Here is a 72,089-nt window from a genome sequence, read left to right as displayed (position 1 = left end):
CTTGTGCCATCTTTGGAGTTTAATGTTGATCTCACAGTTTCTTGTCTGCATTCTTTCTCATTTTCAGCTACCAAGGCAACTGAACCTCCTTTCTTTCTTCCCTTCTCCAATACCTCATCCTGTTCCAGCTCTAGTTCATAAGTCTTCAAGATTCCATATAATCTTTCAAGAGTGAAGTCCTTATAATCTTGAGAGTTTCTCAAGGAGACAGTCATGGGTTTCCATTCCTTTGGCAAGGATCTTAAAAATTTAAGATTTGAATCCTTCACCTGGTACACTCTACCATACAGCTTTAGTCCATTCAACAGCTTTTGGAATCTGTTGAATGTGTCATTTAAAGATTCATTTTCTTCAAAATGAAAATACTCATACTGTTGAATGAGAAGCTGCATTTTGTTTTCTTTTACTTGTTCTGTACCTTCACACAGTAGCTGAACTGTGTCCCAAACCTCTTTGGCAGTTGTGCAATTTATCACATTATCAAACATATCCTTGTCAAGACCATTAAACAAAATGTTCATAGCCTTCTTATCCTTGTGGACTTCTTATGTGTCTTCCATTGTCCATTCTGCTCTAGGTTTTGGAATGGATTGACCAACAACAATTGTGGCTGTAGCAACTGTGGCTACTTTGTGGGGAATGTGAGGACCATTCTCAATGCAGTTTACATAACCTTCATCTTGGGAGAGTAGATGAAGGTGCATTTTCACCTTCCAATGGTGATAACTGTCTTTGTCAAGAACTGGGATTTTTACTCCAATATCCTTCTTACTCATCTTTGTTAGTTTCCAAGAACTTTAAACTCTTTGTGTGTCAAGAGCCTGCTCTGATACCAATTGTTATTCTTAGTGAACTAACAATGAGATTTACAGAAGGGGGGTTGAATGTAAATCTCAAAACTTTTTCAAGTTTTGAGCAGTTTCAAAGGCTGTGTGATTAAGATAAACAAGTGTGTGAATTGCTTTAAGCTAATACAGACAGATATATATTCAAGCACAAAAGTACAGAACACAACAGACCTTAAAAACTTTTCTGGTGGATTTGTTGTTCCACCAGAGATGGTATTTCAGAAAATCTGTGATTCAAGAAGTTGATCACAGCTGCATCCTAGTACAAACTAGATAATTTTTCTCAAGATTTTTCTAAACAGCTCTGGAAAAATTCACATCTAATTACTAGCTGCTACTTGGTTTATATAACACCAAGTTTACAAGTGAAGACAAAGATAAAAAGTACAATAATAAAATAAGTTCTCCACTTGTTTCTTCTCCATTTTACTCCAGTGCATTGTTGACTATTGCCTCTTTATGCTAGAGTAGAACGGCTGCTTTTTCTGATGTTCCTGAAATAGGCTACCACATCTCAGTTGTCTCTGTCAACCCATGTGCCTCTGTTTGTAGGTACAACTACCACTTGTCAACTGCTATTTAACAGAACATCCGTTGAAGCCTTCATCCGTTGATGGCTTTATCCGTTGATGTGTTAGCAGTTGAAGCTCTATCCGTTGATGCACTCATCCGTTGAAGGATGTTATCCGTTGAAGCTTTAGAGACATCCGTTGAAGCTTTGTTTCTCATCCGTTGAAGGTCTTTAAGTTATCCGTTGACACCATTTCATTTATACAAAATTATAAGGCATGAGATATTTACAATTGGCCTTCCTATCTGCATATCCTTTAGAAGTCAACATGACTTATAATTTCCCTCAACATTTAAGAATTATATCTCAAATTCAGAGACTGAAATGTGCTACAACACTAGACTTATTTCTAAGTAAAGCTACACCATCAACGGATAGCCAAAGTGGTCTTATCCGTTGAGGCTACAAACACTAGATTTCTACTTAAGTGTTTTGTTAAACATATCATCAAACTAATGCACATATATTCCTAACACCTCTTTCTGTCTTCTCCCTTTTCTTCCTCTCTTTTCCTTTGTGCCGCCGGATTCCGGTAAGCTCTTCTTCGATTGTTGCCTGTTACTTTGTTGGCTTATTTCAGTTCGTTATTTGGTTTTGTTGTGGCCGCCCTGTTGCCGTCGGCTCTCCGGCCAGGCAGTGGTGGTGGCGCGTGCTGTGTACCCCTGTATACAGTCGTGGTTTGCTTCGATTTCTACCTAATTCATATATATATATACATATTGTATGTATGTACGTCAGTTGGGTGGAGGTTTTGTTGCTTCCCTTTGTTACCTTGCCGCCTATCTTTTCTTTTTTTTCCGGCGGCGATTTGTTTTGATGTTCGGTGTTGCGCACGCGTGCATGCGTGTGCTGTGGGAATTTATTTTGGTTATTTTATTTTCTGCACAAATTAGTTGATCAAGTTTTATAAAATAAAATAATACTTTGTGCGGGAAAAATGATGATAAAAGTAATTAATCGGTACAAGTCATGTTGGATGTCCAGTAAACGGAAACCCGTGGATTTTGCCGCCGTCGGCGATAAGCCTCGGCGAGCCGACGGTGGACAATGATGCTTAATTCTGAGTCCTAAATTATAAATACATAAAATTAGTTATAAAATAAATTCTAAAACAAAAATGAATAATAATAATTAATAAAGTGAATTCGTGTCGGTGGATGGGATTGATGAATTGAGTTGTGAATTGTTTGGTTAATTGTGATTGACGTCGGACTGATTCGACGGGTAGGCCGATAAACAAAGGAGACGCTGCCCGATTTTTGGGAAATAAATTTCGAAAATACGGGAACGTACCTATAATTATCGGAGATGTCAAATAACCATATATAACTACATGATATGAACTTAATTGCGGTTAAGACAAGATAATTTATAAATAATCGATTACCCTGTTTTTCAAAATGACGAGTATACGTATTTTCCGAAAATAAATACCGAACCGAGTTTATGAGATGTGGACCATAATTGCTATGTGTATTTCAATAATATATATATATATATATATAAATACGAGTCGGGTTATGAAAGCGTATGGGTAGCAGTGATAGTGATATAATGTTAAGCTTAGGCGATTATCTGAATTAGGGTATCTCAACCCTGTAGGGCCTAGTCGGAAGATCCAAGGATTGACGTCGGACTAAGAATGGACTAGTAATCAATCGTAAAACTCATCAAGATTCCGATTGAAGGATATAAATGATAGGATTGTATCCAGAATAGGCTAGTGGCTTAATGATAAAGCCAAATGTTCAAGTCGAACCAAAGTCAACAGTAGTAGTGGTTAAAGCTTATCAAGGCAAGTATTCCTTATTTTTCTTTTAAAATACTGCAAATATTTACTCATTCCTATTCTAAGTTCAGAATAGTTAACTATTTTATATTTCGCTGCAATTACTCTGATTATGCATGATCCTTTTATTCTTGTCCCTATAATTCGATTGCTCTCTTGAGCAAATACCCATTCTTTCGGGTTATTTGCGAACCCTGAATTGGGATGTTTTGAATTCAAAATGATTTGATATCAAAATACTCCACGGGCTGGATAGTGATATTTTGGGGATTAAGTGTGTCTTAATCCTGAGGACCGGAATATGACTGGTGCCTCGAGATGGGTCGTAGTGCCTGGGTACCCGACTGGATCTATATATGGAGATATAGATATGCATTATAATCTGACTGATCAGCTGGATATATATGCAAACTAGTGTCCAGTCTAATTTGTTGTTGATCGCCATTAAAGGCATTCTCTCTCGAAAGGTTTTATGATTCCAAAACCGGACAAAATTCTGATTCAGGAGATGAATCGGGGAATTGCTTGTCACTTTTGGATTTATAGTTGAAGGCTGGTAATAACCAACGTTTATTCGCTCAACTCACTCAAATAAATAGAATTGTTTAAAATTGTTTAAAGATTTTGTCCGCAAATTTTCCTTTGGTATTAATGTTTGAAACTCAAATTATATACTTGCTGGGCATTTTTAGCTCACTCTTGCTTGGTAAATCTTTATTTCTTCCAGAAACAGATAAGGATAAAAGTGAAGAGCTTTGAGAGACAGCAGAAGTTAGAGAAATTTCCGCTGCGAGAGGTTGAAGATGTTAGAGGAATATGACAAGAGCATTAGTTTAAAGGTATTTACACTTGTATTCTAGTTATTGTGAGTTGTAGAAGGTTAGATTCTTGTTTCATACCATAACTTGTAAACGATCCGGATTCAAGGGGTAATTGAATATTCTTTTATTTTATGTAAAGATTGTTTCGTGACACCAAAACTTGACCCCGAATTTGGGTTATTACAGATGGTTGTGCTGATAGATGTAAGCCTTTCTGGGGGCTATCGTACTATGGGGTGTGCCTCTAGCACCTGTCACATTTCTTCACATAAGCCTTTGCATCGGCTAACATAGTTGGCTAGTAGAATCCCAATCGAGTTATCTTGTGAGCGAGGTCCCTGTGCCCCCAAGTGTTGTCCACAAATCCCTTCACGGGCTTCTATAAGTGCCTCCTCCGCTTCAAGAGGTCTCAAGAACTTCAGGTATGAAATAACAAAAGACCTTTTGTAGAGAAGACCTTCAATCAATGAATATCTCAATGCTCTCACCAACAGCTTGCGTGCCTTCTGGGCATCATCAGGAAGCCATCCAGTCTCGAGGTGGGTTTTGATCGGGTCTATTCAATAACTTGCCACACCAACCGGCGCTATCAAATTTATAACATGTATAGTAGGGGTCTTCAGGACCTGAAAGTAGATACTTCTCAATTTCAGATGAGGCGAACTAGGATTGGGCATCAGCCGTAGTGTTCTACTCTCTCAGAATATGTTTTGCGTACCATTCATCAAACCGAGTCAGTATTCCCTTCACGACTCTCGGGTACTTGGGCATAGTATCATCTTTGGCCTCAAACTCTCCATTGACTTGAGCAACTACAAGTCTTAAGTCTCCACAGACCTTAAAGTTTTTGGCCCTCACGGCTCTAGCCAAGCCTAAGCTAGCTATCAATGCTTCGTATTCTGCTTTGTTATTCGTGGTTGGGAAGTCCAACTTCAAAGCATACTCAATCATGAACCCATCGGGGCTTTTCAAGACTAGGCCTGCACCACTAGATCTTGTTTTGGACACTATATCAAAATGGAGAACCCAACACTCTTTCAGGGTCGTTTCTTTATCCTTCTCTTTCTCTACTCCTTCTGGGGTTACTATCCCTTGCCCCCGACTTCTTGGTCGTTAATGGTGCATTCGACCACAAAGTATGCTAAGGCCTGAGCCTTGATGGTCGTTCGAGGCTTGTACTTGATGTCAAATTCTCCTAACTTAATTGCCCACTTGATGAGCCTTCCACTGGCCTTCGGGCTACGAACAATGTTCCTAAAGGGCTGGTCCATCAGGACTTCGATCTTGTAAGCCTGGAAGTATGGTCTCAACTTCCTCGAGGCTGTGATGAGGGAAAGTGTAAACTTATTTGTGGTGGAGTAATTCAACTCTGCTCCGTGGAGCACCTTGCTTACATAGTATACAGGCTTCTAGAGTTTTTGTTCTTCCTTTATGAGGACTGCACTCATGGATTGTTCAAATACCGCTAGGTACAAATATAGGGTGTCCTCTAGACTTGGTTTGGCCAGCAACGGGGCTTTAGTCATGTACTCTTTCAGCTGTTCAAAGGCCTCTTGGATCTCAGTTATCCATATAAAATTCTTCACCTTCTTAGGGTTCTGAAAAAGGGCAGGCATTTGTCTCCAGACTTGGAGATGAACCTCCCTAGAACTGCGATTCTTTCTGTCAGCTTTTGAATGTCCTTGTTGGAACGTGATGGTTCTATCTCCAGAATGGCTTTAATTTTATCGGAATTGGCCTCTATTCCCCTCTTAGAGACCGTGTGACCTAAAACTTTTTCAGACCCAACACCAAAAGCATACTTGGTGGGGTTTAACATCATTTTGCGGTGCGTCGGCACTTCAAATGCCTCTAGTGGGTGACCAATGTGATCGGCCTTGCTTAGGCTTTTGACTAACATGTCATCAACATAGACCTCCATGGTCTTCCCAATTAGATGGGCAAATATCTTATTTACCAACATTTGGTAAGTAGCTCATGCATTCTTAAGTCCAAAAGCCATAACAAGATAACAAAATACACCAAAGTCAGTTATGAAAGATACCTTGGAGGTGTCATCGTTGTGCATTTTAATCTGATTGTAACTGCTGAAGCCATCCATAAAACTTAGTATCTCGTGTCTAGCGGTGGAATCGATCAGGGTATCAATCATTGGTAGGGGTAGCAGTCCTTAGGACAAGCATCATTCAAGTCAGTGAAGCCGATGCACATCCTCCACTTTCCATTGGCTTTTTTGACCATTACGGGGTTGTCCACCCATTCAGGGAATTGCACTTCCTCAATGAATCCAGCCTCTAGGAGCTTCTCGACCTCCTGCTTAATGGCTTCCACCATGTGAGGGGCATAAGTTCTCTTCTTCTACTTCACAACCTTTCGAGTTGGGCCAATATTCAGCCTATGAGTTATAAGGCTTAGGTCAATCTCAGGCATATCAGTTGTTGTCCAAGCAAACACATCAATGTTCTTTTATAAAAAAGTTATCAATTAGCCCTTCAAGGACTTGTCTAATGATGCTCCAATATACGTGACCTTTTTCGAGTCTAATGAGTCTAGGGGGATCGAGACTAAGTCCTCAGTTGGCTTTCCTCGAAATTCTTCATTATCACGGACATCCATGTCTTCTGTGGAGAGGACCTTCCCCCCGGTTTCATCAGGCCTAAGTGCTGCGACATAGCAACTGCGGGCCATTTTCTGATCTTCTTTCGCCTCTCCAATGATGTTCCTAGTCGGGAACTTCAGTACCATGTGGTATATTAAGGGGACAGCCTTAAACGCATGGATCCATGTTCTACCCATTATGGATTTATAAGTAGAGACTGCCTTAACAAACTGAAAGTTTAACATCTGTGTAACATATCTGAGCTCTTCCCCAATAGTTACGGGGAGTTGTATTACTTCTTCAACTTTGCATTCCACGTAGTTAAACCCATAGATGGTTGCGTTGGATGGAGTTAATTGAGAATCATTGTAGCCAATCCTTATGAATTTGTAATGGAAAAGAATATCCACGGAAGCTCCATTGTCCACTAGGACACTTATAAAAGCATAATTTCCAATTATCGGGGTGAAAACCAAAGGATCATCCTGAGGAAATTTCAAACCTTCAAGGTCTGGGTCACCGAATTCAAGTATCATCTCTGACTTAGAATGTTGGGACGATTCTCCGACTATGATCATCACCTCTCTTGCATAAGCCTTTCGAGAGTTCCTTGTAGTCCTGGCTGATGTAGGTCCTCCTGAGATCAAATTGATTACTGGCCCTCAGGGTTGTGGGTTGCGATCTCTTCCATTACCCCTTGGATCGTCATCACTTCGGTCATTGTCTCATTTTTGTCCTTCAGCCTCCTTACCCTTGGTGAAATGTCTGAATTTTGCCCTTCGGATAAATTACTCAATCTCATCATTGAGTTTCCTACAATCATCAGTATCATGACCAACATCTTTATGATACCTGCAGTATCGACTCTTGTCTCTTTTCTCGGGGTTTTCCCTTAGTGGCTTCGGCCATTTGAACTCTTTGTCCTTATCAATTTCCATAAGGATTTGGCTCCTTAGAGCGTTCAACCTTGCATATTCAGTGAACCTTGGTTGATGATTCTTCTTAGAAGAAAAGTCAGAGCTTTTGTCAAATCGAGGATACTTATCCTTGGTGTCGTACTCCTGATCCGTCTTCCGCTTCTTATTTTCAGTGGGTTCATTACTCACAGCTGTCTTCTTCATACTTTCTTCCATCTTGATATACTTTTCGGCCCTATCCTGGAGCTGTAACATGATTTCAGGAGGGTGTTTGGCCAAGGAAATATTAAAGAACACGTCTCAAGTCCCTTACTGTAGGTCTATCATAGCTACCTTATCGTCAAGGTCAGGGACCTTCAAAGCCTCCTTCTTGAATCGGTTTAGGTAGTCTCTCAGGGAATCCTTTGCTCATTGGACTATGCCCATGAGAGAGGAAGAATTCTTCTCGTGTACTCTACCACTGATAAATTACTTGATGAAATCTTGGCTCAAGTCTTTGAAAGATCCAATATAGTTGGGGGCAGATGGTTGTACCACCTTTGAGCCATACACGATGGGGTTTGAGGAAAGGCCCAACACTTAATAGCGTCGTTCACGGGCTGTAGTAACAGGGCATTAGAGAACATCCTGACATGATTATTAGGGTCTCCGGTAATATTGTATGCTTTGATGATGGGCATCTTGAACTTCCTTGAGATACGGGCTTTCATTATCTCTTCAGTGAATGGTAGGTTTGGATCATCAGGATATCCTAAGGGCAGTTGCCCTTCTTTGTTTTGGACCATCCAGGTCTATGATTGGGGGAAGATCTCTTTGCCTTGCAGCAAGCAGAGGTCTTGAGGTCAAGTGCATCTCCAAGTCACGCTTCAGCCTTTGGATCTCAGCTTCATGAGCCCTGATCCTCTCCTGGACATCTTGGAGAATCATGTTTTGGGTGCTCCTGGGCCGCTGGTTGGTACTAGGCATCGATTATTTACCATCTCGCCTCCTCCTTAGAGCAACCTCGTCATTCGATGATTCAGAGTTATCATAATAGGGTCCATAAAATTCTCGGTCCTCTAGGGTGGGAGCTTATCCACGTACATATTGGGGCATCCTCCCTTACGCTTCGCTCTGATTAGAGTGTATACTTCCTCCAATTTTAGGGTATATAGGCATCCCATAAGGGGAATTAGTGGTCACGATCGTTGAGTACTCATACACTACAGGTTGAGGGTTCACAGGTGCATGTAACTGCTGATACTGGGGATTCATCCCTTGAGACTGAGCCTCGGTTTCCCCCACCGGGGTTCCTCCTTGGGTGGAGGTATAGGTTGAGTGCGGTGGTACTTCTACTACTGATGCGATTATTCATGATGGGACAGGAGTGGATGTTCCACGGTTACTTCTCCACCGTGTGTTCACCATGATTGTTGTATGTTTCCCACAAACGGCGTAAAATGTTATGGAATAAAAACTAGAGTGCGTTAGTAATTAATTTTAGGGTTTGTGAGCTTTGAGATTTAATGGATGCTCTCGCGTTCTGAACTATTGGTTCTTACAAGATGCCTACGTATCTCTGTATGATAGAGAATCAAGCCAAAAACGTAATTCTAGGTTGAAGCGTAGAGCCCTTTATATAAAGGTGATTCTAGGGTTAGACTTGTGTTGGGAGACTTGGTGGATAAGTCTCTAACTTAGATGGTAATTAGGAGTCCAATAAGGGAAAGAACTCCAAAACCTTATGTGTCGGTCTTCGAGTCTGTTTTGGACACATGTATCTGATCTTCCAGCTGTATTGGGCCTAATCCGTGAACAACTTTCGTTCGTGGACCTTGACAACCTCTGTTGGTGGACCTTGACTAGATGGGCCGTCTCGATTCTGTTATGAGCATAGACCAGACAGACCCATACTGGACCTTGGACAAGAAGCCCAAGTGTAATTAATGTGACATTTAATTTGCCTTTAAGATGTATTTTCTATCCATATCATTATTCTATATTTTTTACTATAAATTTACAATTATTATTATATACTTATATTAATATTAATATTTTAAAACTATAACATAACGGGATAAATAAAAATATTAAATATTAACGGGAACCGTGAATCGCACGGGATTTAAGCTAGTATATATATAGTAAGGATCAAGTGGTAACCATTTTATAGGTTAACTGAGTAAAAAAATATTAGCCATTAGATTTATTTTATGTGAGGGGTTTAGATGTTGACACGCACACAAATATTTGCTTTAAAAAATTGACCGACAGTGAGAGCAACGGTTTGTCTTGCATGTTTATCCTCACAAACATGTTGAATTTAAATATTATAAAATTGCATAAAATTATTTGTAAATATAGTAAGTTACATATTATTAGAGTTTTTAATATTAAATTTAAATTTTTATTATTTATAAATATAATTTAAATTTAAATTAACCAATTTTCAAAAAATAAAATACACTATATGCAAATAAATATTAGAAAAGAAAAAATATATTATAATACACATAAAAAAATATAACATTAATAAAAAAATATAAAACACTAAAGTCTACTGCACATTTAGAGAACATAACATTAACAAAAAAATAGAGAATGCTAAAATTTATGGTAAGTTTACGGGACATGCAAAACTTGGAGGGGGCATGAAAAAAATTAAATGTAAGTCACTAAATTTACAGAACATCATTAACAAAAAATACAGAACACTAAAATTTACAGAACAAACAATAAATTACATAACATATAAATTTTTTAGGGGACATGCAATAAAAAATAAAATGTAACTAAATGTTAGCTATTAGATTTTTTATGTGAAAAGAACACATTTTTAAATCATTAAAAATAAATTGATGTCGTGTACATGTTATCAAAAATCATACAAAAAGAGAAAGATTAAAAAAATGAAAACACAAAACAAAGTTAAAAGAACACAAAATAGGACTAAAAAATAGTGGACCAAAAAATAAGAATAAAAAATAACTCATATGTTCGATAAAAAATTAACAGAACACGTGTTTTTTATTTTAAAGAACACATGAAAATTATAAAAAATGATTAATAACATAACAATAGGACCACATATAAAAAATTAAGTATATTTTTGGTTTCATCCTGAATTTTTTGTTAACCTATTTTATATCATATTCTAGAAAATAGAATTAAAAATTAGAAAAACTATAAAGAACATAAAACAAATATATAGAACTGTAGAAAAAAAAATACATGACATGAAAATAAAATTAATAAATAAAAAGATATTTACCATAGAACACAAATTACAGAACACTAAAGACCAATATACAGTACACAATATAATTACATTACAGGTAAAAATTATACAAAAAAAATTAGCGAAGAAAAATTGATAATACAAAAAAATAATACATAGGTTATAGAAAATATATGTTCAATATGTCCCGAGTTAATATTTGTAGAACACATAAGTTACATAATATTAATTAAAAATACATAACACAATTTAGCAAAAAAACTGCAAAAGAATATAAGAAACAAAAAAAATTAAAGAATATAAAATTAATTATTGAACACGGATACAAAATATATTAAAGAACACTCACAATAAAAAAATATTACAAACCTATAACACATGTAAAAAAAGAATACAGCACCTACGGGGTAAGAAAAAAGATACAAAAAGTACGTGGACAACAAAAAAATAAAAATTCTATATGTTAGAAAATATTGTTGATATCGACTTATAAACTATCAGAGGTATTATCAGCATTTGATATCAGAGTTTAGCATAAGGTGACGTCATCAATATATGTCATCAATATTTGATGATCATTAATTAACATCAGTATTTTGTCATTTCAGCTGAAAGACAAGAGATATCAAAGAAGGAAAGGATTTGCAGAATTCAAGTCGGTAAAGGACTTTATTTCGTGTAGCAATCAAAATAAGGATATGTTTTATGATTCCTTATTATAATAAAATATGATTCCTCATTTGATTGTGTAGTTGTGCAGTATATAAGCACATATTAGGTTAACACTTTACGTGTCTCGTATTGATATATCTTTTGTGTAACCTAGAAGCTCTCAAGAATATCTGTTCATCCTTTGAGAGATTAGTTTGTAATTAGTTTTTATTAATCAATACAAAATTGTTTATCCTGTTGAGTGCTTATTTGAATCTATATGCATAAACTGTATTCACCCCCCTCTACAGTTGTATTAAGGACCTAACAATCGGTATCAGATTTTCTATTGATATACAAACAGTTCAAGATCTAAAATCAATTTATAATGGCAGATAAAGAACCTCAACATAATCCCCCACCTCCTCCACCATCCGATCAACCCATCAATCATAATATGAGCAGATATGAGGCTATCAAAGTTCTAATCCTGAAGATTTGTGAATATTCAATCTAGAAGGTGAAGATGGCCATGTGTCTGGAAGCAACAGACTCTGAATATCTGAACATGATTTATGATTGTCCTCACATGCCAATGAAGCTAGATATGGTTGTTGCTGGCCAAGAAGAAAAGATGTTTGATAAGGAAAAGAAGGATTGTACCACTGAAGATCTTTCATCCATTATGAAAGATGCAACAGTGAGACATATTCTATATAGTATCCTTGACAGTGTCATGTTCAATAAAGTCATTGGATGTAAAACTGCCAAAGAAATTTGGGATACTTTGAAAGTCAAGTGTCAAGGAACCACTACTATTAAAAAGAACAGAAGAACAATACTTACTCAGGAGTATGAACACTTTAACACAAAAAATGACAAGTCCTTGACTGAAATCTATGACATATTTCAAAAGATGATCAATGATTTGTCTCTGGTTGACAAACAATATGATCTTGAAGACTCTAACTTGAAGTTCCTTCTTGCACTCCCAGAAAAGTGGGACTTAAAAGTCACATCAATCAGGGATAGTTATGAATTGGATGATATATCTATATATATATATATATGATATGTTGAAGACTCATGAACTGGAGATGGAGAAAAGGAGCAATAGGAAAGGACCAAGAGCAAGACAGGTTGCCCTTAAAGTTGGAGAGAAACTAAAGGAGATATCCAGTAGAAAAAGCCACTCCAAAGGAAAGGCTATGATTGCAAAGTCTGATACTGAGTCATCAAACTCTGATGATGACTCAAACTCTGCTAGTGGATCAGATACTTAAAGTGATCATGATAACAATAAAGATATTGAGAAAATGGCAACTCTTTTAGTTAAAAATTTCAAGAAGATGGTCTACAAAAACTTCGAGAATAAGAACGAGAGGTTTTTCATGAAGGGCTCTAGTTCCTCAAACTCTGATAAGAGGAATTATAAAAGAAACTCTGATGTCAAGGAGTTAAAATCTGGAAAGTTTGACAAGTCAAAGGAGAAGTGCTACAACTGTGATGGTGTAGGACACTTTGTAGCTGACTGCAGAAAGCCAAAAGATGAGAAGAAACAAGCCTTAATCACAAAAAAAAAACTGGGATGATACATCAGAATCAGATGATGAAGTCAACCATGCTCTCATAGCAAATACTGAAACTGAGGCTTACACTGCTGAATTATAGGTAAGTCAAACCATATTTGCTTTTGATACTGATGATATTTCTGAATTAAGATTGTTTCTTAATTCTCTGCATGTTATAGGGATTAAACACTTGAAAATGCTAGGGTTAAGAGTGAAAACCTTGATCTTAAGAAAAGGTCATACTATAAACTCAAAAGGAAAGAGATGGTGCTTTATATGTTAAAGAGAAATTGTTAGAAAAGAATTTTTATCTAGAAAAAGAATTAGCTAAAGAAAGAGCAGTGATTAAGCTTTGGACTAGTTCAGGAAAAATAACTCAGGGTTTAATAGAAAATGACTGTTGGGGATCAGGATTAGGATATGGTGATAAGACTAATTTTGATAAGAGAAATAAAAAGGAAACTGAGAAAGTTAAACCAGTAAATACTGATGTTAAGGTAAAACGGAACAAGTCTCAGTTAAGACCTGTTAAGTTTAACTTAAGTGATGATGCTGTTAAGTCAGTTAATGAAAAAGGGTCAACATCAGCATCTAAGTCAAACTTAGAAACTGAGAAGTATGAACCGGTTCATACAAGATCAGTAAATCTTGGTTTAATGACTCAGAAGCAGCTTAAGCAAAAGCTGAAGGATGTTAAAATGAAAAACAAGGAAAAACAATCTAGGAAGAATAGGAATGGAAAAGAAGGTGTTAATAAGGAGACAAATATAAACCCATCTCTAATGCACCCAAAAAGGTCTGTTTTAACTGTGATAGTGTTAATCATCTTGTTGTTGCTTGCAGGAAGAATGAAGGGATAAATAATGTTCCTCCTAAGTCAGAGTTTAGGAATAGAACAGTTAGACATAAATCACAGAATCCATGTTTTAATTGTGATAGTATTTGGCATTCAATTTACACATGTAAAGAGTATCACAATTTGTATTATGATTACTATGAAGTGAAACCCTCTTTGAATAAATCAAAAGTAGATTCTGCATGTGTAAACTCTGATATTAAGAATGTTAGCATAAACTCTGATTCAAAGTCTTCTACTGCAAATATTAGAAAACTTAAAAAGGCCAAAGGATCCAAGCAAACCTGGGTCCTTAAAAACACTAATTAACTGTTAAATCTGACTGTAGGGTAACAAGAAGAATTCTCTAGTCTTGGACAGTGGATGCTCAGGATATATGAGTGGAAATAAATCGCTGCTATCAGAGATTAAGGAAGAGGTTGGCCCAAATGTTTCTTATGGAGATGGAAACTTAGGAAAGACTTTGGGATATGGCAAGATTAAGCTTGAAAATATCATCATTGAAAATGTAGCTCTGGTTGCAGGACTCAAGCATAATTTAATCAGTGTGAGTCAAATTTGTGACAGAGGTTTCCATGTGAATTTTTATGAGGAACATTGTGAAATTTTCAATAAATCAGATGGCAAGGTTGCAATGACTGGTGTCAGACATGGTAACTTATATGAAGTCAAGGTCTCCACAAATACTGATAATTCTGAAGTATGTCTACTTAGTAGAGCATCTGTGAAAGACAGATGGAACTGGCATAAAAGTCTTTCTCATCTCAATTTCGACAACATTAATGAACTTGTGAAGAAAGATCTTGTGAGAGGATTGCCCAGTGCAGTATTTACTCCTGATGGCTTATGTGATTCATGCCAGAAAGTCAAACAAAGGAAAACATCTTTCAAAAGTAAAACTGAATCCTGAATTCTTGAACCATATCACTTGTTGCATATTGATCTCTTTGGAATAGTGAATGTAATGTCTATTGCAAAGAATAGGTATGCACTTGTTATTGTTGATGAGTATAGAAAATACACATGGGTGTATTTTCTGCACACCAAGTATATATCATTTTGTTTTAACCCGACGCTATTATACGATCGACGAATTACCATCCCAATAATATAATTTTCTTTAGCTGAATCAATGGTATTTATTAATTTATATTAACCCAAAATCCATTAGATCGAATCTAAATAATTATACTTAGTTAGATTTTAGATTTATTTCAACCTTGATCAATAGTATAATTTTGTTTTAGTTAAGATTAATAGTTTGTACTATTTTTTCTAGGAACTGACGAACGAATTATCTTTATTTAGGTTTTGAAAAAATTACCAAATTTCATTTAATTATATTTCTCCTTTATATTGAGTTCAATAAATCAGATTTTGACTATTTTACGGCCCACGCGAAGTTCACAGAGTACTATTAATTCTGTGATAGTTTAAAAATTTTGTCCAACACATATTATCCAGAAATTTGAAGAAAAAAATAATTACAAATTTTGCATTATTGTTCCATTCAGATTAGGATGCCTGTAATTTTTTAGTTTAAATCATGAAAAATGTATAATATTTTATTCAATTGATATTATCTACTTATTGTTGGTCATTGAATGTTTTTTTTAATTTTAGATCAGACGTTTAGGATGAATTTATTTAATATCTAACTGTACTTATTAAATTGGTAGTATAGGAACCAAGACTACTAAAAATTTGGATAAAATCTCCTTTATGTGTATTATATAATACAAATATAATTTACAGTCTTTGTCTGGAGTATAGTGCTGCACATGGGTGGGTTGAGCCAATTTTACTCTTTTGACGACATACTGATTTATCACGGGTTATAAAAATATAAATTTAATAATCTTAAGAAATTTAAAAACACAACCACAAATTAAAAAAAACTCAACCCTACCAATCATGGGACAAGTTTGGTTGGTTAAGATTGGATTGACCGGGTTGTAAAAAACGATATCCTGTCACTGTTATATAAACTATAACATAACGTTTAAAACATGGAAATTATGTCTGTTCGCTGACATGATATATTCGAACTTAACATCAAACTGTCTCGATAGTTTGATAAATGTTTGATAACACATAAAAATCGGTACTAGTTAGGCATTATATCTTTCACCCCCTTTAAATATGAAATTTTAAAATGTAATTTAAAAATTTAGTAATTAAATTCATATTTGGTCGCTTAATATGTAACTTAACTAGTTGTAATGTTAAAATAAAATTTAACTTTAAATACAACCAAATTAATTTAAGATATAATCCTGAAAAAATGAAAAGAAAATCATATTTGGATAAATTGACTTTTTTAATAGAGTAAAATTATACGAAGGCCGCTATTTTATCGTAGATCTTTGAAATCACCTATATTTTGCAATGAAAACACTATAACATATATTATGGTGTGAAGTATGTTATGCGAATATCATTAATTCATTATAATTGTTAAGATTCCTTTAAATTTATTAATTAGAATGTGTGTGTTCTGCAAGTTGTGTGTGTTCTGCAAGTTGAACAAATATTTCGTAAACTAAACATACTTTGTGTAATAATTTATTTTTTAATGTTCGACATGCAGTTAATGTTATAAAATCGGGAATCAGAAGAGATCGGTTGGGGTACTGATTTAGGATTAATCGGAGAATCGGGGATTAATCGAAGGAAAAATCGGATGCATTTTTATATCTCCTTCTATATATTAAATGGCAACTAAGGGCAAATTGAGCCATTTTACTGGTTGTGAAGTTACGAATTTGTCCTGTAATTTTATAAAATTACACAAACGCCACCCTTATATAATTTACTCTAAAATAAGAAGAATTTGTGTACACACCAAGAATCGATCATTTACCCTCCAATTGATAAATTGGATGGTTCTACCATTGTGCTACATAGATCACTAAGTTTACTTTTAAAATCTTATTAGATAAGCTACATTATCTCTTTGTATCATATTTTTTTAATATTTTAAATTTGAGTAAGTAAAATGTTATTTATTATAAAAAAGAAGAAGTAAAATGTTACTTTATATTATTTCTTTAACTCATATTTTTCTGTTTTTTTAATTTTACTTATAATTAGATAACTTATAATTAGATAATCAATCATCTTGATATTTTTTATTACACTTGACTTTTTATGATTAAATAAATATTAATTATATTTTTATTTTTTGTATAATAAATTTTTTCTTTTTATACTTTTGAATTTGTCAAATTTTGATAGGGATGTAGAATGAGGTAAAATAGAATATTCTTCTACTCAAGTTTGTCATCAAAATATTTTTTCATATCCACATTAGGTTTAGCTCTGTTCATTCGGATATAAGACAATCTCATGTATAACAGAATTAAGGTTTAAACTGAATATGAGTTAATATCTTATTATTTTTGTCTAACTTGATAGTTTGTGATCCCTCTAACCTGGGTCGAGTCTGATCAACTAATATATATATAGTACTATCTTTAATTAGACTACATAGATAAACATTAATTTGAAATTTTTGAATTTTTCACTAGCTATCAATTCTATAAAAAAGTTACACCAACGTGTATCATATTTTTTTTATTATTATTTTAACTTTTGAGTAAGTAAAATGTTGCTTTAAATTATTTATGTAACTCCCATTTTTCAGTTTTCTTAGTTTTACTTGTAATTATATATCAATCATCTTGATAATTTTTATTGTATTTGACTTTTTATGATTAAATAAATATTAATTATATAATATTTTTATTTTTTGTATAGTAATTTTTTCTTTTTATACTTTAGAATTAGTCGGATTTTGATAGGAATGTAGAATGAGGTAAAATCGAATATTCTTCTACTCAAGTTTGTCATCAAAATATATGTATCCAAAATATATAAAATTTAATCAAACTAATAAAAAAATTATTTATTAAAATGATATGTAATCTTAGAAAATATAATATAAATAAATCATAAAATAGCAAAATCACTATAAATTATATTTTTGTTATAAACTTATAATGATATATACTCATAATTATATGCAAGAAATTATTTAAAAATAATATATATATATATATTAAATGGCAACTAAGGACAAAAAGAGCCAATAAAATATTCACGAAATTACTGATTTACCCTTATATATATTATGTTATAACAAAAATGACATTGTTTATAATTAATGCGAAAAAATAAATGCATTTTTGTTGTTATAAGGATTTGTATACTTGATCTTTTTAAATGATTCCAAACTTTTAGCCAACTAAGCTACATGACTAATTTTCTTTATTTTGAAAATCTTATTAGGTAAGTCATTCTGTATTTTATGTTATCTTATAATGTTGTATTTTTTTTATTTTATATTAATTTTTAACAAGGAAATTTTAAAGTAATATATTGATCATTTATATTGTTTATATAACATGTCTTATCTTTATTATCTTAAGTAGAGTTATAAATTAATTCGAACTATTCAGTATCTCGGCTTAAATCCGATTTACAAATATGATACATATCTCATATTTATTTTATGAATAAAATATAATTCTAGATACGTCACAAATATACCCGCTTATAATATGTTTCATATTATTTTTCTTCCAATAACTATACGCGAATATGTGTATATGATCCATAACTCGTACTCGGTTTTATATGGATTATATCTTTAGTCTCTTATTTTTGTAAGCATATAGTCATTTATGATTTTTTAAAAATATATTTTATAAATTTAAATAGTCACACACTCACACTATATTTTATAGATTAATTCATGATTATTACATTTATTTTAGAATTAATGATAATCATTTAGATAGATAGAATAAATTGAAACTAATGTTAATGGATGATATCTGACACATATCTGATGGATCATAAGTTACCCGGTTATAAAATAAAAAATATGATACTTTCTTATATTCGGTTTGGATCCGAATTCAAATATTTAGAATTTTCATTCATATTTATAAATTTAGATACTCACACTACGTGATTCGTCTATTGTTATGATGCATTATCATCATTTATACTAGATATATTGTATATCACATTTTTTTTTTATGATTATTATATTTATTTTAGAATTAATGATAATCATTTATATAGTTAGAATAAAGTGAAATTAATGTTAGTGGATGATATCTGACTCATATTCGGTGGATCATATATACCTGGTTATAAAATAGAAAATATGATACTGGTTTATATTCGGTTTGGATCCGGACCCATGTATTAGGAATTTTCATTTATATTTTGAATAAAATGATACTATTCCAAATTCGAACACATCAAAAATAATATGATTCGATACTTGAGTAAACGGGTTTCGGTTCTATCCGGATAATTTTCAACCCTAATCCTGAATCTCGAATAAAATAATAATATAAACCATTTAAAAAAATTATAAAAATCAAATTTAAAGCACACAATGTGATGCAATATATAGAATTTTATGAATACTGAAAATGAAAAAAATACATACAATTGCATGAACTCGGCATTACTAAATACAAAAAAGAATACGCTCTAGAATTCGGCGGTTCGTGCCTTGCACGGGCATTTACGCTAGTTTTAAATTATATTTGAATTTAATATCCTTAATTTAGTAATAACTTATAAATTAATATTTACCTATCATATTATATAATTTATAATTATTTAAATTTAATTAACTTTCTAAATTATATATAATAATTTATTTGCAATATACCAATCAAGAAAAATATACAAGAATTAATCGGATTTCAAAAATCGGATCGATCACGTTTCTTGCAAGTAATTAATCGCGAACTAATCGTTAAAACAGGAGTTGTTTAGAACCATGCAATACATATATAATATTCAAGATAATAAGTTTAAATATTGTAATATTTTATTTAGTGAACATATATGATTTCCGTGATGTCAAAAAAAGTAGGCTATACAGAAATTAACTCTTTTTAAATATTCTCAAAAGATAACAAAATCGTAAAAATATTAAAAAATTATACTTCTATAATTTCCCAAAAAGTTATTACGATTACTAAAAAAATGTTATTTTTAAAATCGGAAAAATATTACTACTCCATTATCAAGACACCAAAAACAGAAAGTAACAACGATATGATGGGCAGAAGAAGAGAGTGACGTTTTTATTCATCCATGAAAAAATTGTATATATAGATCCTCAATCCCTGTACACACACTTATATCTACACACCACTACAACCCAAAAAATACATGGCGTTTTCAGATGAATCTCTTTTCAACATCTCTCTACAATCTCTCTTCATCATGAGCCCACTCACTTTCATATCCTGCCAGTTTCTCACAGCCCCATATGGCAAACACCACCGCAAGGGCTGGGGCCCATCCATTTCACCACCACTAGCCTGGTTTCTAATGGAAAGCCCAACTCTCTGGCTCACTTTTTTAATCTTCCCATTGGGCCAAAATTACCATAACCCAAAAGCCCATTTCCTGATTTCACCTTATCTTTTTCACTATTTTCACCGCACTGTCATTTACCCTCTCCGGCAGTTCTTGAAATTCCGGCGCCGGATTTCCCATAGCGGTTTCCCGGCGAGTATTGCTATGATGGCATTTGGGTTTAATTTGTTGAATGCTTATTTGCAGTCTAGATGGGTTTCTCATTATGCTGAGTTTGAAGGGGATGAGTGGTTTTGGTGGCGTTTTTCCGGAGGGTTAGTGGTTTTTGTAAGCGGTATGGCGATGAATGTACGGTCGGATATGGTTTTGCTGGGGTTGAAGAGTGAGGGAGGTGGGTATAAGATACCTAGAGGTGGGTTATTTGAGTGGGTTAGTTGTCCTAATTATTTTGGGGAGATTGTGGAATGGGCCGGGTGGGCTTTGATGAGCGGGTCTCGGGTCGGGTTCGCTTTTTTTGTTTATACTTGTGCAAATTTAGTGCCCAGGGCTGGTGATAATCATAGGTGGTATTTGGAGAAGTTTGGGGAGGATTATCCCAAGGATAGAAAAGCTGTGATTCCGTTTGTGTATTGATAAATGATAAGTTTTGGATGCATAAGAAAAATGACAATAATACGAAACTTTTGTGTTTGTATTTTTTCGATTACATTTTTGTGCTTTAGGTCGATACATACAAGTTGAGTGAATGCTTAATTAGTAAATTGTTTAGAATAGGTACCCCAAATGGATTTTCTGACATAAACATTACATTTAGCATATTTTAATTTATGAACATATATGCACGTGAAATTTCATAATGTTACAATTATGTTGGACCTCATCTAATCTAATCATAGATAATGGGCCCGTTTGGAGTTCTTAAAAAAAATATAATTTATGAATTAAAATTCAAAATTATTATATAAATAATATGAATATCGTAAATTATAAGTTACTATTTGGATAATTTTATAAGTAACTTATAAGTTGATAATGTTTTTGGTAAATTATAATTTATAAGTTATATTTTTTCAAAATAAAATTAAAGTGTAAATTATAAATTAAATGAATTAATAATTTTGATATATGAACATAACATAAAAAGAAGAAAATTCAAAAATAAGGATAATTTACTTTGGAAGAAAAATAGGTATCGAAATTTTATTAAAAAAGATATTTTGGGTACTAGAAATTATTTAATTTGTACTACTAAAATTAGTTTCATCTATTAATAAATTACATAAATAATTAAAATATTTTAAGAAAATAAATTTAAAAATGATAAATTTTAATAAACGATAAACAATAAAATATATTTTTGACAAGTTGCCACTGTTAGAATTTGATTCATTTTTATTAAGGAAATACAATAGTATTTCATTTCTATTTTATTTGTTTTCCCATCTTGTCTGTATTATGGTCATTCTCTAGTTGTTAGGATTGTGGGGTCTCTAGAATAAAAATAACGTTGTGACTGATTTGTCAGTTAGCTAGTCCATATATTCCCCCATTCCTCTAACAATGATTCTCATTTTGATCTAAGAACAGATCTGGAACATTACAAAGTCAACCTACACTGAAAATGATATAGCATTGTTGCTGTGCCTATTGCAAGTGAAAGTGAATCTTCTATACCTAGTCTGACTTCTGAGAGTGTTTCTGTGCGAAGATCTACTCGAGCACATGTTACACCAATATGGATGAAAGATTTTGTTACCACGAATAAGTCTCACTCTGCTGCAAACTTGGCTGTTACCCTGGTGGATAAACCATTTTACTGCTTTCTTACTACTGTCAGCACACATCAAGATCCATGTCATTTTAAAGATGCTGTAGTCCACGAACACTGGGTGCAAGCTATGAATCAAGAACTGGATGCTCTTGAACTGAATGACACTTGGGAAATTGTTCCTCTTCCACCTGGAAAACGTGCAATTGGAACAAAATGGATTTTTAAAATCAAATTTCTCCCTGATGGATCTGTAGACAAATACAAGGCGAGATTAGTTGTGTTAGGGTGTCACCAAAGACCAGGAGAAGAATATTTTGAAACATTCGCACCTGTGGCAAAGCTTACCACAGTACGAACCTTGTTAGCAGTAGCAGCAATGGAGCAGTGGCACACACACCAAATGGACGTGTCTAACGCCTTTCTACATGGTGAATTGGCTGAAACTGTGTACATCAAACCTCCAAAAGGATACACCCACATGGGAAGCAGAATTTCAGTGAATATGAGTACTGACTTAGTTGTTGGCAACATGGTCTGTCATCTTAAAAAATCCCTTTACGGGTTAAAGCAAGCACCCAGGACATGGTTCTCTAAACTGTCCACTACTCTTCTTGAAATGGATTTCAAGCAATCGAAGATGGATTATAGCTTGTTTAGCAAACACTCAACTACGTCTATTACTCTCATATTGGTGTATGTCGACGATCTTCTCCTTGCTGGCAACTGTATGACTGCTATTGATGAGCTGAAATTGATGTTATCAAACAACTTTCATATGAAAGACTTGGGGGAGTTGAGATATTTCCTTGGTTTGAAAATAAACAAATCTGCAGAAGGTATCTTCATTAGTCAAAGAAAGTATACCACAGATATTCTCAGAGAATATAATCTTCTTCATGCCAAGCCTCTTCAACTACCTCTTGATGCTCATTACAAGTTGATGCCTGAGCTTGGAGATCCTTTGCCTCAACCAGGTGTCTATCAACGCTTGCTAGGTCAGTTAATCTATTTAACGATAACACGGCCATATATTTGTTTCAGTGTACAATTGCTCTCTCAATACATGAATAAGCCAACAACAGTACACTTGCAAGCTACTTATCGTCTACTCAGGTATCTTACTGGAACTATATCTCAAGGCATCTTGTTGGCCTCACAATCCGCTGCACAGCTCACAGCTTACTGTGACAGTGACTGGGCGTCGTGTCCTATGACTCGTCGTTCCACAACAGGGTATTGCATCTTCCTTGGTGAATCTCCTGTATCTTGGAAGTCTAAAAAGCAACCTGTAGTAGCTCGATCGTCAGCCGAAGCCGAGTACAGAGCCATGGCTCTTACAACTTGCAAAGTCACTTGGTTGTCTGCCTTATTGAAGGATCTAGGTGTGCACAAAATGCCTCCAACTGTTATCAATTGCGACAATAAAGCAGCTTTAGCAATTGCAGCCAACCCTGTGCTACACGAGAGGACAAAACATGTTGAACTTGACTGTCACTATGTGCGAGATCAAATCAAAGCTGGAAAAATTATCACTGCTCATGTCTCATCTCAGAATCAAGTTGTTGATATTCTTACAAAGAGACTGCCAGTGAATCTTCACTCAATTCATACAGACAAGCTGACAAGTTCGTGTGATCACTCCCATGTCGCTTGAGGGGGAGTATTAAGGAAATACAATAGTATTTCATTTCTATTTTATTTGTTTTCCTATCTTGTCTGTAGTATGGTCATTCTCTAGTTGTTAGGATTGTGGGGTCTCTAGAATAACAATAACGTTGTGACTAATTTGTCAGTTAGCTAGTCCATATATTCCCCCATTCCTCTAACAATGATTCTCATTTTGATCTAAGAACAGATCTGGAACATTACAAAGTTCTCAGCTTTATCATTTAGAATTCTCTGCACTGCTTTGTTTGTCAAGCTTTTATCATGCTTGTCTTCAATTTTAATAAAAGTAATGAAATGAGTTGATTTATGATTTGAATTTTCAAAACCTAACTAGAAATAAGCTAATCTAATATTATAAGACCACCGCCTGGTAATTGGTAATTATTTTCAAACAGCCACAATGTTACAGTTTCGTAAGCTCACGTAAACACGTTGGAAAATTCGGGGTAACCAACTTTTTAAAATGTTTATGTAGGTAAAATACAGGGATAGCCCGCAAGGGTTAACTCAGTTGGTTAAAGAGAGGAAAATTGTCCTCTTGGTCACATGTTCGAATCCCACGGGAGGAGAATTTATGATTGTGCCTCCTGAGTCAGAGCATGTCGCTTAAATGCGGTTTACCTTGGTTCACGTAGTTTGCAGGCTATTGCGTGAGCCCGTAGGGTTTATCCGGTGCGCATCTGAAGGGTAGCGGCTGCGGGTTACCTACGATAAAAAAAAATACATGGATATCCGTTTCGTGTTAAATTGGGAATTAAAGATGATTCTTGATGATTAAAAATAGCTCACGTTCATAAAATCACTTCAGGTATGAGTAAAGGTTATTTTTACTCGCCCCGAGATTTGTTAAAGTTTATATTTATAACGAATAGATGTCTAATTAGTCAACTTTTTTTATAACAACAATAGTAAATGTTTATACCAACTATTGCAGATATCATATCACCGTCTTATATCCATTTTCTTCTATTTTTATCACTCTTCTTAAATTCCATGCACATTTCAAATGTTAAAAAATGAAGTTGGCCGGAGGGATAAAAAAGTACTATATTATTTTAATCTCTCCTTCCCAAACTACAGTTTCTATTTTGCCAACGGATGAAAAACAACCAGATACCCATTTATCTCTCTTTTCTCAGACTACAGTTTCGAATTTTCCAACCGATGAGAAAACACCCACAAGACAAATATGCAAAACCAGTACAATATAACATTTGGATACGCTAATAAAGAACTTTCAAGATCTCAGATAAAACGAGACAAGGACAACAGATTTAGAGAAGAGTAGTCTGCCCACACAACTCGAGGTTTCTCCGATTTTAGAAGAAGTTTAAGAATTCCCCGTCATACAACAGTACAACACAGTTTATACACTATGACTTATGTTCTATTTCTGTAGATAACATAAAAGTGCAAATGCAATGTAACTATGTAACGGAAAAATACAAAAACTCAGAATCTCAACCAAAAGGGGAAGCTTGTTGAATAGTTATCTAATTTGCGGTGAATGAAAACTTTGGCCTGCTAATGAGTTCAGATAGAAGATAGCTCCATCGCATGTAAGCCTTTATGTAATTTGATTTCGACAGATTTTTCACCAGGCTTAATTTATTCTCAACTCTCAGCTGTGTTTGCTAAGAAAAAAAACAGAATGTATTAAAATATATTTCCACAAATCCACTATTTAACATAATCACAAAACGAAAAATTATTAGTTTTAGTACTTTCCAATTATGCCAATTCCAGTTACATGCAGGGCCCTTAACACTGCATGCCAGAAGAAGGTCAAGGCTAGGGGGGGGGGGGCGGTGAAATCTAGTGTTTAATAATGAAATTTTTTACCTTAAGAATAGCTGCGGTTTGCTTCATAATTAATTTCTGGAGTCGACCCTGAAATTAAGCTTCCATCGTTTCCTTCAGAAGATTCAACAGCTTGAGCAATCTCTGCCTTCAGCTGCTCGAACTTCTCTTTTAGAGCCGACGAACTAATAGCTTTCTCAACTCCTTGTTTTATTTCTTGCTCTAAAGCCTGAATCTTATTTTTCGACTCTGTACTAGGTATCTTTCCGGCAATGGCTGCCTCTATCTTCAAAAGCTCAATTTTACGCTTTAATTCTGATGAACTGCTAATAACATCTTCAATTATCTTGATACTATCTTTATTGAGTTCATCAACTTTTGCTTTAACTGGCACAGGGACTTTTTTAACATGCAAACCCAAAGGCTCAAGAGCATCAGCAAGTTCTAATTCTATGTCTTTCTTTACCTTCCCAATTTTCTCCTTCAACTCCTGGTCCAAGTCCTCAACCCCAGATGCACCCGCATTTTGAATTTCAGCCTTCATTGCCTCTATTTTCTGCTTTATGTCAGGCTGATCCAAGATGTCTTTGTACTTCTTTTGGATTTCTAACTGAAGAGGAGATGCCTCCTTGTTCTTTTCAGATATACTCTTGGCTGTAGATACCTCCTTCAACATGTCCAGCTTAATTTCTAGGCTTTTGTAGTTGGGAGCCGTACGCAGCTTCTGGTTAAACTCATCCTTGAGCTTCTGCATCTTATCCAATAGAACTGGTTGTATTTTTTGGTCTTTCGAATTCCTTGCTTTAGCGAATTCTTCTTGTAACATCAATAATTTGTCCGACAAGCCTAAGCTTTTAGCCGCCTCTGAATATTCATAATCAATTTCATTTTTCAGTTTATCGATCATCTCATTCATACCCAACTCTGGGGGCGCAGCAGACGATTTCTTTGCTTTAAGAATCTGCTCTTTCAATTTTTCCACCTCACCCTCTAACTCTAAGTTTCCAGGTCTGGGAATACTGGGTTCTGTTTTCTTCTTCATATGTGCTTTCTTTATGGGATCTTGCGGAATTCCTTCTTGAAAACCACCAAGTTTCCGGTATTTTAGCATCCGATGTTTCAACAATTCTTCTGTATCCATCTTTAAAAGTTCCTATACAACCATAAATTGAACAAAGATTTAGGCTGGACTATAGCAACCTCGCACAAGATTAAAGTTGAATGTACTCACATCCATTGACTCAACAATTGCAGCTTTTATCTGTTGTGAAGTCCAGTAAGGATCTGCATGGGCACCACCAAGTGGCTCCTGCATGTTATATAAAAACATAGAAATTAAAACATGTGAAACCTAAAGAGAAACTAAAGCAATTCCTTGTACAAGAAGAGGAAGTGTCTAGATATTTTACGAAATATATGACGAAACAAGGATTCTCACCCTTGAGAGGTTAAAAAGAAGAAAGAGGGTGGAAGTGCCTCCAACTTGCGAAATTGAAAGACTCGTTTCTTGAGAATAAATTATTATTTACGCACATCTTTTCAAATTATAATGATACACTTCATTTATGAAGATAAGAGTTTCTGGCTGCGATATCAACTCCAATCTACTGTTCATGTGGAACTGTAAAATTTCTGTGCTGAGTGAATTGTGTCCTAAAACTATACTGGGTCCGTTCATAAATATAATGCCTGGTATAAAATCCAAGCAATTATATTACCCATAACCATAACCCATCTTTAAACTCTTCATTCGCATTTCTCTATACTATTTTGCAATTCATATATGTTTGTGAAGAGGCTCTACATGTGTGTGGGGCCTGTATGTCTGCATGTGTTTGGGGGGTGGGGGATATAGAATCTAGATATATTATATTTTGAAGAGTAGAGAAATACCGGGACGATGCCATCTGAAATTTGCAGCTTAGTCAATTCAGTAGCAGTTATCTTAAGTTTCTCAGCTGCCTGCATAATTAAAAGGTATAACATGCTTAGCAAATTAATCCATGTCAATCTAACTAGTTAATATTTAAAACTTAAGTGTTTCTATAACCTTCGGAGATGCTTTGGCAGTCTTCCACAAGATTGCTGCACATGCTTCAGGACTGGAAAAAAAAATAAAGACAAAAGATCAACACATCTCGACATTATACATTAGATCTGGATTCTGTTTTCTTTAGCATTATTTTTCTTCCTAAAATTTTAAATCACTTCTAAAAAGTTGCATTCACAAGAGCTTAGTTGAATTCGTAAATGATAAGTACAATTGTTAGTTCTCAAGGCATCGAATTTAGAAAGGGGAAGGGGCACAACAGACACAGCACGAATACTTCAAGATCAGACTATTTACCATCATTCACACTAGGTAGCAGACATCCAAACACAACGTACAGTACTTCCAATTAGAAAGATAAAAAGAGGAAAAAGAGAAGGCACATGTCAAGCTCTTGGTTTAATTGGTTAAAAGTTCTTGAATATCCCTGTTAATGTTTAGAGCCTTGCTATATAACTATGTTGAGTATTATCAGTTATGGAATATGTGAACAATTACATTGCATCCTGGCAAGTATACATTAGCTAGACAAGAGGTTAGTCAAGAAAGTATTTCTTCCTAAATTTCGAATAAGAGACCGTAACAGCTGGTATCCCATAGAGTTTAGATAGTAGCAAAATTGTTTGAAAAGATGCAAAGGCGTATCTGAGTCGGGAGAAAACCACACAAAGGTTATTTAAACAAAGAGTATCAACACAGATTCAAATTCGTCCACGTAAATGTTATAAGTTAAACCAGAGTCTCCTGTCAAGTTTATACATGTCGTACTAACTATTCTGTACTACATAAAGGACCAATACATTGAACACTAATCTATCTCGCCAAGTACCTGGCAACATAGAAGACAGCGTTTTCAAGCATCAACATTTTATTACAGCATCCGATGGCCAAAGCACCACCAGACCCACCTTCTCCCATGACTATGGAAACAATAGGCACTTTCAGACCAAACATAGTCCTCAAGTTGTGAGCAATAGCTTCACCCTGTTAAAAATTGACAAAACAGCTTGTGCAAATCAGCTCGGAGGGATATACATTACAGAGCTACTAATTAGAATACGTATACACATACTTGGCCCAGTTCCTCTGATTTAAGATCAGCATATGCCCCTGGAGTGTCAATAAAAGTAACAATCGGGAATCCATGGTGATCTGCATAATACATCATGCGTAGAGCCTTCCTGTAGCTGTTGAGAACAGAGTGTTCCATTTCAGAATAAATTCTAACAAGATCCTCGCCAAAATCTCGATATAGAAGATAACTCCAAAGTTATTTTACCCTTTTTCTGTTTACTAATTAGGGAACTTTCCTTCATAATTAGCAGTTCACATTTAAATCACGAAACAGTAAACAAAAAGATGCTCAAGTCACCTCCATATATACATACCCATGGGGTGTAGGCATTCCAAAATTGCGCATAATGTTCTCCTTTGTGTTTCTACCCTTCTGTTGACCAATGAACATGTAGCTTCTTCCATTTATTGTTCCAAGACCCGTGATAATTGCAGGATCATCATACCCTCCTCGATCACCATGTAGCTCTACAAACTGGAAAGATATGAAATAAAATACTAAGGGATCTTTTAGAATATCACTGTTAGTCTAACTAAAGAAAAATAGAAGCATGAGAATTAAAAAAACCCTTTAGCAATACCTTCTCAGTAATATTAAATATGTGGTCAAGACACGTCGGCCTATTAGGATGACGTGCAATATTTACACGCTGTATTGGAGTCAAATGTGTGTAGAGATCTTTAAGAGCCTGCAATTTATGTTTCAAAGTGAGAAGAGTTGATAGAGACATGTATGCTGAAACAAAGTATTGCATTCAAAGTTGAACACCAAATTCCCACTCAGTAATATCGACATCTAAAAGGGAAAATCTTGCAAAACTTATAAGCAACATTTTATTTGAGCTATTTACAAAGGAAGGGTCATATTAATAAACCGAAAGACAAGGGTCATGGGCGAGATCAAGCACAGAGTTTCACTAGCTTGATACCAATCTTTTTAAGTTCCGAGGCAGCGACAAGTCTGTCTAACTACTACTTAACGTTAACAAAGTACCAAATGTACAATCAGTTGACACACAATTTCCAATTTGCCATTTCTATCATGAATCTTTTGGTTTCCGCTACTTTATGTACCCATGTCTCACATCCATTTGAAAACAAAAATAATCTACCATTTTCTTCATTGCTATTATCTTTTCTGCTATGAGTGGACAACATATAGTTCAGTTAAATAAGCTTAAAATACAACGAGTCGCATATAGAAACAAGTACATTATATACATCCACATTTATATATCATGCAAGATATCTACATTAGATTATATTTACTGTAGTAATTCATATATTATTTGACTCATCTAGAAAAATTTTAAGAGGTGGGGGTGCAATCTAAAAATTAATAATACCTGTTGATACTTGTTTTCTAGAGAGATAATTTGCTCCGTGAAGTCAAGACCTGTTTCATTGGCCATCTTTTGCACCTATACTCGAAGCAAAACATATGTTCTTAAACGGAACTATAATATGCTTCTGATCAAATATGTGCACAACAGAGTAGAAAGAAAAAATATTAACAGGATTACAGTAGACATACATCGATGATTTTCTTTTGCAGGTCCATAAGCGGTTTCTCAAAATCCAAAGTAATCGGCTTTGGTTTCTCTTTTAAAGGTTTGAAAGGCGATAGATGGCTTAGAACTCCACCTTTCACATTTTCATCTGCATTATCAGGCCAGGGATAATCATGCTTTTTCACCTTCCTTACCTTTGCAGAGATAACAAATTCCCTCTTACTCATGCCCAATCGTGCTCTTCCTAGGGCTCGCAGAGGCACGCCACTTACACCATTACTTGAGCTTTGAAGCAGATCCGAAGCCGAAGTTCCAGAAGCCAAATTTCCAGTAACCGCCACCGAAGGATGCAACACCGAAGCCATTCTCGCAATTCAGATTACAATCAGCCCCAGGTCTCAACCTACAACCGAAAAATGACTCAAACATTATTTCTGAACTACAGAAAACTATAAAGCATAAATCTTTCCTAACAATCACATGAATAAATAGTCATTTCCTACACCAAACCATTCTAACTTATAAACTCTACAAACATCCGAAATTCACCATTCACCAAAGTATAAATAAATTCACCATTCAAGCCGAGCATCCAATTATAGTTTATAATTCACGAACATAAAAATTACCAAAGTATATTTAAAACACTACATGGGTCAAGTTCAAATTTGTGTTTTATACTTTAGTACATAGCAAAATCGAAAAATTTATATTTGAACACAATCTTTAATATTAATTTTCCTGACATACAAAGACTTCTACAATCTTAAACCCTACACTCAAACTATTACAATTAACCAATAAATTAATCTGCACAACAAGCTTAAACCCCCTAAACAAACAATCAATATTTAATTTGTACACCACATAAAAGCAAAAACCACAAATTTATAAATACCCAAAAAGAGCAATTTTGAAAACATTAAACATACATGCAATCAAACAATATAATTAATTAATTAATTATCAATTAGCTAAGTTTGTTCAATAAATATAAAATCTTGAAAATTTTGCAATTAAGTACCTTAAGATTAAAATGTGAGGCAAACTCGAACCTGGGTAATCAAGAAACAGCTAAAGATTCACTAAAAACAGCTTGTGATCACCAAATGAAGAGAGATTTATGTGGGTTTGAAATGAGAGTGATAAGGGTAAAAATGGTAATGAAATAGAGTTGTGTGTATTTTGTGTAATGAGAGAGGCAAGGAGAGGGGCAGTAGCCTCGTTAAGATCGTCCTATTCACACAAAGACACCAAATTTTAGAGAGAGAAAGTGAGGAGAGAGAGAGAGAGAGAGAGAGAGATAAGTAGCAGTGTTTCTTCGATAGTCACTATGTGAAATGAAATGATGAGTGTGAGTTTCTTTTTTGGGGGTCGAATTGATGTAATCGGGTCGGGTCAAGCTTGGGATTTTGTTTTTGTGCCAATTTTGGTAATCTACTTTTTTGTGCTTGTCGGCAAAATTCATACAACTACTTTTGGATTAGAAAATCAGTTTGACATCATCTCGAAAAAAAAATTCAATTTGACACATTGTTATACGATTTATCTGGAGTTTTGGTCATATTTTACTTATAACACTTTTACAACAAAAACAAATTTTCTGTTCAAATTTAAAATTACAATTTTAAAAAAAAATACAAGGTACATTTTCACGTAGAGGAAGAAAGAAAAATATATTTCTCAAAATCAGATTTATTTTTCGTGTTAAATTGTTTGTATTTCGTATAGTTTTATGTTGTTTAATACTTTGTATCAGAATTTATTCCGAATTCATGAACCATGTATTAAAATTACAGAATGTCATGAATATAATTAACATTCGATTTTGGACTGAATGAGGATAATGCAACACATCCGATTTTACAAAATTTTATGTAAAACTTAGCGTGTATAAGTGTTTATATCTTAAATTATATTTTATACGCGTTCAAGTTTGCGTCACTATTTACAAAATAAATATGTATTATATTTTCAGCTTATTAAAAATCTGATTGTCGGGATAGTTCGAATCAATTTTCAACCCTTATACCTAAATACAATATTAAATATTTTGAATCTGCATTTCGTACATGAACTAACATGACTGATATGGATGAAAAGTAATATGTAAATACACAATTAATGTTGAATTATATGTGTCATAAAGTAGATCGTAATAGTCACGGCTCAATATGAGTTTTGATAGTTCAAGCAGACTGTAACGCCACAACCCAAAGAGGGTCGTGTATCCCATGACCCGAAATCAGCCACGTGATAGGCCCGCCGAGCAGGCCTGAGAATGATTTCCATGATGGCACTAACATCGTATCCAACATGGAAACGGACTCCTCCTAGAAAGGATCCAGAATCCACCGTCTAGAAGAGTCTTACTTACCATCTAAGTAAGTGACTTGTCCACCAAGTCTCCCTACCCTAGTCTAACCCTAGACTAAACACCTATATAAAGGGCTCTACCCCTCAGCCTAGAACTGACTTGATTCTCTACAACACAGTGATAAATAGGCATCTCGCGAGGAAAGCTAATCCCCATCACGAGAACAACCATAAAACCTTGAAACTCAACAACCCTAGCATTAATTGTAGTCACAATCCTAATTTTTATTCCACAACATTTGGCGTCATCTGTGGGAAGACAACAACAACCATGGTACTTACATGGAGAAAAAACAACAATGGAACTGATGTGTTCATCCTATCACAAACGGTCTCATCCACGGTAGAGATACCCCCACACTCGACCTATGCCTCCACCATGGGAGGAACCCCTGCAGGGGCATCTGAGACTCAATCTTAAGGGACGAATCCCCCAATCCAAGATCGGCCCTTAGGGACGAATCCCCCAGCTCCTCAAGGGACGAATCCCCAATTTCAACAACTATAAGCAACAATAAACCCTCAGCCTGTTAGGCATGAGTACTCAATGATCATGACCCCAGGGACCACCAACTCACCTTAGGGGATGCCTCTATACCCCCGAGGTTGGAGAAAGCGGACTCTCTAATCGAGGTGAAGGACAAGGGCAGACGCCCTTATACATCCGTGGCTGGGCTCTCATCCCTGAGAATCTAGAATTCTCTGGACCCTACTCCGCTAGAGACCCCGACTCGTTGGACGATAAAATCGCTCCAAGAAGGAGACGTGCTGGTAAGGAGCCAATTCCTAGTGGTTATCAATAGTGCATGAGCACTCAAGGGACGATTCCTCAAGATGTACAATAGTGGATCAGGGCTCATGAATCTGAGATCTAAATACTAAAGCGTGATCTGAAAATGCACCAGACGTCAAGGCCTCAACAAACACCGAGACCAAGGGATTTTCCTCCCATCATATACCTAGAGGGTATGACACCAAGACAAAGGGTTGCGACCCCAAGGGCTGATCCAAGTGATGTGATGCCCCTAAGAGACCCCGATGATCCAAGACCGCCATTCACTGAAGAGATAATGAACGCCCACACATCATGGAAGTTTAAGATGCCCTCCATCAAATCATATGATGATACTTGAGATCCAGCAAATTATGTTAGGACCTTCTCCAATGCCCTGTTACTATAGCCCGTGAACAACGCTATCAAGTGTCGGGCCTTTCCCCAGACCCTATATGGCATTGCTCAAAGGTTATACAGTCGTCTACCCCCTAACTCAATTGGGTCTTTCAAAGAACTAAGCCAAGCCTTTATCAAGCAATTCATCAGTGACAGAGTGCATGAGAAAAGTTCAGCCTCTCTCATTGGCATTGTGCGATGAAGAAATGAGTTCTTAAGAGAATACCTGAATCGGTTCACAAAGGAAGCCTTCAAGGTCCCGGATCTTGGTGACAGGGTAGCTATGATAGCACTGCAGTTTGGGACTAAAGACGAGTTCTTCAAGATGTCCCTAGCTAAGTGCCCCTGAAAGCATGTTACAGCTCCAAGATAGTGTCGGAAAATACATCAAGATGGAGGAAAATATGAGAAATAATGAACCCACTGGAAACAAGAAGCGGAAGACGGACCAATAGTATGATGCAAAGACAAATATCCTCGAACTGGCAAGAACTCTAATCCCCATTCTAAGTAAAATCAACCACCAAGGTTCACTGAATACGCAAGACTGAATGCGTCACGTAGTCAAATACTGATGAAATTTGAGAAAGATAAGGACTTCAGATGGCCGAAGCCACTAAGGGGGACCCCGAGAAAAGAGACAAAAACCAATTTTGTAGGTTCCATAAGGATGTTGGTCATGATATCAAAGAATGCAGACAACTCAAGGACGAGATCGAGTATCTCATCTGACGAGAAAAATATGGAAGATTTCAAGGACGATGATGGTAGAGGCCACAAAATAGATGATGACCAAGGGGATAACAACAGAGGTCGAAACCCGCAGCCCAGAGGACCAGTGATTAACATGATCACTGAATGGCCAACGATCGCTGGGACACCAAGAACTCTCAAAAGGCTTATGCTATAGAGGTGATGAGTAAAGTCAGATATGCACCTAAACGTGCCAATACTGAGATGGCACTTGAATTCAACGACCTTGAACTTGACGGATTGAAATTCCCTCAGGATGATCCCTTAGTTATCACCTCGATAATTGGAAATTGTCTTGTCAAAAGGGTCCTGGTTGACAACGGAGCTTCCGTATACATTCTGTTCCATGACACGTTTCTAAGGATGAGGTACACTAACTCCCAACTGAACCTCTCTGATGCGCCCTATTGCGTGTTTAATCAAGTGGGATGTCAAGTAGATGGAGAGATTCGACTCCCCATGACTATTGGAGAAGAGCCCAGAGAGGTCACATAGATATTAAACTTTCAGGTTGACAAGACAGCATCTACCTATAATGCAATCATGGGCAGAACCGGGATCCACTTATTTAAGGTCGTGCCCTCAATTTACCATATGGTACTTAAGTTCACAACCAGAAACGGTGTCGGGGAAGAGAAAAAAGATCAGAAAATGGCTCGAAGTTGCTATGTAGCAGTACTTAGGCCCGATGGAACTAGGGGACAAGTCCTCCCAGGAGAAGACATGAATGTCCGAGATAACGATGAGCGTTGAGGGAAGCCAGCTGAAGACTAGGTCTCAATTCTCTTAGACCTGTTAGACCTTGATAAGGTCACCTACATTGGAGCGTCCTTGGAGAAACCCCTGAGGGACCAATTAATAAAGTTCCTATAAGAATAATGATGTGTTTGCTTGGACAGCGGCCGACATACCTAGGATCTTCCCCAACCCTATAACTCACAAGCTGATTGTCGATCCGACTCGGAAGGCCGTGCAGCAGAAGAAGAGAACTTATGCTCCCAATAGGCTGGAGGCCATTAAGCAGGAGGTAGAGAAGCTCCTTGAAGCTGGATTTATCGAGGAAGTACAATTCCCCGAATGGTTGGCTAACCCTCTGATGGTCAAAAAAGCCAATTGAAAGTGGAGGATGTGCATCGACTTCACTGACCACAATGATGCATGCCGTAAAGACTGATACCCTTTATCAAGGATTGACACCCTGATCGATGCTACTGCTGAACACGAGATGCTAAGCTTTATGGATGGCTTCAGTGGTTACAATCAAATTAAAAGGCACAGGGATGACACCCGCAAGGTATCTTTCATGACTGGCTTTGGTGTCTTTTGCTATCTTGTTATGGCTTTTGGAATAAAGAATACAGGAGCCACCTATCAAAGATTGGTGAATAAGATATTCGCTCATTTGAGGAAAAACCATGGAGGTCTATGTTAATGACATGTTAATCAAAAGTCTAGCCAAAGTCGATTACATTGATCACCTCAGAGAGGCATTCGAAGTGACGAGGCACCACAAGATAATGTTAAACCCTGCTAAGTGCGCCTTCGGCGTTGGTTCTGGAAAATTTTTGGGTCACATGGTCTCAAAGAGAGGAATAAAGGTAAACCCCCGATACAATAAAATCCATCCTAGACATGGATCCGCCTCACTCCATAAAAGACGTGCATAAATTGACAGGGAGAAATGCGGCCTTGGGAAGGTTCATCTCGAAGCCAGGAGACAAGTGTCTACCCTTTTCAAAACTTTGAAGAAGGTGAAGAATTTTGAGTGGACAACTGAAAGTCAAGAGGCCTTTAAAGAGTTGAAGAAGTACCTTGTGGTCTCTAAGCAAGCTGTGAGTGCCATTTTGTTAAATGAAGAACAAAGGTTCAAAAACCTGTCTATTATGTAAGCAAAGTGCTCTATGGAGCCGAGTTGAACTACTCCACCACTGAGAAGTTTGCACTTGCCCTCCAAGAAGCTACGACCATACTTTCAGGCATACAAAGTAGAATTCTTGATAGACGAACCCTTAAGAAACATCTTTCACATCCCTAAAATAAGTGGAAGGCTCATCAAATGGGCAATTAAGTTGGGAGAATTTGATATCAAATACAAGCCTCGGACATCCATCATGGCTCAGGAATTAGCATACTTGTGGTTGAATGGACCATTAGCGACCAAGAAGTTGTGGGGCAAGAGATAGTAACCCCAGAAGAAGGAGAGAAGGATAAAGAAGAAGACTTGACTTTAAAGGAGAATTGGGTTTTCCATTTTGATGGAGCGTCCAAAACAAAATCTCGTGGTGTAGGCCTAGTCTTGCAAAGTCTAGAATGGTTCATGATAGAATATACTTTGAAATTGGACTTCCCAACTACGAACAATGAAGCACAATATGAGGCTTTGATAGTCGGGTTAGGCTTATCTAGAGTTGTGAGGGCCAAAAGTCTTAAAATTTGTGGAGACCCAAGGCTCGTTGTTGCCCAAGTCAATGGGGAGTTTGAAACGAAAGATGATTCCATGGCTAAATACCTAAGGGCCGTGAAAGAAATAGTAACTCAATTTGATGAATGGTACGCGGAACATGTTCTGAGAGAGAAGAACATTATTTGTGATGCCCTTTCGAAGTTCGCCTCATCTGAAATCGAGAACTATCTAAGAAGTATCTACTTCCAAGTCTTGAGGACCCCGACAATTCATGGCATAAACTTGATAGCACCAATTGGCTTAACTAGCTGCGGGATTGATCCTATCAAGAACCACCTTGAGACAGGTTGGCTTCCTGACGATGCCCAAGAGGCACACAAGTTTTCAGTAAGAGCATTGAGGCACTCTCTGATCGAAGGCCTTTTGTACAAAAGGTCTTTCATGATTCCGTATTTGAAGTGTTTAAGACCTCACGAGGCATAGGAGGAACTGAAGGAAACCCATGAAGGGATTTGTGGATAGCACTTAGGGGCAGGCCCTCGCTCACAAAATAACCCAGTTAGGGTTACACTGGCCAACAATGTTAGTCAATGCAAAGACTTATATGAATAAGTGTGATAGATGCCAGCGGCACGATCCTGTAGTTCGACAGCCCCCCAGAGAGGCTTACGTCCATTAGCTCCCCTATCCCCTTCGCGATGTAGGGAACGAACATACTAGGTCCCTTTCCTGCAGCATCGGGATAAATGAAGTTCATCGTGGTCGTCATTAACTACTTTACTAAGTGATATGTCGGTTTGGAATCACAAGCATCCTTGTTACGAATAATGGGCGACAGTTTGACAACGAAAAGTTCAAGGGGTATTGTAATGACAACAACATAGAACTTTGATTCACCTCAGTTGCCCATCCCCAAGAAAATGGGCAAGCAGAATTCGCTAATCAAATCATACTTGACGGACTCAAGAGAGAGTTGCACGCTCAAGAAATACTTGGGTGAACGAATTGCTACATATACTCTATGCATATCATACTACTTGCAAAGTTACAACCGAAGCTACCCCATTCATGTTGGTCTACAGAGCCGAGGCAGTAGTGCCCCTTGAGATCACCCACGGATCATCGAGGGTTGAAGCATATGGACATGAAACTAATGAAGAAGGCATGAGGCTCGCTCTCGACCTTATTGACGAGGTCCGGGATGAAGCCAACGCCCGTAATGCAGAGCATCAACGCAGAGACTCCTTATTTTATAATAGGAGGGTTAAAGAGAGGTTCTTCCAATAAGGAGACTTGTTCAATATTAAAGAATGAATAAGTAAATTCCTCTCAAGTGAAAGACCGCTAAGTCCATCTTTGACTAGCGCTCTCTCGGTCACAACGTGTCGAAGGTGAGTCTGACCCTTATCACTAATAAGAACATCTCGGGCATAACACTCGGGCACAGTAAGTTTCAAAATATGATCATGATGATAAACTATATTTCCAAATTTAGGCACAAAGATGTCCCCCAGTCACCGTCTTCTAGTTCAAGAATAAAGAATTTCTTGTTCCAGCCATGATAGGAGTCGAGAAGGGAAAGTGAGTTAACAATTTTGTCTACTCCCGGTCTATGATTGATTTGAACCCATCCAGCCCTCACCAAAGGAGAGTTATTGATCAAGAAAATACTTCTAAAGATGGTGGTGCTTAAAGGAATTCCCAACTGATGGCATCTCACTATGAACACAATAATCAAAGCTCATGCATTCAGATAGAGTTGACAAGGATGAACTCTTATCTCTGAAAGCAGCTCCACGATAAAATGATGAACAGGAAACCTTAGTCCCGCAAGGATAGAGCTCCTGAATACACATAAGCGAGTGGGACTCGGTGACAAGTTCGATCGTTATCACGAGCCATACGAACTTTTATCCCTCGAGGGAAGCTATGTGTTTGTTTGATGTGCCTGGACTCCTTCTTCTTGAGTCACTAACATGGCTAAAAACATCAAGATAAACACTGGCTGGGAACTCCTCAGCCAAGTCTTGGAACATATTTGACGAACTAAAAGATGTTGAACAAGGTTTCAAAGATATAGAACAGTTAAGTAGCATACCTCGTGGTTACTTTGCCTTTGCTCGACGAGCAAACATCTTAGACACGGAGGGAAAACGATCGTTGTTCCCACCATCATCCCCCATTGCCATAATGTGAAGGGCCGATGTGTCCCTCAGACATCTTCGAGAATGGCTTGAGTAAAGCTTGAAAAACTTGAAGAAGATAAAACTAGAGAGAATTTGAGAAGTTGGGAAATGAGAAGTGAATGGAAATGAATGTTTCTCCCCTCCTTTTATAAGAAAAAGGTACCCTTAAGTAGGTCATCATTTAGGCCGGTTCGCGTTTGTACGTTATTTATAGGTTAAATGCCTATAGACGACTCAAACTACACGAAGAAAATAGGAAAAACGTCTAACTAACGAATAAAAGCAATGGCAGGGCAGAATTTAAGGGAGCAATAGCTGAATCTACGGAGACAGTCTTGAGTATGCTTAATTAAAGCTAAGATCAAGGGTTAGTCTCTAATTAGGATTAACGACGCTAATATCCTTAATTAAGCAAATGAATTAGAAAATTTGGAAATAAATTTCCAAGAAAACTAAATTCAAACATTTGAAGGCTTTTCAACCGTGGTAGTCACCTCGAGCGTTCTCGGAAGAGTAAAATTACATTTGAAGGCTTTTCAGCCGTGGTAATCACCTCGAGCGCTCTAGGAAGAGTGGATTTGGTAGAGTAAGATTACATTTGAATGCTTTTCAGCCGTGTCAGTCACCTCGAGCGCTCTCGGAAGAGTGTACTCGGAAGAGTGGGATTATGTTTGAAGGATTTTCAGACGTATAAGAGCATCGTAACCAAGCCAAAGCTTTGAGGTCAGAGGAGCCTCTCGGCCAAGCAGAAGATAACCACCCAGCAAAAAGTATAGGGATTTTTTGAAAAATCAGTCAAGGAGGCCACAATCACACCCCCAGCCGAGATGGGGGCATGAAACAACCCCTAGACCGAGTGAGCTCTAAAGGAGCCCCTCGGCCACTGCCGCCTACACGGTGACGAAAAAGAAAAAAAAATTGGGAATTTTTTTTTAGCAGAGGAGGCCACGACCACTCCCCCCAGCCGAGTGGGGGGCATGGTGGCCAACCCAACCGAGTGAGGTGAGCTGAGTGGACTCCAGAGGAGCCCCTCGACCACCGTTGCCTATACTGTGACTAAAAAAATGGGAATTTTTTTTCAGCCGAGGAGGCTACGACTACTCCCCCCAGCCGAGTGGGGGGCATGGTGGCCACCCCCAGCCGAGTGGAGTGAGCCGAGGGGGCCACCGTCACCTAGACGGCGACGAAAAAAGGGGGAAGAAATATTTGGCCAAGTAGGTCTCAACCATGGAGCCTCTCAGTCGACTGGAGCAGGCCGAGTGGCTCTAGGAAGCCCTCGGTCCTCCGTCGCTGAGACGGTGGAAAATCGGTTCCCCCGTCGCGATCACGAACGAAAATTTTGGTCCACCAAGGCAAACACTGACGAATTTTTTTGATGATTTTTCACCGAAAAATCGAAATTTTCAGATTTCCTAATTAACCGTAATTAGGGTTGATTAGTAAAAATTAGACAAAAATTAGCCCCGATTATTGCCATTTAGCCTTGATTAAGGCAAATTAGCGTAATATAGCTTATAATTAGCCTATATTAAGGATAATTAGCAACTTACGCTAAAAAATTAGCCCTGATTGAGGCCGATTAGCCGCGTTTAAGGCCAACTAGCATACTTTAACTCAAAGTTAGGCTACGATGAGCCTAGTTAGCAGCTTTTATCTTGAAATTAGCTTACGGCCGATTAACCGCGTTTAAGGCCAATTAGCCCCAATTAGGGTCTGTTAGTGGCTTTCACCTTATAATTAACCTTGGTGAAAGTTAAAAGGTGATTAAAGCCCGACATATAGTGTCGATTAGGGCAATTTAGCATTAAATGCTATTCAATTAGCCTAGTAAAGACCTCAAATGTGAAATATCACTTAATAATGAATAAGTCATTGTGAATGTGTAGGTCGATCCACACTTCATGATATGACCGAACCCAATAAGGGACGAAACTACCTCCGAGTCACTTCATAATGTGTAGGAATGAGAAGAAGATCTTAGTGATTTAAGGAATCACGAGGATACTGTTGGAGTAGCTTTTTTCTCCATATTCCTTATATTAGACTTTAAGACTCTAAATAACTAACATGTTGGAGTTACTCTAAGTAGAAGACTTGGTGGTACTTACCATCTAAGTAGGAGACTTGTCCCCCGAGTCTCCCTACCCTAGTCTTAGTATGATTCAAAATAAAATATATCGTTGAAAATTAAAAAATATTAGACATAAGGTTTTTCTTCAAATTAAGTAGCTCTAATCCCCTTTAATATTATAAAGAGAATGAACATATGATGAAAAATCCGCCATCCTTTATTTTTTAATTAGTTGAATTCAACTAGGGTATGACCTATGTTACCATCATATCGTGATAAAAAATAAATCTATTTAGAAATATCTGTAATGTAAAAAATAAAGATATGATTGCTAAAATTAAAAATTATAAAAGGAACAACAATGATATTCAATCCAAAATTAGGCATTAAAACATAACGTTATTTTTCAAAATAAACTTTTACTCTAACTGGACTCAACAACTAACAAGTATATAAAGTTCATTTTTATGAATTACCCTCAACCCCTCAACCTAAAACTACGTTTTGACTTAATTCTGTACGAGTAGACATCTCACGAGGACAACTAATTCTCACCGCGAGAACAACCCTAAGACTTGAAACTCAATAACCCTAACATTAATTGTAGTCACTGTCCTAGTTTTTATTACCCAACAATCGTGATCATATATTTTTTGAACTATTATAAAGGACTAGCGCCTTGGACATTTATCTGCACATTACAAAACACCAAACATATCATGGGAATCCGGGATTATGCAAGTATGAAACTGTTTTGATTTGAAAATATATTGCCAAGTAGCAGTTTACCTCACTAATTAAACATGGTTCTCCAGCAAAGTCATATGATCCACCATCAACTTCCACTTAAAAATTGCCTATACATATGAAGGCAAAGCCCATTTTTAGCTCAACATTAAAACATAAAAATTATTATGGACTAAATGGCTACAACTTCTTAAATTGTGGGCAAATGTTCTTTCTAATGGACTATTTATTAGACACCGGTCGATGATAACGGGTTAAATGGAGATTTCACATGATTTTGCCACATCCAACTCAAGCCGACTCTATACTTTTAACAAACTTCTTTGCCTGCAAAAAGAAATATGACAAACTTGATGAAACAGATCTCGAAGATAAATATCACAAAGCAAGAAATCTTTAATTTCAATTTAATTATAAAGTATAGTTACACGCCAAGCTACAATTGTCATGTGAGAAGCTTAATAAAGATTATAAGAAGTATAAGTGAATCAATTGCTATCCTATCATAGAGGCAAGGATTATAAACTATGATGGCAGAAAAATTACAGCAGGACTATGAAACAAATAGAGAGATGAGGATAAAAACAGGGGGATAAGATCTACCAAATACTTAGTCAATTTAGAAAGTTATACCTGTTCCAATGTCAAAAACATGATCACATTCCAAGACCCAAGCCGTCCAAAATTCGGGATGAAGCCCTTGTAGAACGCAAAGGGTCCCTGCAGAGACAGCGAATTTTTTTTCTTAGTCTTTTATTCAGAGGAAGACTTTGTAACAAGCTTTAGAATACAAATGACATGGTTTCAGAAAAAAATTGAGGTTGACTCAGATTTTATTAGGGGCGCAGCTAGAATAGATAGATTTTACAAGTATTGCCTTTATCAGCAGTGAGTAAATCAATTCTCTTTTTTCATACACTACGGAAGCCAAAACCAAATAAATTATGACATGAATTTCCTACAGATGAATGCTAGAGGAACTAGCCAAAAGATATAGATATCAAAATTACAGGGCTGGTGCTGGTGGATGGGTTGTTTACAAATACGTCCAACTTTTTAACTAAATTGTTTTGACGTAAGAGTACAGAAGCCAATGACAGCTCTTCACAACCCCTTTATGGACATGGGATAAGTGACCTTAAATTTGTTCATTAAGGCCTTTGCTGCTTCACGGTCTTTGGGTTCTATGAATATATGTTTATGGAAGATGATGTAGCAAATCAAAGTACCATTTCTTAAGAAGAAAAAACTTACATCATTCTTCAGTGTCTTGACGAAGCAATCAAGTGTATTTTTGTAGGCGGAATCACCCATCATTCTTGATTTGACCTGCCAAAAAGCAATCTATGTCATTATCCGTAGTTTGCAGAAATTTGAGTAGAATGTTTAAAAAGGGGAATTCTGCATAATAAACACCAAAAAGTAATGTAATGACGACAGTTTATAACATATGAGTACATGACTCCCAATTGCGACCAACCATTGAAAGGGCTGCCATGATGCTTTTTAGAAGGTATTGAGGGTGAGGGCGGGGATGGTGATCAAACTATTATGTATACCAAAACTTAATTTTATTAGTTGCAATAATAATATTATCTATAAGATATGCAGTAGCAGCGGTGCAACCATAGCCACTTAAATTAAGAGAAGCAGAAAAAGCAAGCAAGCAGCAGGGCAGTAAATTAGTCAAACGTCTCAAAGCATAAATAATTTTATTTCATAGAACAAACATAACCCTTATTTCATAGAACAAACATAACCCACTTTGCTTGCTTGCTTGCTTTTTATTCTTAGAGTCAGTAGGTGTAGTGTAGGTGCAAAACCCTAACTTCATACTCTGTGAGATAATGTAAATATTTAATTTTCTAATTAAAAACACTCCCACAACCAATTTGCTTTCAACAAAGGTTAAATCCTCAACCCCCTGTAAAGGTGGTGAGGCCAATACCGCTTAGAGCAAGAGCCTGTGGCAGACAGAGTGACTCTTCTTCTTTGACAATTGAGTCGGGGCTTATTGCTTTCTAACTATAGATGTCATCCTCGCCATCAAATAATAAGTTAGACACGGAATGGTTAGTTAATATGGCCATTCAAGTTTCACACTACACTTAGTAGGAAATTAGGAAGGCTATAATTGCAGAACACATTAAAACCTGCAGGTAGGAGATAACAGTTCACAATATGTTCCTACATCAGCAAAATTGGTACTATTTCAGCAGAAAACGCCGAATATCCATCAAAAGAGAGGATGCATTCAAATTACTTATTAAATCTAGCACAAAGAAGTTACCACGTCAACAGGGGAGCCAACGCAAACTGCAACAAAACCAGCTCCCAGTCCAGATAGTAAATGTGTAAGAACATTGTCAGTGAACCCTGGGATCTTCAAAATTGTCTGCACATGTAAAAGTATTAGACTTTCCAAAATTAATAAATGCAAGGATTTATTTAGGTTGTATCTGAATCATTGACTTGCCTCTTTCACTTGATCATAACTAGCCAATTCAGCAGCATTAATGATAGCATTTCGGGCGACGTTGGGCCCAAGTCCAGTCCATAGAGCACGTACTCCTTCCTAAATTATAGATTGGTAGTGAGGAGTCATACAGTATCACTGGTCAATTAATTTCATTGAGGGTGGAGAGTTGTAGATGACCTGTCTCACTATTGTGGAGTAAGCATTCAGTGCTCCATTATACCTCCTTGGAACACCAGGTGCGAGTTTCCCTTCAGCTTGAAGTCGCACTTTCACAAGATCAGTAGGATTTGCCACAGCAATAGCAAGGGCACCTGTTTCACGTACAAGAATGTGATACAAAATATTGTTGCTACACACACCTATGCAGAGACTATTCTACATAGCAAACATGAATGGATATGGCATATTATATTGCTGTGCAAAAAGCTTATATGAGGGTAAAGTCCTCATCCTCACCAGTTGTAAGCCCGGCTAATATTTTTTTCATTAGAGGAACATCCCCGACAAAGTTTTCACCCACGTACAAGTTCTTGACCTGTTTAATATATATAGAATATGCAACTAAATTATGATTGCTCAAGCAAAAAACGCGAATATTACAGAGGGGAAAATAATCAGAGAACTTACAGGTTCATACAAGCCAATTCTTAAACCTCCATACAAGCATTGACGATGTAAACCTGGCACAATACCTTTCCAAAGTGCAGATAGACCTTCTTCTTTCGCAATCGTGCCAACTGTACCCAACATACCCCTATACTTGGGTAAAGCTACTCCATCCCCTGCAACAGCTTTCTTTTGAATTTGAAGCCTAACCTTAGCAGTATCCAAAGGAATGGTACAAATCTGCGTAAAAAAAGTTAAAGAACTGAAGAACTTGTATGACTTTTTTCTTCTGATGATTATGAAAATCTGTCATAGATATGTTCATCACCGTAACAAGCCAGCCTTAATTACATATTACATTTCTCAACACAAAAAAGTGCAAATTTTTTATAGTGTTTAACAAAATATCATTAAAAGTAGACCTTGACAAAGTAAATAACAGAGATGAGCAGAATCCCTCAAAAAGAAAAAAAAAACTAAACTTATGAGGTCACTATTTTTGTAAATCATCAGAAATGTGATAACATCCTTGTAAGGCTGTTAAAAAACTCTTCTTCAGATAACACGCTGTAGTTCACACGATAAAATACCAGCACTGACGACAAACAAATCTACACATACATGTAATCTAGTAAAAAGGGGATTTGAACTGGAATTTCCTATGCAACACACACAAATTTCATCAATTTATTGAGTTGAGACAAGTGTTCTGAAAATGGGGAAAGAGTGGACCAAAGCAGGAAAATTGAGAAAAGCAGACCAAGGCGAGAAATAGATAATCAAGGTGGGAAATATGAAGATGAATCGGAAAAATTGTGCCGATAACAGAAGGCAAACCGGGGAAACAATCGGCCTTGGCAGTAATAATTTTTTTTACACCAAAACTAATGTTTCTCCGATTAATTAATTAATCACTTTAAGGCACCCCCAACCGCCTAACGAAATTTTAAACCATTGATTGAGAGAACTCACATATTAATAGAAAAAATCAATATTCACAACCAAAGCTAAAAAAAGATCTAAAATGTACTTAAACTAAATTTAAAGCCACACAAATAAGTTGGCCAAATCATAGGGAAAAAAGAACTAACAATCTACTACAAAGCACTAGGTGTGAAATCATGATGGGCTTTTAGGCAATCGTAAAAAAAAAATCTATGCAGAATAATTAAAAAAATTCCGGACATCAGAAAGAATTGGACAAATTTAGAAAAGAAGCCGCCTAGGCCAGGAAATAAATAGTAATGACCAAAAATAATATTAGAAAACACCCAATTAATCCCCGATTACCCTAGTAATCGTTTAAAACCACCCCAACAGTATAGATACCCTTGGTCGAAAAACCACTTTTAACATAACAAGCGTGGATAAAAATCAAAATTCACAAAGGTGACAAGCCTATTAAAAAAAGGAATAAATCAAATGCACTTACAATGTTTAAATTTACACAATCAAGATAATAAAATCACAGCAAAACAACTTACAAAACAAAGAAAGAAAAAGGGTATGATCATCGTATGATACCTCAGCAAAACAAGCAGCAAAAGCACTACTAACAAATATTCCAGGTAGTGAAATGTCTGATTTGGAGTTGCCACCGCCCACCATCTTCAACAAACAAGAATTAAATCAAGGATTTGGTAACAATTATATTTATAGGCTGTTTTATATGTATAGAGAGAGTGGAGAGATCATGTATGTTATGCAGACAGATAGCAAGTAAAATTGTCTGTCTGAACTCGGAACTCTTAATATATGTATGCAAGTATCTGTTTTTATGTTACAATATTTCTTGCCCAAAAAAAAAATGTGTTAAGTATTTTTTTAATACGAGAGAGAGAGATTGGGAGAGAGAGAGAGAGAGATTTTATTCTTTATTCTTGCAAAAGGCCTGTTGCTCATATCAGTTTTTAGTTCAATGATTTTATCCCCTAGATTTTTGGGTTATCTGATTTTGACTATGATTATCTAACATTTTAATTATTTTGTTAGCTGATTTCTTTATTAGGGATGAATTATAAAGGATAAGAAAATGTAATTTATGTGATAAGGTATTTTATATTCTGTACCAATCTTTATGTTAAGAAGATACTTTCAGTTTTTTTTATTGCCTTACTTTTTATTTATATGCATTTTTTGAATGTTAAGAAAGCATGAAATCATCGGATTACAAAATTTAATTAAAACTAGATCCTATTTGAATAGTAAGATTAAGATGACATTAACTGACAATGGTTTTGGCAGGCTATTCTATTGTCCAAAAACTTGCATACAACTAGTGGTACATACATCTGGGCTATTTGATTTAATCACCATCCCCCACCCCACCAATGGTAAATGATAAGAGTACATAATGAATAACGAAGGTGACACAAATGGTGTAATGTTCTGTGACTAGGATACAAGTTCATGGAAGAATAAAAAAAGTCACAACCTCACAACTTCTAAAGGAAATGTCAAAAAAACGGTATCACCTTCGTTCTCCTTACGAGTTGAGCAACAGCAAAATAGGTGTTTTTTGGGGATTCAGAATTGATGGATATTTGCAAATGGCAGTTCAGATTGAAGAATCCAGCACCAGATGCCTGACCACCAAATGGTGCAAGTAAGGCATCATCAGTGCAGACGAGGGAATAATCATCTCAGTTGTACATTACACCTTCTGATTCTTCTGCTACTTTAATTTTCTTTGGAAATTTTTTATTGGACAGCATTTATAAATTGCAACCCAACCATGTTTTCAGATTTAGCTACCATGGTCCATGGAGCCAATGAGAAACTGCTTTCTCAATATCATTATTTGTGAGATTTTTTTTTTCTCTGCAGCTTTACCAGACAGAAAATATAGTATTTACTGAAATTGAACAGAGCTGCACTGACTAACATACTAAAAAATATATAAAAAAAAATTAGAGATCTTTAACTATCAGACAAATTCTTAAGCTTTCATAGGAAATTCAAACACTTAAAAATGTTAATATTGATATACATGTAACAATGAGCTATAAAATTTATACAGTAGTATAATTATATCTTTATGATCATACAGAGGTGTACAAGTTCGGAAAAAATTTACTGACGGTCCAACAAATATGAAATCACTTGATCGAGTTTCGTAAAAAGAATAGTAGTCTGTTAACACTTCATCACCTGAAGGTCATGGAGAAGGGAAACCAGATGTGCATGCCTCAATTTTTTCAACCATGTGGATCCATATTTTATGGAAGTAACAGTCAGAATATTCCTTTTTCTGGTTTCCAGAAAAGATAACTGGAGGACTCACATTTGGGATCAACAGCATAGTCGTGGTAAACCTATGATATCAAAAATTGATTGTTTATACTATGATACAAACAGAATGAAAGAAAGAGTTCTATTTGCTCCTCTTTTTGGCTTCACTGTACAGTATAACACCGATAACTGTGAGAAAGTATCCCAGCATTCCTGTTACGGAGACGGGATTCCTGAATATCAAAATTGAAACCACCACAGCCACGGCCCCTTTTGCATTCCCCAATACCTAGAAACATAGATATTGAAATATATTAATTTCACGGACAAGCCTCGACACATTTTTAATAACCAACTTCTCCAATTACTCTTGTCATTCTTTATTTTTTTAAACAAAGCCTGGAGACCGGGGTTGCAAGTGAAACTGTTTGTAGTTCCATATATAATAAGAAGGCTTGTGAATTTTTTAAAAAAATATACACCACTTATATATGTGATATCTTTTGCTACTGTCGGACCTGCATGCCAAACATATTTTTACAATGTCATCACTGGTCACCACATTCAGCGACTAAGAAACAGCTGGAGTAACATAATGCAGAGAACATACTGTATTGCGCACTACCATTATACATATAAAAAAAAGTTACGCACCAAACATTTGGCAGTTAATTGCAGGACTCTGTTTCCTTTATTAGAATAAGTTATAAGGGTGTTAAATTAAAAAAATACATCCAATCAATCTACCCTCGTTTAGCATTGATGCTTTGCAATTAGAAATTAAGTTGATTAGTAAGAAGCTCTTTTAACTTTGACAAAAAGCTTCCTCGACGTTGAGCTTATGCCTGATGTATGACAAGGTCTAAATCTATAATAAAGTCTGCTCAACAGCAGGGATATGTCTACCTAAAACCATCTTTTAGATCATAAATATATTAGATTTAGAATGACAAGCAGATATATAACGACTTCTGAATATCGAAGAGCGCATACTTCACAATTAGGAGAGTTATAGAGGATATATATGTGACAGGAAATGATTTAATACCTGGAGAGTCAAAGCGCTAGTGTGCTTAGTCACCAAGAAGTTTGTCAAGTTCACACAATAAGCCAAGGCAGAATTAAAAAGCAGATACCAAATTATCTTAACATCATTTCTTGCAAGAGCTACTGTGATGCCGACAACATTATGCTCCATTAATAATGTTGCAGGCAGTAAGAACATAACAGCAACTGGTGCCATGTAGAGTAGAAGGTTCATAGAGTTCAGCTTTTCCCTGAAAAGTTAGAAGTCGGTAACATTGTTTTTTAGTTGCATAATAGTAGTAGTAGTAGTATATATGCAGTAAACTGGTAACCCCAAATTATTAGTATGATATACTAAATAAGGAGAAGAATACAAGAAACGAGGGAGGAAGTCATGAAACAGACAGAAAGTAACAAGGAGTATATTAATACCCTTCTGAGGTCAGCAAGATCCCTTGAAGCACAGACTTTAAAGCCCTCGCAGCAGTAGCACCAACACACATTATAAAACCAAATAAATGGAAACTCGGTTCACCCTGCAGCCAGATAGTAAGGGTTACCGTTTTTGCAATTTCTCAGTAATACATGCTATGAATATGTTACAGTTCAAATAAACTAAATAAACAAGTAATTCATGATATAATTTAGTTGGCATTGGCTAGTTCCGCAAAATTAGCAGTTACGAAGATTGTTTGCTACAAATGGTGGTTGTCATTTGCAAACTGCTCAAGAATCTTTCTACTAATACGAGTATTGAAATTACTGCCAATGGCTTAGGATCTCCAGCAAAAGCTAGTAAAAGGAAAAATTAAATAGATTGACTTTAGATTTGTGTTACCCATTACACAAATACATATATTAAAACTACTTACTTCCCAACCAGACACTTAAAAATTTTCTTGTTGATGGAACCACATGCACTAAATCCCAAGATTTAGAATATTTCCTGGAAAGCCTAGTTCCAATAGTTAGATAGTACTTGAAGACTATACTAAATTAATTTGCAAAAACATTAAGTACACTATAGTAAGTAAAGATAAGACACTCAATTTACAAGTAAAACTACATCAAATGCTATCATATCTTTCTTTTTTACCACTTGCAAAGTGTTTTATATGGACATTACTTGATAATGCCAAATAAATGTTCAATTTTTATGAAGTAATAATCCAGCTTATTAGTACCACATTACAACAGTATAGCACCTACTATTTTCACTTTTGCAATAGAAACCAAGGTAATTTTCCCAAATCACCAATTCCATTTCCCTAACAAAAACCTGGGGAGAAAAACAAGCCCCTTCCATATAAGGACTCACTCAACATCAACAAGTCAACATACTTCTAACCAAACAACTTTATCACTACTAATTAATAGGGAACATAACATTATGACTACTTGATTTCCTACCAGATGTCCAATGCATTTCTTTTGGAGTAAGAGTGAGTATGAAAGCTTACTGGTTGGAATATTTCAGCAAAAGCCAAGTCCTTTTATCAGAGCAAAATTGAAGCATGCTAAATTTAGTAATGTAATGTTACTCAATTTACAAAAGTAAATACTTAAAACAATACTAATACTACTTTCTTCTATAAAATATGTGGTCCAGACATGTGTTTCATGATGATTTACTCTATAGTTTCCAGCTGAAGGTTCTATAATATAACTCAATCGAACTTATTATTTCCACACACCACCAACATCTACTATTATCACTTCTACAATTCGAAATCAGAGAAATTGACTAATTCCCCAATTTATTTCCCAAAAATCCTTAAACACAAACATCCATTTCCACATTAATGAGTAGAAATATAAATATCCATTTCCATGTTAGCACGAGTAGACCAAATAATTAGCAACAAAAGAAAAAGTACACTAAAATGAGCAAAGATAACTTGCTCGACATACAAATAAAACTGTAATAAAGACCATCAAATCTTTCTTCATCACCACTTGTAATTTGTAAGTGTGGTTTTGACATATGATTCATAATAAATTTACTTGAGAATGCCTAATAGAGGCTCTATTTTCATAATGCAGTACAACCTATTACTACCACTTTACAGCCAGCATCCACTATTTTTACTTCTACAATTAGAAGCACAAGAAATTGACCAAAACCCCAATTTCATTACCCTACAATCAAACATAATAAAAAAAAACCCCCCTGCCATTCAAACATCCAATTCCAGCTTCTAAATTAAGATATTCATAAAACAATAAAAAAGGAATCAAGAAATTACCCCACTAGCAATGACAACACCAGTAACAACAGGGATCAACGCAGCATAAGTCAACCAAGCCTCTCTATTCTTAGTCATCAAATATGCAAACACAGCAGTAAAGAAAGGGGTAGTGGAACCAATAGCCTGCGTAAAGGAGACCGGAAGATACCTAAGTGAAACATTACCACTAACCACAGAGCCACAAAACACCAAACTCAAAGCCGAGATCTTAAAAAACTGAGGTCTAGACCTAATAGTCTGTAAAGGAACCATCTTCATCCAAACAATAGCAACATAACTTAATAAAGAACAAGCAGTCATATGACACATTGTAAGAAAAATAGGGTATTTGAAACCATAATTACTTAACAAGTACTTGTTTAGTAATAATACACCTATGTTTGATGTGTACCATGCTGACACTAACCCTATAGTGAACCATTGTCCATTGCCTTTCATTGAATCAAATCAAACCAAACCAAACCCTTTGTAAGTATATGTAAATGTAAGTATGTATAATGGAGTTTTGAGATCTGGGCAGTGGGTGGATCTAGGAAGTGTTTCTGTTTGAGTTTGGACAGTTGGGTCAACTGGGGAGTTTGGTTTTGAGATGAAAGTAAAAGTCTCTCTCTCTCTTTGTGTGTGTGATGAAAAGTCTCTCTCTCCCTCTCTCCCTTTCTCACTCTATCTCTCTCCCTCTCTCCCTTTCTCACTCTATCTCTCTCCCTCTCTGTGAATTAAAAAGTCTCTCCCTCTTTCTCTCTGTGATCCCTCTCTGAGTATGTAATGAAAAGGGGGAAGAAGGGGGGATGTTACTTAGAAGATGATGTGGATGAGAGGGTGAGAAAGAGTGGGGGCCATGTAATGTTTGGTACCAAGAAAGAAGATGCCTAGCTGTTAGTATTGGAAAGAAGATGAGACTTGTATTACAGTAGTATTTTGTTGGTAGTAAACGTGTTTGTGACTTTTTGTTAGACTAATTGACCCGCCTTTTTTGGTAGTGTGATTTTTATTTTAATGTTTTCAGATTAGATTCCTATATTGCCGTCCCTTGGATTTAAACAATTCATGTCAACACAAATTTGGCATCACCTCAGGATTATATAGATTATAGGGTTAATGACATTTTAACCATCATAATTGGATCTGCGTATGCATAGATTATTTACTTAATTAAAAAACAATCGATTCTACTTTAGTTTAGTTTTCTTTCTGAGTCTAGTGATAAAGAGCCCACAGTTGAAGTGATTTGGTCCCAAGACTTGCTTGATCGGAGAGGTCATGAATGCTTCTGGGTCAGTGACTATCCCAGGATCAGATTGTCAGAAGGGTCCCGGCCCCCTCCTGGATGTACCTATTACTTCCTAGTACATAGGAATACTACATTTGGAGTGAGCATTTTCCGGTTCGGAACCGAGAACCGAACCGATCAAAATTTACGGTTCCGGTTCGGTTCTTAACTAATTCGGATCCGGTTCGGTTCTTATTTTTCTAGAAATTTCGGTTCTTAGTTCGGTTCGGTTCGGTTCTTAACATACTAGAACCGTAAGAACAGAACCGAACCGTATATAAATGAATAAATAAAAAAATATATATAAATATATGTATATATATTACGTATTATGTTTTCTTATTTATAATACTTTAATAAAATTTAAGAAAAATATGATTTTTATTGTATTACTCGTTTCTTTAAATATTTATGGAGTTTTGAATATTTTTTTAAATATTTTTCTTCTTAAATATTAGAAAGTAATGGAATTCAAAATGAAAAATGATCCACCACTAATAAAAATCATCTTTTACTAAGTTACCCTTAATAAATAATCAAAACTAGTCAAAATTTAAAAAGTAAGAATATAAAATAATATGAAAAATAAATAAATAAAAAATAAAAAATAAATTCGGTTCTTTCGGTTAAGAACCGAACCGAACCGAAATTTACGGTTCGGTTCCGGTTCGGTTCTTACATATAAACGGTTCTGGTTCGGTTCTTACATATAAACGGGTCCGGTTCGGTTCTTAAAATATTCCTATTTCGGTTTTCGGTTCTTTCGGTTCCGGTTCGATTCGGTTCTGACCCGTTGATCACCCCTAATACTACCCTTGGAGTCCCGATCTATTCGTGTCTCCTTCGATACAGTGGATTTAAAAAAAAATCGGGGTATGAGAATAAAAAGGTTTTTATAAAAAATTTGGGGATCACTGTGAGTTGAATATTAGTTAGTACCAGTTGGCACGGGCCCGAAATTAAAAAATAATAGTATCACACTATTATTTGTATAAAACTGAAACTCATAATCCATGCAAAATACAGATCTAAATATAATATATAAAATGCTTTTAAAATATGTAATTAAAAAAAAGAAGTTAAGTGTAATTCTAAAATTTCACCGTATAATTCTAGTTATGCATGCACCTAATTATTTACTTATATAAATCTGACATGTTAACTTACTAATACGATTATTTTAAAGTAAACATATGTTTGGATGTTCAACAACAAATACAAATTTAAGGAAAATAAAATTTAGAGAGAGTAAAAGTTAATTTTTGTTAGTTGAGATTTTATTACAAAATTTTTTAAAAATAGTTGTATAATTTTCCAATGAGTACTAAGATTTGGGACCTGAACATGGTTTCGCTTATTAGTATAGATAGTTGATAACCCGTGCGAAACACGAGACCGAGACTAAAAATATTGAATTAATATTTGTAGAGAATTATTCATAATCCGTGCGAAACACGAATTAAAATTAATATATTAATATCAAATATTAAATTGGTACTTGCAAAAAATAGTTATGTGGTTAAAAAGAATCGAATCAGTTATGAAATTTTCCACTATAATTCTAGCTTTGCATTGTTTTACTTGATATAAAAAAATCTAACATATTAATTTTATTTTTGTGAAACGAATTGTATCTCTATCATATAAACCAAATATCTGTTCTTTAGAAAATTTAATATTAATTAATATAATTTGATAAATATCTTATAATTAGCCTTTTCAATATAGTTTATTTAATATTACTTAATTATCGATAAAAATTAATTTACAAATTAAAATTAAATAGATGTTATTAAACTTAATTTAATATTACTAAATATATTCTAAATACATGCCATAAATTTGTTACTGTTAAAATATGTTTTTTTAATTTAAAGTAGATAAATGTTGTGATGGACAGTAACAAATACGATCGTTAAATCAATAATTTTCAGTTTATAAGTTAATAAATGTTACTAAAGTCATTTGCTATTACTTAATTATTTTTAAAATAATACTACAGAAAATAAAGTTGATAGAGAATAGAAGTCAATTCGTGTTAATAAAAGTAAAAATAGGTTATTTTACTTAATTTTACATCTTAATAAATTTTTAATATAATTTATAAATAAATAAAGTTTACAGAGAATATAAGTCAATTCGTGTTAGTAGTTTGTAGTTTTTCTAAACTTAAAAATATATATAACTTATTTTACTTAATTTAACGTAACTTAATAAATTTTTGATATAATTTACAAATCGTTTAAAAAATATTTGTTATTTTATAAATTAAAAAGACGATTAGATGAACACTAACTAAAAATAAAATAAAATTTACAAAGAATAGAAGTCAAGTTGTGTTAAAAATAAAGTTAATAGAGAATAGAAGTGGACTTATTTCAGGCAAGTACCAAAATTTGGTACTTTGATACTTTGATCCTTTTAGCACCAAATTATACATGGATTCACTTATTAATAAAGAGTATAAATTTTCTCGTCATTAATCTCGATTCTCCAAGACTAAAAAAAATGTATCATATAAAGTTGAGTTTTATAAATATCACTTCTTTTTTTAATATTTGAAGGCAATTATGTTCTGTAAGTACAAATATTACATAAAAATATTACTCCCTCTGTCTCTTCCATTTGTTTAAACTTTCCTTTTTGGGATATTCCTTCCAATTGTTTACATTTCAAAATCTTCCAAAAATAGTAAAGTTTTTATAATATAAAAAGTAACTACATCCACTACTTCTCTCCACTATATCCACTTTATACATATAATATTAATCGGTTCCACTACTTTACTCATTTTTTTTATTTTCTTCCACTACTTTAACATTTTTCTTAAATTCCGTGCCCAACCCAAATTTAAACATTTGGGAGGGACGAAGGGAGTATAAAATATATTATTTTGCGAATCATACTTGATGGACCCGGATCCGGCCCAATCCATTTTGGTCCAGTCATACACCGGTCCAACAACACCCTGGTCCTGTAATACCAAGGTCCAGGAACATCTAGGTCGAGGAACACCCGGGTCCAGCAACAATATATAGGTCCAGAAATAACTAAGTCCAGCAACATGCGGGTCCAACAACAACACCTAGGTCCAACAACACCCCGGTCCAGCAACACCCCAGTCCAACAACACCCGGTTCTAGCAACACCCAGGTCCAGTACACCCCGATCCAGGAACACCTAGGTACGGAAATACCCGGATCCCGCAACAACACCTAGGTCCAACAACAACACCGAGGTCCAGCAATACCCGAGTCCCGCTACAACACCTAGGTGCAGTAACAACACCTAGGTCCAACAACACCCCGGTTCAGCAATACCCCTGTTCAACAACACCTGTGTCTAGCAACACCCAGGTCTAGCAACATTCAGGTCCAGCAACACCCGAGTCTAGCAACACTTAGGTTCAACAACACTTGGACCCGAGAACAGCTCTACCTCGCGGCCCATACTCAAAAAAGCCCACATACAGCATGATCCGTGAAGCGCAGGCCGCATCACGTGATATGGATAACTGTAAATGGATAAGGACCAACACACTCTTACATCATCCGTACTTGGACACGTGTAAAAATTCCACATGTCCTAGGTGTCTACTCTCCACAAGGATGGATAACCTTGATTGAAACGTACCAACCCCCAAAACCTACCCTTTTGCCTGTAAATAGTCCAAGGAAGAAGGTTTAATGTTGACGCTCTCTTGCACACAAATATACACATACAACCACCTTACTTTCCTATCTATCTTCATCTTCCCAAAGCGAGATCTTACTTTCACACCGGAGGCATTGCGGGGCTCAAACCCCCCTCCGGTGTTGTTTTGCAGACACCCCACGACAACCACACCACAACCGCTATGAGGGTCCAACCGCAGCTTCGGAAGGACCAGCCTGCACACCGGAGTTATCATTTTACGCTAGAAGGAGGGGAGGCTTCGTCCTTGGGTCTCGGTACCCCTGGACTTATCTTCATCAACAAACTCTGAAAAGAGTCCTTTATATAATCTGGAAGAATTTAAGCAACTCGGCTATGTCATAACTATGAATTCTCTTTATTTAAGCCACGTTTGTGTGTACTCGTCATTTTTAAGCCACGTTTATGTGAGCTTCGTTCTATTTATTTTAAATCCACATTCGTGTGTGCTATAAATAGATTTGCTACTTTTAGAACCCATATCTGCTTCATTTTATATACTATCTTTATACTTTAGATCCAACTTTAGTTATCTTGGAACATTGTTAACCAAACCCAGCAAACTTATTTGTTATTGTGTTGGGTGATATTGACTATTATTGAAAGCAACCTTAGATCTGTTTTGGGAGTTTTGAAATCTTGGTCAGTTGTTATTTGTGATCTTGAGATAATGGTTAGAAGAGGCAAGAGTACAGTTGGGAGACCTTCGGGAACCACATAGGTCCAGGACCTGGATCAGTTACAAGACCGAGGAGAAAACCAAGACACTCTCCTAGAGCAACCATTAACCCACACCCCAGTCATGAAACAGATAGTACCAGCCCGAGATGCTAGAAATCTCATTAAATTCAATCAATACAAGTATGCAAATGTCCCGATTGAGGCCGACCACATGGAAAACATGACTAGCAATGACTTGGCAGAAGCAATCTGTCTGTTCCGGGAAAAGCAGAACCGGGCCCAAAAAGAAGCTGAAAAGGAGGATGACTATGAGGGATCGAAGAACTCGCACCAGCCCCGGGGCTCAGCAATAAAGCATACTTAAAAAAACTTTCTAAGACAAAAGCAAAAGCCAATCCGGGTTCAACTATGAACCCAGGTTCTAGCAATAAAACATACTAAGGCAAAAACAAAAGCCAACCTAGGTTCCACTATGAACCCGGATCCAGCAATGAAGCATACTTAGAAAATTTTCCTAAGACAAAAACAAAAGCCAAGCCGAATTCAATTATGAACCTGGGTCCCATCAATAAATCATACTTAGAAAATTTTTCTAAGACAAAAGCAAAAGCCAACCCGACCTCAACTATGAACCCAGATTCCCGACAAAGATCACATACTTAGAAAACATTTTTAAGGCAAAAAGTAAGAGCCAACTTGAATTCAACTATGAAACAGGATTCCCAGCAACATCTCGTACTTAGAAAAGTTTTGTAAGACAAAGAGCAAAAGCCAACCCGGATGCAACTATGAACCGGGATTCCCAACAAACATCTCAAACTTAGAAAACTTTTCCAAGGAAAAAAACAAAATCCAACCGAGATTCAACTATGAACCCGGATCCCCAGCAACATCTCATACTTAAAAAAAATTTATATGGAAAAAAATAACACATTTTTCTCCTTTAACAGGATCCAGGGCAATAAAGTAGCACATATTTCTCAAGGAAGCCAAATTTTCTCTACTTGGACCAGGGTTGGTCCCTACATACCCAACCATGATTGGGGGATAATAAAGCAGCAAGTTTTCCTCTAAAGCCAGAATAATTCTTCATCTTTGTACCCGAGTTGGTCTCTACATACCCAACCCGGATTGGTGGGCAAGAAAGTAGTAAGTTTTTCTATAAAGCCAAAACAATTCTCTATCTTTGAATCCGGGTTGGTATCTACATACGAAGACAATGCAATTTTCTCTCAAGCCAGCATAATTCTCCATTCTTGAATCCGGATTGGGGGCAACAAGGCAACAATTTTTTCTCTGAAGCCAGCACAATTCTCCATTCTTGAATCCTCAACCCGGATTGAGGGGCCAAGAAGCAGCACAAATTCTTAAGGAAACATTTTCTCTCCTACATACCCAACCTAGATTATAGGAAACAAAGCAGCAAGTTTTCCTATCAAACTAGTACAACTCTCCATCTTTGAATCCGGGTTGGTCTTACATACCCAACCCAGATTGGGGGGGAAAAGACAACATATTTTTCTTAAGGAAACCAAATCTAATCCCTCATCCTGAAAATCTGTATAAGGGAGTGGGGGGTAATGATGGGCTATAAACACCCTAACCCAGGGATGGACCCCGATCCATCTCAATACCACTTGGGTCCAGCAACACCCCAGTCGAGTAATACCCGGGTCTAGCAACACCTGGGTCCAGCACACCCCGGTCCAGGAGCACCTAGGTCCAGCAAAACCCGGGTCCAATAACAACACCTAGGTCCAACAACAACGCCTATGTCCAGCAACACCCGGGTCCAGTAACAACACCTAGGTGTAGCAACTACACCTAGGTCCAGCAACACCTTGGTCTAACAATACCCCGGTCCAGCAACATACCGGTTCAGTAATACCTGAGTCCAACAACATCTAGATCAAGAAACACTCAGGTCCAGCAACATCCGGGTCCAACAACACTTAGGTCCAGTAATACTTGGACAAATCAACAGCTCTACAGTGCGGCCCATACTCAAGAAAGTCCACACACGTCATGATATGTGAAGTGCAAAACATAACACGTGAGATGGACATTGTTAGATATATTTGAGATGTCATGTCTAATATGATTTGTGTTTAGTTTTCAAAACTTAACAACAGGACAAATCAGGACTTACTAAAATCAGGACTTACTGGAAGTCAGAACTTAATATTAGAACTTAAGGTCATATCAGAACTTAAATACGAGAAGACTTTCAGATAAGGAATGAAGCTGATTTACAGGAGAAGATCGAGACTAAAATAAAAGAAGATATGCATGGAAAGAGTTAGAAGACTGGAAGACTTGTAGAAGATATCTGATTGATATATTTTAGGAGACATAATTGTATTCCATATCAATTAGAATATATCTTGTAACTGTATACTATATAAACACAGACTTAGGGTTTACATTATATGTGTTATCATTATCGAGAAGATTATACATTGTAACCTAGCAGCTCTTAGTGATATTTGTTCATCACTGAGAGAGAACAACAGTTCATATTGTAACATAGTTTATTAAATATACTTGATCTTTGTTACATACTTGTGTTAAATCGATTTGATTGTATAAAGACTGTATTCAACCCCCTTCTACAGTGTTTTGTGACTTAAAAATTGGTATCAGAGCTTATCTGTTAACACACATACAGTAAAGATCCAAACAATTATGTTTGAAGAAGCACAAACTCCAACCAAGCCCACCAAAACTCAAGAAATTCAAAACACTCAAACCCACAGTCGATATGAGACTATTAGGATTCCCATACTGAGACCTTCTGAGTATCCCATATGGAAAGTGAAGATGGCTATGTTTCTGGAAGCTATAGATCCAGAATACCTTGATAGGATTAATGAAGGACCATAGAAGCCTACCAAGCTCTCTGTTGCAGTTGCTGATCAACCAGCAAAGTCCATACCAAAGGAGAAAGGTGATTACACAGCTGAAGACATCTCATCTATTGCCAACGATGCAAGGGTAAGGCATTTGCTGTATAGTGCCATTGATAATGTCATGTCAAACATGGTAATTAATTTCAAGACTGCAAAGGAGATATGGGATGCTTTGAAGATAAGATGCCAGGGAACTGATGCAATCAAAAAGAACAAGAGGACTATACTCAGTCAAGAGTATGAGCACTTTGACTCAAAAGCTGATGAGTCATTAACTGATTTATATGACAGGTTTGCCAAACTCTTGAATGATCTGTTACTGGTGGACAAGGAATATGATCTTGAAGATTCAAATCTAAAATTCCTTTTAGCTCTTCCTGAAAATTAGGATTTGAAGTCTACTACCATAAGAAACAACTATGATCTTACTGAAACTACTCTTGATGAAATTTATGGTATGCTCAAGAATCATGAACTTGAGATGGATCAAAGGAGCAAGAGGCATGGAAGAAAGTCAAGGACATTTGCTCTTAAAGCTGAGGAGGAATCTCTTAAAATGGTTTTCCTCAAAGAGGGGCAAATGAAAGGCTCTCATCATAAAGTCTGATTCAGAGTCATCATATTCTGATGATGATGATTCAGAAACTGAAAGTTTACCTGAAATGGATGCTGATGCAGAGATGATGCAACTGTGTGCTCTTATGATGAAGGGTATCACAATGATAGCCTACAGGAAATTCAGAAAGGGAAAGAAGTTTTCCAGGAAAAGTGGAAGTTCTGATAAAAAAGGATTCAGAAAGTCTGAAGGCAAAGGATGAAAGTTTGACAGAGGAGACAACTCAAATGTCAAATGCTACAATTGTGGTGAAAGAGGCCACATATCTCCTGACTGCAAGAAAGGAAAAAGTGACAAAGGCAAGGGACTTGTCACAAAGAAGAAAAGCTGGACATACACTTCAGATTCTGAAAAAGAGGTGAACTATGCCTTGATGGAAAATGCTGAAAGCAGTCCTGAAACTACTGAATTGAAGGTACCTCAAACAACTTATGTTTTTGATATTGATGATATTACTGAGTTGAGATTATATCTTAAAACCATGTTCATTAGCTATAGAGATCAGACTTTAACATGTGAAAGATTAACATTTGAAAATCTTGCTTTTAAAAAGAGAAATGACTATTTAGAAAAGGAGTTAGTTTTTCTTCATCAAACTAAGAAAGAAAGAGATGATGCTTTGTATGTTAGAGATGAAGTGTTAAAATTGAATGAATCTCTAAAAGCTGACTTAGAAAAGGAAAAAGAGATTATCAGAACTTGGACTAACTCTGGCAGAACAACTCAGAATTTACTAAGTAGTGGAAACTGGAAAAGGGCTTAGGTTATGGAGATGATAAAAGTGAGAAAGGAACTGTGCAAATTGAGCCAACTGTTGTTAAACAGACTGCTAAGCCAAAGGTAAATCCTGTTAAGTTTGTAGCAAAAACTGTAAAGTCTGATTCTGAAAAGATGAAAGAGTCTAGGACAGAAGTCAAAGAAAAGTCAACTTCTGACAAATTAAAACAGGATAAACCAGCTGAAGTAAACATAGGCTTAATGACAAAGAATCAGCTTAAACATAAGCTGAAAGAGATTAGAAATGTGAACAAGGTAAATGAAGCTAGGAAAAATAGGAATGGAAAGGAAGGTGTGAATAAAAGCAATAATTATATGCCTGTTCCTAATGCTCCTAGAAAGAAATGTTATAACTGTGGAAACTCTAACCATCTTGCTTCTTTTTACAGGAAAAATAAAGATATAAACTCTTTACCTCCTAAATCAGGAGTTAAGAGTCAGTCTGTTAGGTTTAAGCCACAAAATCCTTGTTTTCATTGTGGTAGTATATGGAATTCCATTTATATTTGTAAGGAATATCATAGTTTGTACTATGATTATTATCAAATAAAACCTTCTTTGAAGAAAGTTAGTATTATTCCTTCTAGTGTAAAGTCTGATGCAAAGTCTGATATAGATTCTGATAAACAGCATGTTAGTATAAACTCTGAAATCAAATCCGCTGCAAATGCTAACAAACTTAAAAAGGCCAAAGGATCCAAGCAAGTCTGGGTCCTTAAAACTAACCAATGGTGGTCTTTGTGATTGCAAGGCAACAAGAAAAATATCCTAGTGCTGGACAATGGATGTTCAGGACATATGACAGGAAATAAAGCCCTGCTATCAGACTTTTTGGAGAAAGCTGGCCCAGGAGTTTCTTATGGAGATGGCAACATGGGAAAAACCCTGGGATATGGCAATATCAATCTTGGGAATGTCATCATTGAAACAGTAGCTCTTGTCTCAGGACTTAAACACAATCTGCTAAGTGTGAGTCAAATCTGTGACATAGGTTATTGTGTGGATTTCTTTAAAGAACATTGTGAAGTTGTAAGTAATTCTATAGGAAAAGTGGTTCTGAAAGGTTACAGGCATGGTAACATTTATGAAGCCAGACTTTCAACAAGTTCTGATGGTTCAGCAATCTGTCTGTTGAGTAGAGCATCAATTGAAGAAAGCTGGAATTGGCACAAAAGACTCTCTCATTTAAATTTCAACAACATAAATGAGCTAGTAAAGAAAGATCTTGTGAGGGACTTCCAAAATCAGTATTTGCTCCTGATGGCCTTTGTGATTCATGTCAAAAGGCAAAACAAAGAAAATCTTCATTCAAGAGCAAAACCGAATCTTCAATTTTTAAGCCTTATCACCTACTGCATGTTGATCTATTTGGTCCAGTCAATGTCATGTCTATTGCAAAGAAGAAATATGCTATGGTTATAGTGGATGAGTTCACAAGATACACTTGGGTGTATTTCTTGCAGAAGAAGAATGAAACTGCATCTACTCTAACTGATCATGTCAAACAGCTGGAAAAATTGGTCAAAGATTCTGTTAAAATAATAAGAAGTGATAATGTCACTGAGTTCAAAAATTCAATCATGGAAGAGTTCTGCAAAGAGCATGGAATCAAATAGGAATTTTCTGCACCTGAAACTCCACAGCAAAATGGAGTTGTAGAAAGAAAGAACAGGACTCTCATTGAAGCTGCACGAACTATGCTTGATGAAGCAAATGTACCAACCTACTTTTGGGATGAAGCTGTGCAGACTGCTTGTTTTACACAGAATGCTACACTAATAAACAAGCATGGAAAAATACCATATGAGATGGTGAAGAAAAAGAAGCTAAATCTGAAATACTTTCATGTATTTGGATGTAAGTGTTTTGTTCTTAAGACTCATCCTGAACAGCTGTCAAAATTTGATTTAAAAGCTGATGAAGGAATTTTTGTTGGATATCCACTTTCCACAAAAGCCTTCAGAGTCTACAATTTAAGAATAAGGGTTGTCATGGAATCTATCAATGTATCTTTTGATGATAAGAAGATTACTGGACTTGAAGATTTCAATGATCATGATCAGCTGAGATTTGAAAATGAAGATTTAAATTCCGATTCTGTAAATTTTGATGACCTAAATCTTGATCATGTAAGTTCTGACGGGTTAAGTTCTGATGTCATTGAAACTCTAGTAACTACTCCAAGGGAACATGCACCTGTCTAGGGGGAGCAAGCTGAAGATCCTACCACAACTCAAGACTCTCAAGAAGCATCAGAACCTGTCACTGGCTCTTCAAGTTCTGATTCATCAAGTTCTGATGAGCCAAATTCTGATAATTCTGAAAACTCTGATTCTTCAAATCCTGAAGGTTCCAACTCAAATTCTGAATTCTCAGAGAGCCTAACAACAAGGGGAGCATCAGAAAATGCTGATGGAGACATCATGGATCATGGGGGAGGATCCAGTTCTAGAGAACAACTTCCATCTGCAAGGAAGTGGACTAAGTCACATACACCTGACTTAATAATTGGAGATCCTGAAGCAGGTATCAGAACTAGAACTGCAACATCAAATAAATGTCTCTATCATTATTTTCTATCTCAGACTGAACCAAAGAAAGTGAAAGAAGCTCTTCAAGATGCTGATTGGGTGCAAGCAATGCAGGAAGAGTTAAATGAATTTGAAAGAAATAAAGTCTGGACCCTAGTGCCAAGACCAAAGAACAGATCAATTGTTGGCACAAAATGGGTGTTCAGAAACAAAACTGACAGTGATGGAATAATTACAAGAAATAAAGCAACGCTGGTTGTTAAAGGCTACTCTCAACATGAGGGTATTGATTATGCTGAAACATTTGCACCAGTTGCTAGATTGGAAGCCATAAGAATCTTTTTGGCTTATGCTGCTCATAAAAAGTTTAAAGTCTTTCAAATGGATGTGAAAAGTGCTTTTCTCAATGGAGAATTGGAAGAAGAGGTATATGTTGAACAACCTTGTTAGATATATTTGATAATGTCATGTCTAATAAGATTTATGTTTAGTTTTTAGATCTTACTTAAACAGGATAAATCAGTACTTAACTGAAATCAGCACTTATACTGAAGTCAGAACTTAAGTTATCAGTACTTAAGATTCATGAGATATTTATCAGGAGATAATATCAGGACTTAAAAGAAACTTTCAGATAAGGAAGGCGGCTGATTGAAAGGAAAGAAGATCAAGACAAACGTAAGAAGAGATATGCATGAAGAAGGAATTCTGTGAAGAATGGAATACTTGGAAGAAAAGATATCTGATTGATATATTTTAGGAAGCAGAATTATATTCCATATCAATTAGCGATTATCTTGTAACTATGTAGTATATAAACACAGACATAGGGTTTACACTATAATTGTTATCATTATCGAGAATATTATTAATTGTAACCCTAGCAGCTCTCGTGATATTTGTTCATCACTGAGAGAGGACAGTTCCATATTGTAACAGAGTTTATTATATTGAATAAAGTCTGTTTTCTGTTACTTGAGTTCTTTAGTTCAATTTGATTGTGATAAACACTATATTCAACCCCCTTCTACAGTATGTGTGACCTAACAAGTGGTATCAGAGCCTATTTGTTAACACACAAACAGTTTAAGATCCAAAAACAATCATGTCTGAAGTAGAAACTCCAACCAAGCCCACCAAAACTGAAGAACCCCCAAAGACTCAAATCCATAGTCGATATGAGGCTATTAGAGTTCCCATACTGAGACCATCTGAATATCCCATATGGAAGGTGAGGATGACTATGTTTCTGGAAACTACAGATCCAGAATATCTTGACAGAATCAATGAAGGACCTCACAAGCCAACAAAGCTCGCTGTTGTAGTTGCAGGTGAAGCAGCAAAGTCTGTACCAAAGGAGAAGAGTGATTATACTGCTGAAGATATCGCATCAATTGCTAAGGATGCTAAGGTACGACACTTACTGCATAGTGCCATTGATAATGTAATGTCAAACAGGGTAATTAACTGCAAGACTGCAAAGGAGATATGGGATGCCTTGGAGACAAGGTGCCAGGGAACTGATTCGATTAAGAAGAACAGGAAGATAATACTCACTCAAGAGTATGAACACTTTGACTCAAAGCCTAATGAGTCATTTGTAATATCCGGGATATAACGTGTAATTATTTTTACTATTAAATAATTAATATGTGTGTTCAGTATCTATTCTGTGAGTTAATTGTTAAGTGATATATGTACTTGAATATTCAAAAATAATATTAATTGAGTATTTTATTTTTATATGTCCCAAATAAAATATAGATAATTGTTATATCTTCCTAATTATTTTTGTGTTGATTTATAGATTTATAAGAATCATATGAAATTTTTAAAATCTTTTTCCGGGTAATTAAAATCTATTTTATAAAAACGGGAACCAACCGACGTCAACCGTTGTTACGTTTTTGGAACCCAAAACTCTACCGAGAACTCCTTCCTAACCTAATTGTAATATTCCGAGCATTTTCCATGTTTCGACTTTTTCGATCCGGCGTACGGTTTGTCCTGCGTGGGTCCCGGCACAACATTTTCGATACAATATTCGTTTCGGTAAATTAATAAAACCCGTATTTTCGATAAACAGGAGCTTTTTATTAAACTATCCCAATTATCACTTCGTAGTACGTGTAACTGGGTGCTGAGACCAAGACCGCAGTACAAATTGTACTGATTGGGATAACTATCCCGAAAACCGATACCGTTTGGATCAGTTTTTATAAATAAACGTACCATTTTATATCCGGAATGATCCAACGGGATACTAATTTTCCGTAATTATAAATAGCCTTTTACCGTATTTTATTTCGTATCAAAATCATTTGCAGACAGATAAATATATAATTTTACAGAGAAAAATCATATATTCATAAACCTTTCTGAGAATCAAACCAACTTTTGAAGGTGTTAGTGATCTTTGTTTGAAAAGCTCGAGTACTGGATTTGAAGGTCTTGAGAAGCTCTATCAGAATCTGTAATCCATACACCTGCAGAACTAAAGGTTGAATTTCTAAAAATTTAATTATTTTCGAATTTATTTTATTAAAAATATGAATTTTTGTTCGGATGATTGTTTGTATGATTTGATGATTGTATGTTGTAGAGCTTATTTTCCTGATGATTTTCATATGTCATACGTCTGATTTGGAGTTCAATAACATGTTCAAATTTGAGTTTGATTTTCGAATTTTAAAATTAGGGTTTATAACCCGTATGAATGTTCTTAATTGAAATTTGGGGGTTTCTTATTCTGTGATAGATTGATGTTGTGATATAGTGGATTGTGTTCTCTGTGAAATTAGCAATCCAGTCGTATAAGTTTCATGAACCAACGAAGTCTGTAGAGAAGGGAGTTGTGTTTTGAAGTTTTCCGATGTTCGCCGGAAACTGGGAAATTTCACGGCCAAATTCCGGCCAAATCAGGGATTGTTAGGTTGTTTTGATTGCATGGTTGTGTTCCTGATGTTGTGTAGAAGTGATCTGGAGCTTGTGGCAAGGTGAGGAGGCCGGAATCGTGTTCTCCGGTCACCCCTGTGTTTTCCGGCGACTGGACTGTAAAAATTGCAGTTTGGTCCCTGAAGTTTTGGGGACGATGCAGTTTGGTCCCTGTAGTTTTCAGACTTTGCAAAAATAGGATTCCTGTTTTAAAAATGTTTAAAAATCATATTTCCCATTTATTTTTATTATAAAAATTCGTTTTTAATTTCTGAAAATTCTAAAAATTATTATTTTAATTCCGAAAATTATTTTTAATTCACAAATAAATCTCAATTAATTATTTAATTAATTTCAGTTAATTTTTAATTGATTAATTAGTCAATTAATTCGAAAATTAATTGATTAATTGATTTAATTAATTATTAATTGATTTTTAATTAATTATTTAATTAGATTTAATTATTAAAAATGATTTAAAAATTCTGAAAAATAGTTTAGAGCTTTAAAATATTATTCTAAATTATTTTCAAGGCTCGATAATTATTCTAAAATTGTTTCGGAGCCAGAATTGGTCAGCCGAACCCTGTTTATTAACTTGAAATTTGATCCAACGACCCGTTTTAATTCCGAAAAATGTTTTAAAAAAATTATTTTAAATACCCGAAAGCACATTTATGACCTAAGACTTCTTTATAAATGATATGTCCTTGATTACGTGATGTATTATGTGTTATATGTGACATGTGGTTTGACTATCGGTCTATATAGGCGGTGTATACTTCGTTATTGCGTAGATTTCAATCCGTTAATCGGATTTGGGTAAAACGAAGGGTAGATAAAAGAGTGCGTTGAATAGAATCTTGTGAGTTGATGATTGATAGATGCTTATGATATGTGAGCAGAAGAGGCAAGGTGTAGAAAAGGGAAACAGATAGTTGAGGAGTAAGACGATTGTGATTGGAAGCGAGTACAGAGTAGTAAGCTAATTCCAGGCAAGTGTTCTGAACTTTCTCGAGATATTGAAATTCTTGATAGTCTTGTTGACATTGCAAGTGCTTTGAAGCACAGAAACCTAAACCCTGATTTCAGTTATTGTTCTTGAGCTATGAACCATATTCTTTCTAAGCCATTGATTATTATAAACCCAAACTTGAACCTCAAGTATACGATACTATTCCATAAATACATGCAAACAAAATCCCAAACACTGAACTGAATTACTTATACATTCAACCATTGTATCCTATGCTTTGAGAGCTCAAATCTTTGAAACCCTGAAATATTGATTCTTTTGTTATCCAATTCTTTCAGTTCCCAGCATTCAAGCTTGTAAACTACTTTATTGATCCTTACAAAGATTGAAACCCTTTCATTGTTAAACAGTCATTGTTGTTAATGATTCTGGTTATTGTTTATTATTGCATATTCTGTTATTATGTTAGAATTGGATTGTTTTTTTTATAAAATTGTGGACCAGATTCGTGGTCAGACCATATAATGGTCAAGTTAGGCGAATGTGTGCCTTGGATCCAATAGTTAGAGCAATGCTGTGTGCCTTGCTCGGGGTTAGTGCGTGACTGATCAGCAGCCTAACCTTGGTTTTTTTTAAATTAAAAGTATATTATCCAATTCTAAATCATAATCCATTGTTCACTTGATATCATAAATATATTCACCTGATGATCATTATTCTCAGTTTTGTTATTGTGACTTGCTGAGCTAGTTAGCTCATTTGTGCGATGTTGTTTATATTCTTTCCAGTTAAAAAGGAACCAGTTGGTAAAGAGGATCCCCAGTCCAGCGCGAGAGCTAGGGGTTCAGGTTGAGAAAGCTGAACTAGTAAACTTCTTTTGGGATAATTTATGTTTGTAAAAGTTTGTAATAATGTTTGATACTCAGTGTGAGTTGAAATATTTGGGATTTGAACGGTTTGTAATATATTAGTGTGTTGGCTTGTGTGCATACTTTAACCTGTCGCGGTCCGTGGTGGTGGATAAGTAGGGTCACTGCATATAATTATTATTATCTTTATTATTGTTATAAGCAGGTTATAATTAAGGTGTGTGTGTGGACCCCAAACTTCTGACCCGGGTTTGGAGGGCGCCACAGGTTGGTATCAGAGCTACAGGTTATAAGTCACTGACACAAGCCTAGGTTAACGGGAATGGGTAGAGGGTTAAGATTAGAAGTAAGGCATAGGATGAGAGAACGTTGAGAGGTTGAGTGCTTCGGTATATCAGGTATTAGTATAAGTTTGCGTTATGGAACGAGATTCTTATATTACGATATGATTTCAGATAGCAGAGATGGCCGACTCTTTTATTCCTGTATCAGCTGATCATTCAGAGCCTTCAGTTGGAGTGCTGTTTTCGGATCCACGTCCTGTTGTTCCATCAACATTGGCTATTCTACCTCCACCGGTGTTGCAGCCCGTACCACTGCAGGCTATTCCACCTCCAGGTGTGAGGCCACCTATCAGAGGACCCCCACCTGCGGATTCAGGCTTTACTAGTCATTCAGTCACGGGAGTACCTTTCCAGTTCTCTTCCTATCCTGTCCCATATCATCAGTTTGAGGCTTGCCTTATGGAGCAGCGATTTCTACAGGGTCAGATCCAGGAGTTATTACATATCATGCGTACCAGAGAGATGGGGAGTGGTGAGAGGCGACTTAGAGAGAGGCTCCAGGCGTTTCGTAAAACAGCTGCTGTGAGGATTGCTGAGGCTACACATGCGGACATCACCCCTGATTTCCTAGTCGAGTGGGCTAAGTGGGTTCTAGAGGAGCTTGAGGAGATAGGAGGTCCAGATTTGCCATGAGTCAGAGATTCAGAGATGGAGATGCTGAGAAGTGTTGTTATGGTTATGTAGTATGTACAGTAGTGTGTAGTGTGTATCAGTAGACTTTTGAGTTGTATTTATAGACTAGCTATGCTGACTAGTGAATAGGTTGTTGTACCCTTTTTGCTTTTACTTTCGAAGCGTCTTTACGCTTGTACTACCCTAAAACTTTTGATCTATATATATCAGTACCTTTTTCCTTTCCAGCACTGTCATTTATTTTATTGCACCAGTCATACCCTGCGATACCATGTACCCCGTTTTCCATAACTGTTTATATTCTGTAAAGAAGCATGCAATTTACTTAGTTACAACTGTTTTCAAAAGAGATATTCCTGTTTTACAAAACTTTTCTTTTATGCAAATATTTGATTCAAAAGCTAAATAAATTGATTGATTCTTTACAGAAAATGCCTCCTAAAAGAAATACCCGCACCAACACCCGAAATGAAGAAACCAACAACAACAATCAAGATGATACAAACCCGAATGTGAACCCAGGACCTATGGACCCAGCAATAGCCCAGATTCTTCAAATCTTGGCTCAACAAACAGTTCACCTAGCACAACAACAACAAAGACAGACCAATCCCCAGGTAACCTTCAAAACTTTTCAGGCAATAATCCCACCAGAATTCAAGGGTTCCTTAGAGCCAATTGAAGCAAATGTTTGGTTAAAGGAAATAGAGAAGGCATTTGCCTTAGTGAAAGTGAAGGAGGAACAGAAGGTTGAGTTTGCAAGTTACTATCTGAAGAATGAAGCCACCTATTGGTGGGAGATGGTGAAGACATTGGAAGGTACGGATGTTATTACTTGGGAAAGGTTCAAGGAATTGTTTCTAGAAAAGTATTTTCCTCAGTTTGTTCAGGATCAAATGGAGTTGAAGTTTTTAGAGCTAAAGCAAGGGAATATGTCGGTAACAGATTATGAGGGGAAGTTTAAGGAATTGTCAAGGTATGTACCGTCGTATATTGATACTGATAGAAAGAAAGCTAAGAGATTCCAGCAAGGCTTGAAACCATGGATCAGGGGAAAGGTAGCTATTTTTGAATTAGAGACTTATGCAGGAGTAGTACAGAAGGCTATGATCGCAGAGACAGAGAGTGAGATGTTCCAGAAAGATAAGGAAAGCAAGAAAAGGAAAGTTGAGGGAAGTGAGGGTCAGTCACAAACAGGGAAGTTTCCAAATTTTAAGAAGGGCAAGTTTCAGCCAGGGAGAAATTTTAATTTCAGAAGACAAAATACAGGAGACGGAGGACAAGGCAATCGTCCAGCTAATGTAAATCAGCCGAATCAGTTGAGATTAACTTTTCCAGATTGTCAAGTTTGTGGAAAGAAGCATGGAGGAGTTTGTAACAAGTTGAATGTGGTATGTTTTAAATGCAACCAGAAAGGGCACTATTCAAGGGAGTGCCGAAATCAGCCAGCAAATAAGGATCAGCCTATCCGGAATCCAGCAGTGAAGGTTCCAGTCATTGGATTTACATGCTTTAAATGTGGAAAGCCAGGACATATGGCCAGGGATTGCAAGACACCAGCCCCAGTCAGTAATGCATTGAGGATTATGGGATCTACCCCAACAGTGAATGAGACTCCAAGGGCTAGAGTTTTTGACATGTCGGTGAAAGATGCGATCCAGGATACGGATGTCGTGGCAGGTACGCTTAATGTGAATTCTTTATGTGCCAAAGTGTTAATAGATTCGGGAGCAACTCGATCATTTGTTTCACAAGACTTTGTTAGTAAATTAAATTGTCCAGTGGAATGCTTAAATGAAATAATGACTGTGGAATTAGCAAATCAAGAACGTGTAACTGTGAACCAAGTTTGTGGAAATTGTGAGGTTGAGATTTCTGGTAGTAAGTTTTGTGTAGATTTGATACCATTTAAGTTAGGAGAATTTGATATAATATTAGGGATGGATTGGTTATCTAAGCATGATGCTCAGATAGATTGTCGGAATAAGAAAGTAATGGTGAAAACGCCAGACGAAAGAATAGTAACGTTCAAAGGTCAGAAACAAGTAAAGAAGTTCTTAACAATGATTCAAGCCAAGAAATTATTACGGCAAGGATGTGAGCATTTCGTAGCATATGTAATCGACAGGAGTCAGGAGCCAGCAAAACTTGAAGATATTCCAGTAGTGAATGAATTTCCAGACGTATTTCCCGACGAATTACCAGGACTTCCTCCAGATAGAGAAATTGAATTTGCGATCGACTTAGAACCTGGAACAGAACCGGTGTCCAAAGCCCCATACAGAATGGCGCCTGTTGAGATGAAGGAGCTAGCAAGGCAATTGCAAGAATTGTTAGAGAAAGGAGTAATTAGACCTAGCGTATCCCCGTGGGGAGCCCCGGTATTATTTGTCAAGAAGAAAGATGGAAGCATGAGACTGTGCATTGACTATAGGGAGCTCAATAAGCTGACAATCAAGAACAAGTATCCGTTACCCAGAATCGATGAT

At 36.0% G+C, this 72,089-nt stretch overlaps 5 protein-coding genes across 7 annotated transcripts; 2 read left to right on the top strand and 3 right to left on the bottom strand.

The window, feature by feature from the left end:
* Positions 1-19,915: 19,915 nt before the first annotated feature.
* LOC141689188 (steroid 5-alpha-reductase DET2) lies at positions 19,916-20,888 on the top strand. Its single transcript, XM_074493375.1, has one exon. It carries the CDS (start codon positions 20,045-20,047, stop codon positions 20,825-20,827), a length of 783 nt encoding a protein of 260 aa, XP_074349476.1. The 5' UTR covers positions 19,916-20,044; the 3' UTR covers positions 20,828-20,888.
* Positions 20,889-24,857: 3,969 nt separating this feature from the next.
* On the bottom strand, positions 24,858-31,421 carry LOC141689710 (acetyl-coenzyme A carboxylase carboxyl transferase subunit alpha, chloroplastic-like). 2 transcript variants are annotated; one of them, XM_074494066.1, is made up of 12 exons: positions 31,124-31,421; positions 30,092-30,471; positions 29,904-29,978; positions 29,139-29,246; positions 28,872-29,032; positions 28,556-28,670; positions 28,313-28,467; positions 27,484-27,535; positions 27,327-27,395; positions 26,665-26,742; positions 25,476-26,586; positions 24,858-25,267 (listed from the first exon to the last, which is right to left on the bottom strand). In XM_074494066.1, the coding sequence occupies exons 2-11, from the start codon at positions 30,431-30,433 to the stop codon at positions 25,477-25,479; spliced, it is 2,265 nt and encodes a 754-aa protein (XP_074350167.1). In that variant the 5' UTR covers positions 30,434-30,471; positions 31,124-31,421; the 3' UTR covers positions 24,858-25,267; position 25,476. The 2 variants fall into 2 exon arrangements, with proteins under 2 accessions (XP_074350167.1, XP_074350165.1); XM_074494064.1 differs by having other exon boundaries at positions 24,884-25,267; positions 31,093-31,421.
* Positions 31,422-34,357: 2,936 nt separating this feature from the next.
* LOC141690966 (uncharacterized) lies at positions 34,358-37,255 on the top strand. Its single transcript, XM_074495718.1, has 4 exons — positions 34,358-34,427; positions 35,268-35,448; positions 35,557-35,789; positions 36,489-37,255. Exons 1-4 carry the CDS (start codon positions 34,358-34,360, stop codon positions 37,253-37,255), a joined length of 1,251 nt encoding a protein of 416 aa, XP_074351819.1.
* A 4,507-nt stretch (positions 37,256-41,762) lies between these two features.
* Positions 41,763-46,740, bottom strand: LOC141693801 (mitochondrial uncoupling protein 1-like). Its single transcript, XM_074498969.1, has 9 exons — positions 46,386-46,740; positions 44,883-45,101; positions 44,712-44,790; positions 44,433-44,566; positions 44,253-44,351; positions 44,067-44,171; positions 43,031-43,105; positions 42,410-42,496; positions 41,763-42,103 (listed from the first exon to the last, which is right to left on the bottom strand). Exons 1-9 carry the CDS (start codon positions 46,467-46,469, stop codon positions 42,068-42,070), a joined length of 918 nt encoding a protein of 305 aa, XP_074355070.1. The 5' UTR covers positions 46,470-46,740; the 3' UTR covers positions 41,763-42,067.
* A 1,047-nt stretch (positions 46,741-47,787) lies between these two features.
* Positions 47,788-52,285, bottom strand: LOC141689929 (putative sugar phosphate/phosphate translocator At3g11320). Of its 2 annotated transcripts, XM_074494461.1 has the most exons (5): positions 51,774-52,282; positions 51,365-51,490; positions 49,551-49,654; positions 49,141-49,369; positions 47,788-48,381 (listed from the first exon to the last, which is right to left on the bottom strand). In XM_074494461.1, the coding sequence occupies exons 1-5, from the start codon at positions 51,786-51,788 to the stop codon at positions 48,235-48,237; spliced, it is 621 nt and encodes a 206-aa protein (XP_074350562.1). In that variant the 5' UTR covers positions 51,789-52,282; the 3' UTR covers positions 47,788-48,234. The 2 variants fall into 2 exon arrangements, with proteins under 2 accessions (XP_074350562.1, XP_074350561.1); XM_074494460.1 differs by having other exon boundaries at positions 51,365-52,285.
* Positions 52,286-72,089: the final 19,804 nt, after the last annotated feature.

The sequence above is a fragment of the Apium graveolens genome, chromosome 10 (genome assembly GCF_009905375.1).
Source record: "Apium graveolens cultivar Ventura chromosome 10, ASM990537v1, whole genome shotgun sequence".
NCBI classification, from domain to species: Eukaryota; Viridiplantae; Streptophyta; class Magnoliopsida; order Apiales; family Apiaceae; genus Apium; species Apium graveolens.
The sequence above is the reverse complement of the archived record's forward strand: the minus strand, read 5'-3'. Positions and strand labels throughout refer to the sequence as shown.

Excerpts from the sequence above, each read along its gene's own strand:
- LOC141689188 (XM_074493375.1), top strand. The coding sequence starts at position 20,045 with ATGGCGTTTTCAGATGAATCTCTTTTCAACATCTCTCTACAATCTCTC.
- LOC141689710 (XM_074494066.1), bottom strand. The coding sequence starts at position 30,433 with ATGGCTTCGGTGTTGCATCCTTCGGTGGCGGTTACTGGAAATTTGGCT. Across the intron at positions 29,979-30,091 it reads TGCAAAAGAAAATCATCGAT|GTGCAAAAGATGGCCAATGA; the intron begins GTATGTCTACTG and ends CTTCGAGTATAG. Across the intron at positions 28,671-28,871 it reads GGAATGCCTACACCCCATGG|CTACAGGAAGGCTCTACGCA; the intron begins GTATGTATATAT and ends TGTTCTCAACAG.
- LOC141690966 (XM_074495718.1), top strand. The coding sequence starts at position 34,358 with ATGGAAGATTTCAAGGACGATGATGGTAGAGGCCACAAAATAGATGAT. Across the intron at positions 34,428-35,267 it reads CCAAGGGGATAACAACAGAG|CGGCCGACATACCTAGGATC; the intron begins GTCGAAACCCGC and ends TTGCTTGGACAG. Across the intron at positions 35,449-35,556 it reads GAAGTACAATTCCCCGAATG|GATTGACACCCTGATCGATG; the intron begins GTTGGCTAACCC and ends CCCTTTATCAAG.
- LOC141693801 (XM_074498969.1), bottom strand. The coding sequence starts at position 46,469 with ATGGTGGGCGGTGGCAACTCCAAATCAGACATTTCACTACCTGGAATA. Across the intron at positions 42,497-43,030 it reads TCAAGACACTGAAGAATGAT|GGACCCTTTGCGTTCTACAA; the intron begins GTAAGTTTTTTC and ends CTGTCTCTGCAG. Across the intron at positions 42,104-42,409 it reads TGTTTTTGACATTGGAACAG|GCAAAGAAGTTTGTTAAAAG; the intron begins GTATAACTTTCT and ends TTCTTTTTGCAG.
- LOC141689929 (XM_074494460.1), bottom strand. The coding sequence starts at position 51,805 with ATGAAAGGCAATGGACAATGGTTCACTATAGGGTTAGTGTCAGCATGG. Across the intron at positions 49,370-49,550 it reads ATCTTGCTGACCTCAGAAGG|GGAAAAGCTGAACTCTATGA; the intron begins GTATTAATATAC and ends CTAACTTTTCAG. Across the intron at positions 48,382-49,140 it reads CTAGCGCTTTGACTCTCCAG|GTATTGGGGAATGCAAAAGG; the intron begins GTATTAAATCAT and ends CTATGTTTCTAG.